The 72,089-nt window shown below is 39.3% G+C and overlaps 3 protein-coding genes across 4 annotated transcripts in view; 2 read left to right on the plus strand and 1 right to left on the minus strand.

Annotated features, from left to right (window-relative positions):
- The first annotated feature begins 33,528 nt into the window (after nt 1-33,528).
- LOC128228108 (xaa-Pro aminopeptidase 3-like) lies at nt 33,529-41,073 on the plus strand. Its single transcript, XM_052939215.1, has 7 exons — nt 33,529-33,589; nt 34,487-35,202; nt 35,466-35,553; nt 36,942-37,076; nt 37,251-37,447; nt 37,990-38,110; nt 39,722-41,073. The coding sequence occupies exons 1-7, from the start codon at nt 33,535-33,537 to the stop codon at nt 39,883-39,885; spliced, it is 1,476 nt and encodes a 491-aa protein (XP_052795175.1). The 5' UTR covers nt 33,529-33,534; the 3' UTR covers nt 39,886-41,073.
- A 435-nt stretch (nt 41,074-41,508) lies between these two features.
- On the minus strand, nt 41,509-58,047 carry LOC128228107 (amidophosphoribosyltransferase-like). Its single transcript, XM_052939214.1, is given in 13 exon segments — nt 41,509-42,899; nt 43,336-43,434; nt 43,437-43,455; nt 44,026-44,247; nt 44,565-44,692; nt 45,091-45,219; nt 46,533-46,640; nt 46,829-46,971; nt 48,070-48,182; nt 49,967-50,100; nt 50,831-50,967; nt 51,537-51,731; nt 58,009-58,047. Coding segments are annotated over 12 exon segments (1,554 nt in total). The 5' UTR covers nt 51,719-51,731; nt 58,009-58,047; the 3' UTR covers nt 41,509-42,759.
- A 4,266-nt stretch (nt 58,048-62,313) lies between these two features.
- The window catches only part of LOC128229424 (uncharacterized), a 10,797-nt gene continuing 1,021 nt past the window's right edge, over nt 62,314-72,089 (plus strand). Inside the window, exons 1-14 of one of the 2 annotated variants that reach the window (XM_052941340.1) lie at nt 62,314-62,646; nt 63,757-63,847; nt 64,151-64,397; nt 65,130-65,246; nt 66,511-66,700; nt 67,244-67,442; nt 68,474-68,544; nt 69,192-69,368; nt 69,809-69,974; nt 70,193-70,360; nt 70,632-70,738; nt 71,125-71,259; nt 71,588-71,722; nt 71,969-72,089. The exon at nt 71,969-72,089 is cut by the window's right edge and continues 1,021 nt beyond it. In XM_052941340.1, coding sequence (XP_052797300.1) covers nt 63,771-63,847; nt 64,151-64,397; nt 65,130-65,246; nt 66,511-66,700; nt 67,244-67,442; nt 68,474-68,544; nt 69,192-69,368; nt 69,809-69,974; nt 70,193-70,360; nt 70,632-70,738; nt 71,125-71,259; nt 71,588-71,722; nt 71,969-72,089 — 1,910 coding nt within the window. In that variant the 5' untranslated portion in view covers nt 62,314-62,646; nt 63,757-63,770. The remainder of the gene's footprint in view (nt 62,647-63,756; nt 63,848-64,150; nt 64,398-65,129; nt 65,247-66,510; nt 66,701-67,243; nt 67,443-68,473; nt 68,545-69,191; nt 69,369-69,808; nt 69,975-70,192; nt 70,361-70,631; nt 70,739-71,124; nt 71,260-71,587; nt 71,723-71,968) is intronic. The other variant, XM_052941341.1, reaches the window with a different exon arrangement.

The raw sequence follows: 72,089 nt of genomic DNA on the forward strand, positions 1-72,089 counted from the left end.
TGTATCGTGAGAGGCATTGTACAAGCTGGTCAACTAGTAGTACAAGTAACTGAAACATCAACGTGACCACTGTGTCGTGAGAGGCATTATACAAGCTGGTCAACTAGTGGTACAAGTAACTGAAACATCAACGTGACCACTGTGTCGTGAGAGGCATTGTACAAGCTGGTCAACTAGTAGTACAAGTAACTGAAACATCAACGTGACCACCGTGTCGTGAGAGGCATTATACAAGCTGGTCAACTAGTAGTACAAGTAACTGAAACATCAACGTGACCACTGTGTCGTGAGAGGCATTGTACAAGCTGGTCAACTAGTAGTACAAGTAACTGAAACATCAACGTGACCACTGTGTCGTGAGAGGCATTGTACAAGCTGGTCAACTAGTAGTACAAGTAACTGAAACATCAACGTGACCACTGTGTCGTGAGAGGCATTGTACAAGCTGGTCAACTAGTAGTACAAGTAACTGAAACATCAACGTGATCACTGTGTCGTGAGAGGCATTGTACAAGCTGGTCAACTAGTAGTACAAGTAACTGAAACATCAACGTGACCACTGTGTCGTGAGAGGCATTATACAAGCTGGTCAACTAGTAGTACAAGTAACTGAAACATCAACGTGACCACTGTGTCGTGAGAGGCATTATACAAGCTGGTCAACTAGTAGTACAAGTAACTGAAACATCAACGTGACCACTGTGTCGTGAGAGGCATTGTACAAGCTGGTCAACTAGTAGTACAAGTAACTGAAACATCAACGTGACCACTGTGTCGTGAGAGGCATTATACTAGCTGGTCAACTAGTAGTACAAGTAACTGAAACATCAACGTGACCACTGTGTCGTGAGAGGCATTATACTAGCTGGTCAACTAGAAGTACAAGTAACTGAAACATCAACGTGACCACTGTGTCGTGAGAGGCATTATACTAGCTGGTCAACTAGTAGTACAAGTAACTGAAACATCAACGTGATCACTGTGTCGTGAGAGGCATTATACAAGCTGGTCAACTAGTAGTACAAGTAACTGAAACATCAACGTGACCACTGTGTCGTGCGAGGCATTGTACAAGCTGGTCAACTAGTAGTACAAGTAACTGAAACACCAACGTGACCACTGTGTCGTGAGAGGCATTATACTAGCTGGTCAACTAGTAGTACAAGTAACTGAAACATCAACGTGACCACTGTGTCGTGAGAGGCATTGTACAAGCTGGTCAACTAGTAGTACAAGTAACTGAAACACCAACGTGACCACTGTGTCGTGAGAGGCATTATACAAGCTGGTCAACTAGTGGTACAAGTAACTGAAACATCAACGTGACCACTGTGTCGTGAGAGGCATTGTACAAGCTGGTCAACTAGTAGTACAAGTAACTGAAACATCAACGTGACCACTGTGTCGTGAGAGGCATTATACAAGCTGGTCAACTAGAAGTACAAGTAACTGAAACATCAACGTGACCACTGTGTCGTGAGAGGCATTTTACTAGCTGGTCAACTAGTAGTACAAGTAACTGAAACATCAACGTGACCACTGTGTCGTGAGAGGCATTATACTAGCTGGTCAACTAGTAGTACAAGTAACTGAAACTTCAACGTGACCACCGTGTCGTGAGAGGCATTGTACAAGCTGGTCAACTAGTAGTACAAGTAACAAAGTATCTCCTGATAAAATGAGTATAAATGACTTGAAATTTACTGACTATGATGTCCTGTGTCCAAAAATGACTGGAGAAAGAGGGGTGTTATTACTGGTTCATAAATCAATGAAGGTAACGCAAGTCTACAATTTTGACCATATAGAGTTTAATGAAAATGTTTGGTGTGAGTTTGAATTAGTAAAAGGTTGCTGTGTACTACTGGGTATGATTTACAGAAGCCCATCATCAAGTGTTGAAAACGACCAAAAACTTATTAACTTGATAAACAGCTCTGTTTCATTAAAATATGACCAATATGTGTTATTGGGAGACTTTAATTACAAAGACATTGATTGGAAAAAATGTGAAAGTAAGTACACAGAGGGAGCATCGGGAACCAAATTTTTAGATTGTGTACAGGATAATTTTCTACACCAACAAGTTTTGTCAGAGACACGGTTTAGACATAACCAAGCACCCAGTTGCTTAGACTTGGTTTTTACAAAAGAAGATTCAGTTATCAACCAAGAGACAATAACTATTAATTCTCCTCTGGGATGTAGTGACCATTCTATGATAAGTTTTGAGCTGGACGCTTCATACGTGAATCATAATGTGGCGAATGAGAGATTTCAATACTATAAAGGTAATTATGAAAAAATCAGAGAAGATCTTTCTAGTGTAAACTGGGACAATTTGATGGAGGGGAAAAGTGTAAACGAAATGTGGATTGTGTTCAGAGATACTTTATGTGACAGTGTAGACAAACATGTACCAAAGAAAAAGTCCAGTATCAAGAAATGTAACAGTCCATTATGGTTAGACAGAAATACAAAACTTGCAACTATAAAGAAAAACAAAGCTTGGAAGAAATACAAATATTCTAGATCTACGACAAATTATAATAAGTATGCAGAGGCAAGAAATGAATGTTCTAGAGAAGTTAAAAGTGCCAAGAGAAATTACGAACAGAAAATTGCTTCTGAAGTGAAAACGAATGCAAAGTCGTTTTGGAGATATGTAAATTCTAAAAGGAAGACAAAGGACAAAATAGGTGATCTTAACAAGAATGACAATACAACAGCAGTGACAGATGAAGAGAAGTCTGAGGTACTAAATGGTTTCTTTAGCAGTGTGTTCGTGAGAACAGACCCTATTAGTGACTCAATTGAAAGGGATATAAATGTTCAGAACCTGCTAATTGATTTACATATTACTCCTGAACATGTGGATAAAGTGCTTAAAACTCTGAAGCCAGATAAATCTCCTGGACCTGACAATATTCACCCAAAAGTTTTATGTGAAACAAGTGATTTAATCAGTTATCCATTGTACTTACTATTTAGTAAATCCTTGAGAGAAGGAGAAGTCCCAGAAGACTGGAAAAAGGCGATTGTCACACCCATTTTTAAAAAAGGAAGTAAAAAGGATCTTAGCAATTATAGGCCAGTGAGTTTAACGTGTATTATTTGCAAACTTTGTGAAAAGCTAGTTCGTGATGCATTAATGATCCACTTGAATCAAAGCAAACTTTTATCCAATGACCAATACGGATTTAGAAGTGGCAGGTCCTGTGCAATTCAACTTCTTGAAATATTAGACGAATGGACTCAACTGGTAGATGAAGGTAACCCAATTGATGTGATTTACTTGGATTTTAGTAAAGCTTTCGATAAGGTGGCACATGATCGTCTGTCTATGAAACTGAATAATCTTGGTATCTGTGGTACAGTACATAAATGGATAAAATCATTCTTACAACATCGTGTCCAAAGTGTTCGTATTGGATCATGCGTTTCATCTTGGTCAAACGTGGTCAGTGGGGTACCTCAGGGAAGCGTGCTGGGACCGGTGCTGTTCTTGTGCTTTATAAATGACTTGCCGCAAGTGGTGGAGGGTATAGTGAAGATTTTTGCAGACGACACTAAGATTTATTCGGCCATAAGCGATCCTCAACAATGTGAAAAGTTACAGCAGGATCTTGACAATTTATGTAACTGGAGCACTGAAAGTAAACTTAGCTTTAATGCAAGCAAATGCAAGGTCATGCACATTGGGTCTAATAATGATTGTGCTAGATACACTATGCAGGACATTGATGGAAACTACGTTAAAGTCGAGCCAGTTGCTTCAGAAAAGGACTTAGGTGTGATTTTTGATTCGAGGCTAACTTTTGAAGAACACATCACAGAAATTGCTTCCAAAGCACACAGAGTTACTGGAATGATATGGAGATCCTTCGAGTTCATGAACAAAGATATGTTTCTCAACCTTTATAAGTCAATTATTAGACCAATTGTAGAATATGGCTCTTGTGTATGGTCTCCATACCTAAAGAAGGACATAAAAAGACTAGAGGATGTTCAGAGACGCGCCACCAAATTAGTTAAAGATGTATCGGACTTGTCATATGAGCAAAGACTAAAAGCCTTAGGAATTCCAACTCTGGAATATAGACGAGATAGGGCGGATATGATCCAGATTTATAAGTCTGTGTATGGCCACGATGAGTTAAAATGGGATCATCTCTTCACTCTTTCGTCTGGAGACCTAAGAGGACATCATCTCAAATTTGTCAAGAAGAAAAGCAAACACAATTCAAGACTTTATTCATTCAGTCAGAGATCGATTATGTACTGGAATTCCCTTAGTGAAGAGACTGTTTCTGCCAAGTCCATAAACCAGTTTAAATCAATGCTTAACATTGAACATTGGAATAGAAAAAAGTTTTTATGTTAACATAACCGCACTCAGTCGAGAAACCACTAAAGAAGACATTTACCAGAGGGGCCACGATAGCGAAAGCTAAATTTACGGCCTGAAGATTACAGGTATTACAGGTATTACAGGTATTACAGGTATTACAGGTATAACTGAAACATCAACGTGACCACTGTGTCGTGAGAGGCATTATACTAGCTGGTCAACTAGTAGAACAAGTAACTGAAACATCAACGTGACCACTGTGTCGTGAGAGGCATTTTACTAGCTGGTCAACTAGTAGTACAAGTAACTGAAACTTCAACGTGACCACTGTGTCGTGAGAGGCATTATACTAGCTGGTCAACTAGTAGTACAAGTAACTGAAACATCAACGTGACCACTGTGTCGTGAGAGGCATTGTACAAGCTGGTCAACTAGTAGTACAAGTAACTGAAACATCAACGTGACCACTGTGTCGTGAGAGGCATTATACTAGCTGGTCAACTAGTAGTACAAGTAACTGAAACATCAACGTGACCACTGTGTCGTGAGAGGCATTGTACAAGCTGGTCAACTAGTAGTACAAGTAACTGAAACATCAACGTGACCACTGTGTCGTGAGAGGCATTATACACGCTGGTCAACAAGTAGTACAAGTAACTGAAACATCAACGTGACCACTGTGTCGTGAGAGGCATTGTACAAGCTGGTCAACTAGTAGTACAAGTAACTGAAACATCAACGTGACCACTGTGTCGTGAGAGGCATTGTACAAGCTGGTCAACTAGTAGTACAAGTAACTGAAACATCAACGTGACCACTGTGTCGTGAGAGGCATTATACAAGCTGGTCAACTAGTAGTACAAGTAACTGAAACATCAACGTGACCACTGTGTCGTGAGAGGCATTATACTAGCTGGTCAACTAGTAGTACAAGTAACTGAAACATCAACGTGACCACTGTGTCGTGAGAGGCATTATACTAGCTGGTCAACTAGTAGTACAGGTAACTGAAACATCAACGTGACCACTGTGTCGTGAGAGGCATTATACTAGCTGGTCAACTAGTAGTACAAGTAACTGAAACATCAAGGTGACCACTGTGTCGTGAGAGGCATTATACTAGCTGGTCAACTAGTAGTACAAGTAACTGAAACATCAACGTGACCACTGTGTCGTGAGAGGCATTATACAAGCTGGTCAACTAGTAGTACAAGTAACTGAAACATGAACGTGACCACTGTGTCGTGAGAGGCATTGTACTAGCTGGTCAACTAGTAGTACAAGTAACTGAAACTTCAACGTGACCACTGTGTCGTGAGAGGCATTGTACAAGCTGGTCAACTAGTAGTACAAGTAACTGAAACATCAACGTGACCACTGTGTCGTGAGAGGCATTGTACAAGCTGGTCAACTAGTAGTACAAGTAACTGAAACATCAACGTGACCAGTGTGTCGTGAGAGGCATTGTACAAGCTGGTCAACTAGTAGTACAAGTAACTGAAACATCAACGTGACCACTGTGTCGTGAGAGGCATTGTACAAGCTGGTCAACTAGTAGTACAAGAAACTGAAACATCAACGTGACCACTGTGTCGTGAGAGGCATGATACAAGCTGGTCAACTAGTAGTACAAGTAACTGAAACATCAACGTGACCACTGTGTCGTGAGAGGCATGATACAAGCTGGTCAACTAGTAGTACAAGTAACTGAATTATCAACGTGACCACTGTGTCGTGAGAGGCATTGTACAAGCTGGTCAACTAGTAGTACAAGTAATTGAATTATCAACGTGACCACTGTGTCGTGAGAGGCATTATACTAGCTGGTCAACTAGTAGTACAAGTAATTGAATTATCAACGTGACCACTGTGTCGTGAGAGGCATTATACTAGCTGGTCAACTAGTAGTACAAGTAACTGAAACATCAACGTGACCACTGTGTCGTGAGAGGCATTGTACAAGCTGGTCAACTAGTAGTACAAGTAACTGAAACATCAACGTGACCACTGTGTCGTGAGAGGCATTGTACAAGCTGGTCAACTAGTAGTACAAGTAACTGAAACATCAACGTGACCACTGTGTCGTGAGAGGTATTGTACAAGCTGGTCAACTAGTAGTACAAGTAACTGAAACATTAACGTGACCACTGTGTCGTGAGAGGCATTGTACAAGCTGGTCAACTAGTAGTACAAGTAACTGAAACATCAACGTGACCACTGTGTCGTGAGAGGCATTGTAAAAGCTGGTCAACTAGTAGTACAAGTAACTGAAACATCAACGTGACCACTGTGTCGTGAGAGGCATTGTACAAGCTGGTCAACTAGTAGTACAAGTAACTGAAACATCAACGTGACCACTGTGTCGTGAGAGGCATTATACAAGCTGGTCAACTAGTAGTACAAGTAACTGAAACATCAACGTGACCACTGTGTCGTGAGAGGCATTATACAACCTGATCAACTAGTAGTACAAGTAACTGAAACATCAACGTGACCACTATGTCGTGAGAGGCATTGTACAAGCTGGTCAACTAGTAGTACAAGTAACTGAAACATCAACGTGACCACTGTGTCGTGAGAGGCATTATACAAGCTGGTCAACTAGTAGTGCAAGTAACTGAAACATCAACGTGACCACTGTGTCGTGAGAGGCATTGTACAAGCTGGTCAACTAGTAGTACAAGTAACTGAAACATCAACGTGACCACTGTGTCGTGAGAGGCATTATACTAGCTGGTCAACTAGTAGTACAAGTAACTGAAACATCAACGTGACCACTGTGTCGTGAGAGGCATTGTACAAGCTGGTCAACTAGTAGTACAAGTAACTGAAACATCAACGTGACCACTGTGTCGTGAGAGGCATTGTACAAGCTGGTCAACTAGTAGTACAAGTAACTGAAACTTCAACGTGACCACTGTGTCGTGAGAGGCATTATACAAGCTGGTCAACTAGTAGTACAAGTAACTGAAACATCAACGTGACCACTGTGTCGTGAGAGGCATTATACTAGCTGGTCAACTAGTAGAACAAGTAACTGAAACATCAACGTGACCACTGTGTCGTGAGAGGCATTTTTCTAGCTGGTCAACTAGTAGTACAAGTAACTGAAACTTCAACGTGACCACTGTGTCGTGAGAGGCATTATACTAGCTGGTCAACTAGTAGTACAAGTAACTGAAACATCAACGTGACCAGTGTGTCGTGAGAGGCATTATACACGTTTGTCAACAAGTAGTACAAGTAACTGAAACATCAACGTGACCACTGTGTCGTGAGAGGCATTATACAAGCTGGTCAACTAGTAGTACAAGTAACTGAAACATCAACGTGACCACTGTGTCGTGAGAGGCATTATACTAGCTGGTCAACTAGTAGTACAAGTAACTGAAACATCAACGTGACCACTGTGTCGTGAGAGGCATTATACAAGCTGGTCAACTAGTGGTACAAGTAACTGAAACATCAACGTGACCACTGTGAAGGGAGAGGCATTTTACTAATTGGTCAACTAGTGGTACAAGTAACTGAAACATCAACGTGACCACTGTGTCGTGAGAGGCATTTTACTAGCTGGTCAACTAGTAGTACAAGTAACTGAAACATCAACGTGACCATTGTGTCGTGAGAGGCATTGTACAAGCTGGTCAACTAGTAGTACAAGTAACTGAAACATCAACGTGACCACTGTGTCGTGAGAGGCATTGTACAAGCTGGTCAACTAGTAGTACAAGTAACTGAAACATCAACGTGACCACTGTGTCGTGAGAGGCATTGTACAAGCTGGTCAACTAGTAGTACAAGTAACTGAAACATCAACGTGACCAGTGTGTCGTGAGAGGCATTGTGTCGTGAGAGGCATTGTACAAGCTGGTCAACTAGTGGTACAAGTAACTGAAACATCAACGTGACCACTGTGTCGTGAGAGGCATTGTACAAGCTGGTCAACTAGTAGTACAAGTAACTGAAACATCAACGTGACCACTGTGTCGTGAGAGGCATTATACAAGCTGGTCAACTAGTAGTACAAGTAACTGAAACATCAACGTGACCACTGTGTCGTGAGAGGCATGATACAAGCTGGTCAACTAGTAGTACAAGTAACTGAAACATCAACGTGACCACTGTGTCGTGAGAGGCATTATACTAGCTGGTCAACTAGTAGTACAAGTAACTGAAACATCAACGTGACCACTGTGTCGTGAGAGGCATTATACTAGCTGGTCAACTAGTAGTACAAGTAACTGAAACATCAACGTGACCACTGTGTCGTGAGAGGCATTGTACAAGCTGGTCAACTAGTAGTACAAGTAACTGAATTATCAACGTGACCACTGTGTCGTGAGAGGCATTGTACAAGCTGGTCAACTAGTAGTACAAGTAATTGAATTATCAACGTGACCACTGTGTCGTGAGAGGCATTATACTAGCTGGTCAACTAGTAGTACAAGTAACTGAAACATCAACGTGACCACTGTGTCGTGAGAGGCATGATACAAGCTGGTCAACTAGTAGTACAAGTAACTGAATTATCAACGTGACCACTGTGTCGTGAGAGGCATTGTACAAGCTGGTCAACTAGTAGTACAAGTAATTGAATTATCAACGTGACCACTGTGTCGTGAGAGGCATTATACTAGCTGGTCAACTAGTAGTACAAGTAACTGAAACATCAACGTGACCACTGTGTCGTGAGAGGCATTGTACAAGCTGGTCAACTAGTAGTACAAGTAACTGAAACATCAACGTGACCACTGTGTCGTGAGAGGCATTGTACAAGCTGGTCAACTAGTAGTACAAGTAACTGAAACATCAACGTGACCACTGTGTCGTGAGAGGCATTGTACAAGCTGGTCAACTAGTAGTACAAGTAACTGAAACATCAACGTGACCACTGTGTCGTGAGAGGTATTGTACAAGCTGGTCAACTAGTAGTACAAGTAACTGAAACATCAACGTGACCACTGTGTCGTGAGAGGCATTGTACAAGCTGGTCAACTAGTAGTACAAGTAACTGAAACATCAACGTGACCACTGTGTCGTGAGAGGAATTATACAAGCTGGTCAACTAGTAGTACAAGTAACTGAAACATCAACGTGACCACTGTGTCGTGAGAGGCATTATACTAGCTGGTCAACTAGTAGTACAAGTAACTGAAACATCAACGTGACCATTGTGTCGTGAGAGGCATTATACAAGCTGGTCAACTAGTAGTACAAGTAACTGAAACATCAACGTGACCACTGTGTCGTGAGAGGCATTGTACAAGCTGGTCAACTAGTAGTACAAGTAACTGAAACATCAACGTGACCACTGTGTCGTGAGAGGCATTGTACAAGCTGGTCAACTAGTAGTACAAGTAACTGAAACATCAACGTGACCACTGTGTCGTGAGAGGCATTGTACAAGCTGGTCAACTAGTAGTACAAGTAACTGAAACATCAACGTGACCACTGTGTCGTGAGAGGTATTGTACAAGCTGGTCAACTAGTAGTACAAGTAACTGAAACATCAACGTGACCACTATGTCGTGAGAGGCATTGTACAAGCTGGTCAACTAATAGTACAAGTAACTGAAACATCAACGTGACCAGTGTGTCGTGAGAGGCATTGTACAAGCTGGTCAACTAGTAGTACAAGTAACTAAAACATCAACGTGACCACTGTGTCGTGAGAGGCATTATACTAGCTGGTCAACTAGTAGTACAAGTAACTAAAACATCAACGTGACCACTGTGTCGTGAGAGGCATTGTACAAGCTGGTCAACTAGTAGTACAAGTAACTGAAACATCAACGTGACCACTGTGTCGTGAGAGGTTGTACAAGCTGGTCAACTAGTAGTACAAGTAACTGAAACATCAACGTGACCATTGTGTCGTGAGAGGCATTGTACAAGCTGGTCAACTAGTAGTACAAGTAACTGAAACATCAACGTGACCACTGTGTCGTGAGAGGCATTGTACAAGCTGGTCAACTAGTAGTACAAGTAACTGAAACATCAAAGTGAACACTATGTCGTGAGAGGCATTGTACAAGCTGGTCAACTAGTAGTACAAGTAACTGAAACATCAACGTGACCACTGTGTCGTGAGAGGCATTATACAAGCTGGTCAACTAGTAGTACAAGTAACTGAAACATCAACGTGACCACTGTGTCGTGAGAGGCATTATACAAGCTGGTCAACTAGTAGTACAAGTAACTGAAACATCAACGTGACCACTGTGTCGTGAGAGGCATTGTACAAGCTGGTCAACTAGTAGTACAAGTAACTGAAACATCAACGTGACCACTGTGTCGTGAGAGGCATTATACAAGCTGGTCAACTAGTAGTACAAGTAACTGAAACATCAACGTGACCACTGTGTCGTGAGAGGCATTGTACAAGCTGGTCAACTAGTGGTACAAGTAACTGAAACATCAACGTGACCACTGTGTCGTGAGAGGCATTGTACAAGCTGGTCAACTAGTAGTACAAGTAACTGAAACATCAACGTGACCACTGTGTCGTGAGAGGCATTATACTAGCTGGTCAACTAGTAGTACAAGTAACTGAAACATCAACGTGACCAGTGTGTCGTGAGAGGCATTGTACAAGCTGGTCAACTAGTAGTACAAGTAACTGAAACATCAACGTGACCAGTGTACCGTGAGAGGCATTATACTAGCTGGTCAACTAGTAGTAGAAGTAACTGAAACATCAAGGTGACCACTGTGTCGTGAGAGGCATTGTACTAGCTGGTCAACTAGTAGTACAAGTAACTGAAACATCAACGTGACCACTGTGTCGTGAGAGGCATTGTACAAGCTGGTCAACTAGTAGTACAAGTAACTGAAACACCAACGTGACCACTGTGTCGTGAGAGGCATTGTACAAGCTGGTCAACTAGTAGTACAAGTAACTGAAACATCAACGTGACCACTGTGTCGTGAGAGGCATTGTACAAGCTGGTCAACTAGTGGTACAAGTAACTGAAACATCAACGTGACCACTGTGTCGTGAGAGGCATTATACTAGCTGGTCAACTAGTAGTACAAGTAACTGAAACATCAACGTGACCACTGTGTCGTGAGAGGCATTATACAAGCTGGTCAACTAGTAGTACAAGTAACTGAAACTTCAACGTGACCACTGTGTCGTGAGAGGCATTGTACAAGCTGTTAAACTAGTAGTACAAGTAACTGAAACATCAACGTGACCACTGTGTCGTGAGAGGCATTGTACAAGCTGGTCAACTAGTAGTACAAGTAACTGAAACATCAACGTGACCACTGTGTCGTGAGAGGCATTGTACAAGCTGGTAAACTAGTGGTACAAGTAACTGAAACATCAACGTGACCAGTGTGTCGTGAGAGGCATTATACAAGCTGGTCAACTAGTAGTACAAGTAACTGAAACATCAACGTGACCACTGTGTCGTGAGAGGCATGATACAAGCTGGTCAACTAGTAGTACAAGTAACTGAAACATCAACGTGACCACTGTATCGTGAGAGGCATTGTACAAGCTGGTCAACTAGTAGTACAAGTAACTGAAACATCAACGTGACCACTGTGTCGTGAGAGGCATTGTACAAGCTGGTCAACTAGTAGTACAAGTAACTTAAACATCAACGTGACCACTGTGTCGTGAGAGGCATTGTACAAGCTGGTAAACTAGTGGTACAAGTAACTGAAACATCAACGTGACCAGTGTGTCGTGAGAGGCATTATACTAGCTGGTCAACTAGTAGTACAAGTAACTGAAACATCAACGTGACCACTGTGTCGTGAGAGGCATTGTACAAGCTGGTCAACTAGTAGTACAAGTAACTGAAACATCAACGTGACCACTGTGTCGTGAGAGGCATTATACAAGCTGGTCAACTAGTAGTACAAGTAACTGAAACATCAACGTGACCACTGTGTCGTGAGAGGCATTATACTAGCTGGTCAACTAGTAGTACAAGTAACTGAAACATGAACGTGACCACTGTGTCGTGAGAGGCATTGTACAAGCTGGTCAACTAGTAGTACAAGTAACTGAAACATCAACGTGACCACTGTGTCGTGAGAGGCATTATACTAGCTGGTCAACTAGTAGTACAAGTAACTGAAACATCAACGTGACCACTGTGTCGTGAGAGGCATTATACAAGCTGGTCAACTAGTAGTACAAGTAACTGAAACTTCAACGTGACCACTGTGTCGTGAGAGGCATTGTACAAGCTGGTAAACTAGTAGTACAAGTAACTGAAACATCAACGTGACCACTGTGTCGTGAGAGGCATTGTACAAGCTGGTCAACTAGTAGTACAAGTAACTGAAACATCAACGTGACCACTGTGTCGTGAGAGGCATTGTACAAGCTGGTAAACTAGTGGTACAAGTAACTGAAACATCAACGTGACCAGTGTGTCGTGAGAGGCATTATACAAGCTGGTCAACTAGTAGTACAAGTAACTGAAACATCAACGTGACCACTGTGTCGTGAGAGGCATGATACAAGCTGGTCAACTAGTAGTACAAGTAACTGAAACATCAACGTGACCACTGTATCGTGAGAGGCATTGTACAAGCTGGTCAACTAGTAGTACAAGTAACTGAAACATCAACGTGACCACTGTGTCGTGAGAGGCATTGTACAAGCTGGTCAACTAGTAGTACAAGTAACTTAAACATCAACGTGACCACTGTGTCGTGAGAGGCATTGTACAAGCTGGTAAACTAGTGGTACAAGTAACTGAAACATCAACGTGACCAGTGTGTCGTGAGAGGCATTATACTAGCTGGTCAACTAGTAGTACAAGTAACTGAAACATCAACGTGACCACTGTGTCGTGAGAGGCATTGTACAAGCTGGTCAACTAGTAGTACAAGTAACTGAAACATCAACGTGACCACTGTGTCGTGAGAGGCATTATACAAGCTGGTCAACTAGTAGTACAAGTAACTGAAACATCAACGTGACCACTGTGTCGTGAGAGGCATTATACTAGCTGGTCAACTAGTAGTACAAGTAACTGAAACATGAACGTGACCACTGTGTCGTGAGAGGCATTGTACAAGCTGGTCAACTAGTAGTACAAGTAACTGAAACATCAACGTGACCACTGTGTCGTGAGAGGCATTATACTAGCTGGTCAACTAGTAGTACAAGTAACTGAAACATCAACGTGACCACTGTGTCGTGAGAGGCATTATACAAGCTGGTCAACTAGTAGTACAAGTAACTGAAACATCAACGTGACCACTGTGTCGTGAGAGGCATTATACTTGCTGGTCAACTAGTAGTACAAGTAACTGAAACATCAACGTGACCACTGTGTCGTGAGAGGCATTGTACAAGCTGGTCAACTAGTAGTACAAGTAACTGAAACTTCAACGTGATCACTGTGTCGTGAGAGGCATTATACTAGCTGGTCAACTAGTAGTACAAGTAACTGAAACTTCAACGTGACCACTGTGTCGTGAGAGGTATTATACAAGCTGGTCAACTAGTAGTACAAGTAACTGAAACATCAACGTGACCACTGTGTCGTGAGAGGCATTGTACAAGCTGGTCAACTAGTAGTACAAGTAACTGAAACATCAACGTGACCACTGTGTCGTGAGAGGCATTATACTAGCTGGTCAACTAGTAGTACAAGTAACTGAAACATCAACGTGACCACTGTGTCGTGAGAGGCATTATACTAGCTGGTCAACTAGTAGTACAAGTAACTGAAACATCAACGTGACCACTGTGTCGTGAGAGGCATTGTACAAGCTGGTCAACTAGTAGTACAAGTAACTGAAACATCAACGTGACCACTGTGTCGTGAGAGGCATTATACAAGCTGGTCAACTAGTAGTACAAGTAACTGAAACATCAACGTGACCACTGTGTCGTGAGAGGTTGTACAAGCTGGTAAACTAATAGTACAAGTAACTGAAACACCAACGTGACCACTGTGTCGTGAGAGGCATTGTACAAGCTGGTAAACTAGTAGTACAAGTAACTGAAACATCAACGTGACCACTGTGTCGTGAGAGGCATTATACTAGCTGGTCAACTAGTAGTACAAGTAACTGAAACATCAACGTGACCACTGTGTCGTGAGAGGCATTGTACAAGCTGGTCAACTAGTAGTACAAGTAACTGAAACATCAACGTGACCACTGTGTCGTGAGAGGCATTATACAAGCTGGTCAACTAGTAGTACAAGTAACTGAAACATCAACGTGACCACTGTGTCGTGAGAGGCATTGTACAAGCTGGTCAACTAGTAGTACAAGTAACTGAAACATCAACGTGACCACTGTGTCGTGAGAGGCATTATACAAGCTGGTCAACTAGTAGTACAAGTAACTGAAACTTCAACGTGACCACTGTGTCGTGAGAGGCATTGTTCAAGCTGGTAAACTAGTAGTACAAGTAACTGAAACTTCAACGTGACCACTGTGTCGTGAGAGGCATTGTACAAGCTGGTCAACTAGTAGTACAAGTAACTGAAACATCAACGTGACCACTGTGTCGTGAGAGGCATTATACTAGCTGGTCAACTAGTAGTACAAGTAACTGAAACATCAACGTGACCACTGTGTCGTGAGAGGCATAGTACAAGCTGGTCAACTAGTAGTACAAGTAACTGAAACATCAACGTGACCACTGTGTCGTGAGAGGCATTATACAAGCTGGTCAACTAGTAGTACAAGTAACTGAAACATCAACGTGACCACTGTGTCGTGAGAGGTTGTACAAGCTGGTCAACTAGTAGTACAAGTAACTGAAACATCAACGTGACCACTGTGTCGTGAGAGGCATTATACTAGCTGGTCAACTAGTAGTACAAGTAACTAAAACATCAACGTGACCACTGTGTCGTGAGAGGCATTGTACAAGCTGGTCAACTAGTAGTACAAGTAACTGAAACATCAACGTGACCACTGTGTCGTGAGAGGCATTGTACAAGCTGGTCAACTAGTAGTACAAGTAACTGAAACATCAACGTGACCACTGTGTCGTGAGAGGCATTGTACAAGCTGGTCAACTAGTAGTACAAGTAACTGAAAGATCAAGGTGACCACTGTGTCGTGAGAGGCATTGTACAAGCTGGTCAACTAGTAGTACAAGTAACTGAAACATCAACGTGGCCACTGTGTCGTGAGAGGCATTGTACAAGCTGGTCAACTAGTAGTACAAGTAACTGAAACATCAACGTGGCCACTGTGTCGTGAGAGGCATTATACTAGCTGGTCAACTAGTAGTACAAGTAACTGAAACATCAACGTGACCACTGTGTCGTGAGAGGCATTGTACTAGCTGGTCAACTAGTAGTACAAGTAACTGAAACATCAACGTGACCACTGTGTCGTGAGAGGCATTGTACAAGCTGGTCAACTAGTAGTACAAGTAACTGAAACATCAACGTGACCACTGTGTCGTGAGAGGCATTGTACAAGCTGGTCAACTAGTAGTACAAGTAACTGAAACATCAACGTGACCACTGTGTCGTGAGAGGCATTGTACAAGCTGGTCAACTAGTAGTACAAGTAACTGAAACATCAACGTGACCACTGTGTCGTGAGAGGCATGACACAAGCTGGTCAACTAGTAGTACAAGTAACTGAAACATCAACGTGACCACTGTGTCGTGAGAGGCATGACACAAGCTGGTCAACTAGTAGTACAAGTAACTGAAACATCAACGTGACCACTGTGTCGTGAGAGGCATGATACAAGCTGGTCAACTAGTAGTACAAGTAACTGAATTATCAACGTGACCACTGTGTCGTGAGAGGCATTGTACAAGCTGGTCAACTAGTAGTACAAGTAATTGAATTATCAACGTGACCACTGTGTCGTGAGAGGCATTATACTAGCTGGTCAACTAGTAGTACAAGTAACTGAAACATCAACGTGACCAGTGTGTCGTGAGAGGCATTGTACAAGCTGGTCAACTAGTAGTACAAGTAACTGAAACATCAACGTGACCACTGTGTCGTGAGAGGCATTGTACAAGCTGGTCAACTAGTAGTACAAGTAACTGAAACATCAACGTGACCACTGTGTCGTGAGAGGCATGATACAAGCTGGTCAACTAGTAGTACAAGTAACTGAAACATCAACGTGACCACTGTGTCGTGAGAGGCATGATACAAGCTGGTCAACTAGTAGTACAAGTAACTGAAACATCAACGTGACCACTGTGTCGTGAGAGGCATTGTACAAGCTGGTCAACTAGTAGTACAAGTAACTGAAACATCAACGTGACCACTGTGTCGTGAGAGGCATTGTACAAGCTGGTCAACTAGTAGTACAAGTAACTGAAACATCAACGTGACCACTGTGTCGTGAGAGGCATTATACTAGCTGGTCAACTAGTAGTACAAGTAACTGAAACATCAACGTGACCACTGTGTCGTGAGAGGCATTATACAAGCTGGTCAACTAGTAGTACAAGTAACTGAAACATCAACGTGACCACTGTGTCGTGAGAGGCATTGTACAAGCTGGTCAACTAGTAGTACAAGTAACTGAAACATCAACGTGACCACTGTGTCGTGAGAGGCATGATACAAGCTGGTCAACTAGTAGTACTCGTAACTGAAACATCAACGTGACCACTGTGTCGTGAGAGGCATTATACTAGCTGGTCAACTAGTAGTGCAAGTAACTGAAACATCAACGTGACCACCGTGTCGTGAGAGGCATTATACTAGCTGGTCAACTAGTAGTACAAGTAACTGAAACATCAACGTGACCACTGTGTCATGAGAGGCATTGTACAAGCTGGTCAACTAGTAGTACAAGTAACTGAAACATGAACGTGACCACTGTGTCGTGAGAGGCATTATACTAGCTGGTCAACTAGTAGTACAAGTAACTGAAACATCAACGTGACCACTGTGTCGTGAGAGGCATGATACAAGCTGGTCAACTAGTAGTACAAGTAACTGAAACATCAACGTGACCACTGTGTCGTGAGAGGCATTGTACAAGCTGGTCAACTAGTAGTACAAGTAACTGAAACATCAACGTGACCACTGTGTCGTGAGAGGCATTGTACAAGCTGGTCAACTAGTAGTACAAGTAACTGAAACATCAACGTGACCAGTGTGTCGTGAGAGGCATTATACACGTTTGTCAACAAGTAGTACAAGTAACTGAAACATCAACGTGACCACTGTGTCGTGAGAGGCATTATACTAGCTGGTCAACTAGTAGTACAAGTAACTGAAACATCAACGTGACCACTGTGTCGTGAGAGGCATTGTACAAGCTGGTCAACTAGTAGTACAAGTAACTGAAACATCAACGTGACCACTGTGTCGTGAGAGGCATTATACAAGCTGGTCAACTAGTAGTACAAGTAACTGAAACATCAACGTGACCACTGTGTCGTGAGAGGCATTATACAAGCTGGTCAACAAGTAGTACAAGTAACTGAAACATCAACGTGACCACTGTGTCGTGAGAGGTATTGTAAAAGCTGGTCAACTAGTAGTACAAGTAACTTAAACATCAACGTGACCACTGTGTCGTGAGAGGCATTGTACAAGCTGGTCAACTAGTAGTACAAGTAACTGAAACATGAACGTTACCACTGTGTCGTGAGAGGCATTATACAAGCTGGTTAACTAGTTGTACAAGTAACTGAAACATCAACGTGACCACTGTGTCGTGAGAGGTTGTAAAAGCTGGTCAACTAGTAGTACAAGTAACTGAAACATCAACGTGACCACTGTGTCGTGAGAGGCATTGTACAAGCTGGTCAACTAGTAGTACAAGTAACTGAAACATCAACGTGACCACTGTGTCGTGAGAGGCATTATACAAGCTGGTCAACTAGTAGTACAAGTAACTGAAACTTCAACGTGACCACTGTGTCGTGAGAGGCATTGTACAAGCTGGTCAACTAGTAGTACAAGTAACTGAAACATCAACGTGACCACTGTGTCGTGAGAGGCATTATACTAGCTGGTCAACTAGTAGTACAAGTAACTGAAACATCAACGTGACCACTGTGTCGTGAGAGGCATTGTACAAGCTGGTCAACTAGTAGTACAAGTAACTGAAACATCAACGTGACCACTGTGTCGTGAGAGGCATTGTACAAGCTGGTCAACTAGTGGTACAAGTAACTGAAACATCAACGTGACCACTGTGTCGTGAGAGGCATTATACTAGCTGGTCAACTAGTAGTACAAGTAACTGAAACATCAACGTGACCACTGTGACGTGAGAGGCATTGTACAAGCTGGTCAACTAGTAGTATAAGTAACTGAAACATCAACGTGACCACTGTGTCGTGAGAGGTATTATACTAGCTGGTCAACTAGTAGTACAAGTAACTAAAACATCAACGTGACCACTGTGTCGTGAGAGGCATTATACTAGCTGGTCAACTAGTGGTACAAGTAACTGAAACATCAACGTGACCACTGTGTCGTGAGAGGCATTGTACAAGCTGGTCAACTAGTAGTACAAGTAACTGAAACATCAACGTGACCACTGTGTCGTGAGAGGCATTGTACAAGCTGGTCAACTAGTAGTACAAGTAACTGAAACATCAAGGTGACCACTGTGTCGTGAGAGGCATTATACAAGCTGGTCAACTAGTAGTACAAGTAACTAAAACATCAACGTGACCACTGTGTCGTGAGAGGCATTATACAAGCTGGTCAACTAGTAGTACAAGTAACTGAAACATCAAGGTGACCACTGTGTCGTGAGAGGCATTATACAAGCTGGTCAACTAGTAGTACAAGTAACTGAAACATCAACGTGACCACTGTGTCGTGAGAGGCATTGTACAAGCTGGTCAACTAGTAGTACAAGTAACTGAAACATCAACGTGACCACTGTGTCGTGAGAGGTTGTACAAGCTGGTCAACTAGTAGTACAAGTAACTGAAACATCAACGTGACCACTGTGTCGTGAGAGGCATTGTACAAGCTGGTCAACTAGTAGTACAAGTAACTGAAACATCAACGTGACCACTGTGTCGTGAGAGGCATTGTACAAGCTGGTCAACTAGTAGTACAAGTAACTGAAACATCAACGTGACCACTGTGTCGTGAGAGGCATTATACAAGCTGGTCAACTAGAAGTACAAGTAACTGAAACACCAACGTGACCACTGTGTCGTGAGAGGCATGATACAAGCTGGTCAACTAGTAGTACAAGTAACTGAAACATCAACGTGACCACTGTGTCGTGAGAGGCATGATACAAGCTGGTCAACTAGTAGTACAAGTAACTGAAACATCAACGTGACCACTGTGTCGTGAGAGGCATTGTACAAGCTGGTCAACTAGTAGTACAAGTAACTGAAACATCAACGTGACCACTGTGTCGTGAGAGGCATTGTACAAGCTGGTCAACTAGTAGTACAAGTAACTGAAACATCAACGTGACCACTGTGTCGTGAGAGGCATTATACAAGCTGGTCAACTAGTAGTACAAGTAACTGAAACATCAACGTGACCACTGTGTCGTGAGAGGCATTGTACAAGCTGGTCAACTAGTGGTACAAGTAACTGAAACATCAACGTGACCACTGTGTCGTGAGAGGCATTGTACAAGCTGGTCAACTAGTAGTACAAGTAACTGAAACATCAACGTGACCACTGTGTCGTGAGAGGCATTATACTAGCTGGTCAACTAGTAGTACAAGTAACTGAAACATCAACGTGACCAGTGTGTCGTGAGAGGCATTGTACAAGCTGGTCAACTAGTAGTACAAGTAACTGAAACATCAACGTGACCAGTGTACCGTGAGAGGCATTATACTAGCTGGTCAACTAGTAGTAGAAGTAACTGAAACATCAAGGTGACCACTGTGTCGTGAGAGGCATTGTACTAGCTGGTCAACTAGTAGTACAAGTAACTGAAACATCAACGTGACCACTGTGTCGTGAGAGGCATTGTACAAGCTGGTCAACTAGTAGTACAAGTAACTGAAACACCAACGTGACCACTGTGTCGTGAGAGGCATTGTACAAGCTGGTCAACTAGTAGTACAAGTAACTGAAACATCAACGTGACCACTGTGTCGTGAGAGGCATTGTACAAGCTGGTCAACTAGTGGTACAAGTAACTGAAACATCAACGTGACCACTGTGTCGTGAGAGGCATTATACTAGCTGGTCAACTAGTAGTACAAGTAACTGAAACATCAACGTGACCACTGTGTCGTGAGAGGCATTATACAAGCTGGTCAACTAGTAGTACAAGTAACTGAAACTTCAACGTGACCACTGTGTCGTGAGAGGCATTGTACAAGCTGGTAAACTAGTAGTACAAGTAACTGAAACATCAACGTGACCACTGTGTCGTGAGAGGCATTGTACAAGCTGGTCAACTAGTAGTACAAGTAACTGAAACATCAACGTGACCACTGTGTCGTGAGAGGCATTGTACAAGCTGGTAAACTAGTGGTACAAGTAACTGAAACATCAACGTGACCAGTGTGTCGTGAGAGGCATTATACAAGCTGGTCAACTAGTAGTACAAGTAACTGAAACATCAACGTGACCACTGTGTCGTGAGAGGCATGATACAAGCTGGTCAACTAGTAGTACAAGTAACTGAAACATCAACGTGACCACTGTATCGTGAGAGGCATTGTACAAGCTGGTCAACTAGTAGTACAAGTAACTGAAACATCAACGTGACCACTGTATCGTGAGAGGCATTGTACAAGCTGGTCAACTAGTAGTACAAGTAACTGAAACATCAACGTGACCACTGTGTCATGAGAGGCATTGTACAAGCTGGTCAACTAGTAGTACAAGTAACTTAAACATCAACGTGACCACTGTGTCGTGAGAGGCATTGTACAAGCTGGTAAACTAGTGGTACAAGTAACTGAAACATCAACGTGACCAGTGTGTCGTGAGAGGCATTATACTAGCTGGTCAACTAGTAGTACAAGTAACTGAAACATCAACGTGACCACTGTGTCGTGAGAGGCATTGTACAAGCTGGTCAACTAGTAGTACAAGTAACTGAAACATCAACGTGACCACTGTGTAGGGAGAGGCATTATACAAGCTGGTCAACTAGTAGTACAAGTAACTGAAACATCAACGTGACCACTGTGTCGTGAGAGGCATTATACTAGCTGGTCAACTAGTAGTACAAGTAACTGAAACATGAACGTGACCACTGTGTCGTGAGAGGCATTGTACAAGCTGGTCAACTAGTAGTACAAGTAACTGAAACATCAACGTGACCACTGTGTCGTGAGAGGCATTATACTAGCTGGTCAACTAGTAGTACAAGTAACTGAAACATCAACGTGACCACTGTGTCGTGAGAGGCATTATACAAGCTGGTCAACTAGTAGTACAAGTAACTGAAACATCAACGTGATCACTGTGTCGTGAGAGGCATTATACTAGCTGGTCAACTAGTAGTACAAGTAACTGAAACATCAACGTGATCACTGTGTCGTGAGAGGCATTATACTAGCTGGTCAACTAGTAGTACAAGTAACTGAAACATCAACGTGACCACTGTGTCGTGAGAGGTATTATACAAGCTGGTCAACTAGTAGTACAAGTAACTGAAACATCAACGTGACCACTGTGTCGTGAGAGGCATTGTACAAGCTGGTCAACTAGTAGTACAAGTAACTGAAACATCAACGTGACCACTGTGTCGTGAGAGGCATTATACTAGCTGGTCAACTAGTAGTACAAGTAACTGAAACATCAACGTGATCACTGTGTCGTGAGAGGCATTATACTAGCTGGTCAACTAGTAGTACAAGTAACTGAAACATCAACGTGACCACTGTGTCGTGAGAGGCATTGTACAAGCTGGTCAACTAGTAGTACAAGTAACTGAAACATCAACGTGACCACTGTGTCGTGAGAGGCATTATACAAGCTGGTCAACTAGTAGTACAAGTAACTGAAACATCAACGTGACCACTGTGTCGTGAGAGGTTGTACAAGCTGGTAAACTAATAGTACAAGTAACTGAAACACCAACGTGACCACTGTGTCGTGAGAGGCATTGTACAAGCTGGTAAACTAGTAGTACAAGTAACTGAAACATCAACGTGACCACTGTGTCGTGAGAGGCATTATACTAGCTGGTCAACTAGTAGTACAAGTAACTGAAACATCAACGTGACCACTGTGTCGTGAGAGGCATTGTACAAGCTGGTCAACTAGTAGTACAAGTAACTGAAACATCAACGTGACCACTGTGTCGTGAGAGGCATTATACAAGCTGGTCAACTAGTAGTACAAGTAACTGAAACATCAACGTGACCACTGTGTCGTGAGAGGCATTGTACAAGCTGGTCAACTAGTAGTACAAGTAACTGAAACATCAACGTGACCACTGTGTCGTGAGAGGCATTATACAAGCTGGTCAACTAGTAGTACAAGTAACTGAAACTTCAACGTGACCACTGTGTCGTGAGAGGCATTGTTCAAGCTGGTAAACTAGTAGTACAAGTAACTGAAACTTCAACGTGACCACTGTGTCGTGAGAGGCATTGTACAAGCTGGTCAACTAGTAGTACAAGTAACTGAAACATCAACGTGACCACTGTGTCGTGAGAGGCATTATACTAGCTGGTCAACTAGTAGTACAAGTAACTGAAACATCAACGTGACCACTGTGTCGTGAGAGGCATAGTACAAGCTGGTCAACTAGTAGTACAAGTAACTGAAACATCAACGTGACCACTGTGTCGTGAGAGGCATTATACAAGCTGGTCAACTAGTAGTACAAGTAACTGAAACATCAACGTGACCACTGTGTCGTGAGAGGTTGTACAAGCTGGTCAACTAGTAGTACAAGTAACTGAAACATCAACGTGACCACTGTGTCGTGAGAGGCATTATACTAGCTGGTCAACTAGTAGTACAAGTAACTAAAACATCAACGTGACCACTGTGTCGTGAGAGGCATTGTACAAGCTGGTCAACTAGTAGTACAAGTAACTGAAACATCAACGTGACCACTGTGTCGTGAGAGGCATTGTACAAGCTGGTCAACTAGTAGTACAAGTAACTGAAACATCAACGTGACCACTGTGTCGTGAGAGGCATTGTACAAGCTGGTCAACTAGTAGTACAAGTAACTGAAAGATCAAGGTGACCACTGTGTCGTGAGAGGCATTGTACAAGCTGGTCAACTAGTAGTACAAGTAACTGAAACATCAACGTGGCCACTGTGTCGTGAGAGGCATTGTACAAGCTGGTCAACTAGTAGTACAAGTAACTGAAACATCAACGTGGCCACTGTGTCGTGAGAGGCATTATACTAGCTGGTCAACTAGTAGTACAAGTAACTGAAACATCAACGTGACCACTGTGTCGTGAGAGGCATTGTACTAGCTGGTCAACTAGTAGTACAAGTAACTGAAACATCAACGTGACCACTGTGTCGTGAGAGGCATTGTACAAGCTGGTCAACTAGTAGTACAAGTAACTGAAACATCAACGTGACCACTGTGTCGTGAGAGGCATTGTACAAGCTGGTCAACTAGTAGTACAAGTAACTGAAACATCAACGTGACCACTGTGTCGTGAGAGGCATTGTACAAGCTGGTCAACTAGTAGTACAAGTAACTGAAACATCAACGTGACCACTGTGTCGTGAGAGGCATGACACAAGCTGGTCAACTAGTAGTACAAGTAACTGAAACATCAACGTGACCACTGTGTCGTGAGAGGCATGATACAAGCTGGTCAACTAGTAGTACAAGTAACTGAATTATCAACGTGACCACTGTGTCGTGAGAGGCATTGTACAAGCTGGTCAACTAGTAGTACAAGTAATTGAATTATCAACGTGACCACTGTGTCGTGAGAGGCATTATACTAGCTGGTCAACTAGTAGTACAAGTAACTGAAACATCAACGTGACCAGTGTGTCGTGAGAGGCATTGTACAAGCTGGTCAACTAGTAGTACAAGTAACTGAAACATCAACGTGACCACTGTGTCGTGAGAGGCATTGTACAAGCTGGTCAACTAGTAGTACAAGTAACTGAAACATCAACGTGACCACTGTGTCGTGAGAGGCATGATACAAGCTGGTCAACTAGTAGTACAAGTAACTGAAACATCAACGTGACCACTGTGTCGTGAGAGGCATGATACAAGCTGGTCAACTAGTAGTACAAGTAACTGAAACATCAACGTGACCACTGTGTCGTGAGAGGCATTGTACAAGCTGGTCAACTAGTAGTACAAGTAACTGAAACATCAACGTGACCACTGTGTCGTGAGAGGCATTGTACAAGCTGGTCAACTAGTAGTACAAGTAACTGAAACATCAACGTGACCACTGTGTCGTGAGAGGCATTATACTAGCTGGTCAACTAGTAGTACAAGTAACTGAAACATCAACGTGACCACTGTGTCGTGAGAGGCATTATACAAGCTGGTCAACTAGTAGTACAAGTAACTGAAACATCAACGTGACCACTGTGTCGTGAGAGGCATTGTACAAGCTGGTCAACTAGTAGTACAAGTAACTGAAACATCAACGTGACCACTGTGTCGTGAGAGGCATGATACAAGCTGGTCAACTAGTAGTACTCGTAACTGAAACATCAACGTGACCACTGTGTCGTGAGAGGCATTATACTAGCTGGTCAACTAGTAGTGCAAGTAACTGAAACATCAACGTGACCACCGTGTCGTGAGAGGCATTATACTAGCTGGTCAACTAGTAGTACAAGTAACTGAAACATCAACGTGACCACTGTGTCATGAGAGGCATTGTACAAGCTGGTCAACTAGTAGTACAAGTAACTGAAACATGAACGTGACCACTGTGTCGTGAGAGGCATTATACTAGCTGGTCAACTAGTAGTACAAGTAACTGAAACATCAACGTGACCACTGTGTCGTGAGAGGCATGATACAAGCTGGTCAACTAGTAGTACAAGTAACTGAAACATCAACGTGACCACTGTGTCGTGAGAGGCATTGTACAAGCTGGTCAACTAGTAGTACAAGTAACTGAAACATCAACGTGACCACTGTGTCGTGAGAGGCATTGTACAAGCTGGTCAACTAGTAGTACAAGTAACTGAAACATCAACGTGACCAGTGTGTCGTGAGAGGCATTATACACGTTTGTCAACAAGTAGTACAAGTAACTGAAACATCAACGTGACCACTGTGTCGTGAGAGGCATTATACTAGCTGGTCAACTAGTAGTACAAGTAACTGAAACATCAACGTGACCACTGTGTCGTGAGAGGCATTGTACAAGCTGGTCAACTAGTAGTACAAGTAACTGAAACATCAACGTGACCACTGTGTCGTGAGAGGCATTATACAAGCTGGTCAACTAGTAGTACAAGTAACTGAAACATCAACGTGACCACTGTGTCGTGAGAGGCATTATACAAGCTGGTCAACAAGTAGTACAAGTAACTGAAACATCAACGTGACCACTGTGTCGTGAGAGGTATTGTAAAAGCTGGTCAACTAGTAGTACAAGTAACTTAAACATCAACGTGACCACTGTGTCGTGAGAGGCATTGTACAAGCTGGTCAACTAGTAGTACAAGTAACTGAAACATGAACGTTACCACTGTGTCGTGAGAGGCATTATACAAGCTGGTTAACTAGTTGTACAAGTAACTGAAACATCAACGTGACCACTGTGTCGTGAGAGGTTGTAAAAGCTGGTCAACTAGTAGTACAAGTAACTGAAACATCAACGTGACCACTGTGTCGTGAGAGGCATTGTACAAGCTGGTCAACTAGTAGTACAAGTAACTGAAACATCAACGTGACCACTGTGTCGTGAGAGGCATTATACAAGCTGGTCAACTAGTAGTACAAGTAACTGAAACTTCAACGTGACCACTGTGTCGTGAGAGGCATTGTACAAGCTGGTCAACTAGTAGTACAAGTAACTGAAACATCAACGTGACCACTGTGTCGTGAGAGGCATTATACTAGCTGGTCAACTAGTAGTACAAGTAACTGAAACATCAACGTGACCACTGTGTCGTGAGAGGCATTGTACAAGCTGGTCAACTAGTAGTACAAGTAACTGAAACATCAACGTGACCACTGTGTCGTGAGAGGCATTGTACAAGCTGGTCAACTAGTGGTACAAGTAACTGAAACATCAACGTGACCACTGTGTCGTGAGAGGCATTATACTAGCTGGTCAACTAGTAGTACAAGTAACTGAAACATCAACGTGACCACTGTGACGTGAGAGGCATTGTACAAGCTGGTCAACTAGTAGTATAAGTAACTGAAACATCAACGTGACCACTGTGTCGTGAGAGGTATTATACTAGCTGGTCAACTAGTAGTACAAGTAACTAAAACATCAACGTGACCACTGTGTCGTGAGAGGTATTATACTAGCTGGTCAACTAGTGGTACAAGTAACTGAAACATCAACGTGACCACTGTGTCGTGAGAGGCATTGTACAAGCTGGTCAACTAGTAGTACAAGTAACTGAAACATCAAGGTGACCACTGTGTCGTGAGAGGCATTGTACAAGCTGGTCAACTAGTAGTACAAGTAACTGAAACATCAAGGTGACCACTGTGTCGTGAGAGGCATTATACAAGCTGGTCAACTAGTAGTACAAGTAACTAAAACATCAACGTGACCACTGTGTCGTGAGAGGCATTATACAAGCTGGTCAACTAGTAGTACAAGTAACTGAAACATCAAGGTGACCACTGTGTCGTGAGAGGCATTATACAAGCTGGTCAACTAGTAGTACAAGTAACTGAAACATCAAGGTGACCACTGTGTCGTGAGAGGCATTGTACAAGCTGGTCAACTAGTAGTACAAGTAACTGAAACATCAACGTGACCACTGTGTCGTGAGAGGTTGTACAAGCTGGTCAACTAGTAGTACAAGTAACTGAAACATCAACGTGACCACTGTGTCGTGAGAGGCATTGTACAAGCTGGTCAACTAGTAGTACAAGTAACTGAAACATCAACGTGACCACTGTGTCGTGAGAGGCATTGTACAAGCTGGTCAACTAGTAGTACAAGTAACTGAAACATCAACGTGACCACTGTGTCGTGAGAGGCATTATACAAGCTGGTCAACTAGTAGTACAAGTAACTGAAACACCAACGTGACCACTGTGTCGTGAGAGGCATGATACAAGCTGGTCAACTAGTAGTACAAGTAACTGAAACATCAACGTGACCACTGTGTCGTGAGAGGCATGATACAAGCTGGTCAACTAGTAGTACAAGTAACTGAAACATCAACGTGACCACTGTGTCGTGAGAGGCATTGTACAAGCTGGTCAACTAGTAGTACAAGTAACTGAAACATCAACGTGACCACTGTGTCGTGAGAGGTATTGTACAAGCTGGTCAACTAGTAGTACAAGTAACTGAAACATCAACGTGACCACTGTGTCGTGAGAGGCATTGTACAAGCTGGTCAACTAGTAGTACAAGTAACTGAAACATCAACGTGATCACTGTGTCGTGAGAGGCATTGTACAAGCTGGTCAACTAGTAGTACAAGTAACTGAAACATCAACGTGACCACTGTGTCGTGAGAGGCATTGTACAAGCTGGTCAACTAGTGGTACAAGTAACTGAAACATCAACGTGACCACTGTGTCGTGAGAGGCATTGTACAAGCTGGTCAACTAGTAGTACAAGTAACTGAAACATCAAGGTGACCACTGTGTCGTGAGAGGCATTATACTAGCTGGTCAACTAGTAGTACAAGTAACTGAAACATCAACGTGACCACTGTGTCGTGAGAGGCATGATACAAGCTGGTCAGCTAGTAGTACAAGTAACTGAAACATCAACGTGACCACTGTGTCGTGAGAGGCATTGTACAAGCTGGTCAACTAGTAGTACAAGTAACTGAAACATCAACGTGACCAGTGTGTCGTGAGAGGCATTGTACAAGCTGGTCAACTAGTAGTACAAGTAACTGAAACATCAACGTGACCACTGTGTCGTGAGAGGCATTGTACAAGCTGGTCAACTAGTAGTACAAGTAACTGAAACATCAACGTGACCACTGTGTCGTGAGAGGCATTGTACAAGCTGGTCAACTAGTAGTACAAGTAACTGAAACATCAACGTGACCACTGTGTCGTGAGAGGCATTGTACAAGCTGGTCAACTAGTAGTACAAGTAACTGAAACATCAACGTGACCACTGTGTCGTGAGAGGCATTGTAAAAGCTGGTCAACTAGTAGTACAAGTAACTGAAACATCAACGTGACCACTGTATCGTGAGAGGCATTGTACAAGCTGGTCAACTAGTAGTACAAGTAACTGAAACATGAACGTGACCACTGTGTCGTGAGAGGCATTATACAAGCTGGTCAACTAGTAGTACAAGTAACTGAAACATGAACGTGACCACTGTGTCGTGAGAGGCATGATACAAGCTGGTCAACTAGTAGTACAAGTAACTGAAACATGAACGTGACCACTGTGTCGTGAGAGGCATTGTACAAGCTGGTCAACTAGTAGTACAAGTAACTGAAACATCAACGTGACCACTGTGTCGTGAGAGGCATTATACAAGCTGGTCAACTAGTAGTACAAGTAACTGAAACATCAACGTGACCACTGTGTCGTGAGAAGTATTGTAAAAGCTGGTCAACTAGTAGTACAAGTAACTGAAACATCAACGTGACCACTGTATCGTGTGAGGCATTGTACAAGCTGGTCAACTAGTAGTACAAGTAACTGAAACATCAACGTGACCACTGTATCGTGAGAGGCATTATACAAGCTGGTCAACTAGTAGTACAAGTAACTGAAACATCAACGTGACCACTGTGTCGTGAGAGGCATTATACACGCTGGTCAACTAGTAGTACAAGTAACTGAAACATCAAGGTGACCACTGTGTCGTGAGAGGCATTGTACAAGCTGATCAACTAGTAGTACAAGTAACTGAAACATCAACGTGACCACTGTGTCGTGAGAGGCATTATACTAGCTGGTCAACTATTAGTACAAGTAACTGAAACATCAACGTGACCACTGTGTCGTGAGAGGCATTGTACAAGCTGGTCAACTAGTAGTACAAGTAACTGAAACATCAACGTGACCACTCTGTCGTGAGAGGCATTATACACGCTGGTCAACAAGTAGTACAAGTAACTGAAACTTCAACGTGACCACTGTGTCGTGAGAGGTTGTACAAGCTGGTCAACTAGTAGTACAAGTAACTGAAACATCAACGTGACCACTGTGTCGTGAGAGGTTGTACAAGCTGGTCAACTAGTAGTACAAGTAACTGAAACTTCAACGTGACCACTGTGTCGTGAGAGGTTGTACAAGCTGGTCAACTAATAGTACAAGTAACTGAAACTTCAACGTGACCACTGTGTCGTGAGAGGTTGTACAAGCTGGTCAACTAGTGGTACAAGTAACTGAAACATCAACGTGACCACTGTGTCGTGAGAGGCATTGTACAAGCTGGTCAACTATTAGTACAAGTAACTGAAACATCAACGTGACCACTGTGTCGTGAGAGGCATTATACTAGCTGGTCAACTAGTAGTACAAGTAACTGAAACATCAACGTGACCACTGTGTCGTGAGAGGCATTGTACAAGCTGGTCAACTAGTAGTACAAGTAACTGAAACATCAACGTGGCCACTGTGTCGTGAGAGGCATTGTACAAGCTGGTCAACTAGTAGTACAAGTAACTGAAACATCAACGTGACCACTGTGTCGTGAGAGGCATTGTACAAGCTGGTCAACTAGTAGTACAAGTAACTGAAACATCAACGTGACCACTGTGTCGTGAGAGGCATTATACAAGCTGGTCAACTAGTAGTACAAGTAACTGAAACATCAACGTGACCACTGTGTCGTGTGAGGCATTATACAAGCTGGTCAACTAGTAGTACAAGTAACTGAAACATCAACGTGACCACTGTGTCGTGTGAGGCATTATACAAGCTGGTCAACTAGTGGTACAAGTAACTGAAACATCAACGTGACCACTGTGTCGTGAGAGGCATTGTACAAGCTGGTCAACTAGTGATACAAGTAACTGAAACATCAACGTGACCACTGTGTCGTGAGAGGCATTATACAAGCTGGTCAACTAGTAGTATAAGTAACTGAAACATCAACGTGACCACTGTGTCGTGAGAGGCATTGTACAAGCTGGTCAACTAGTAGTACAAGTAACTGAAACATCAACGTGACCACTGTGTCGTGAGAGGCATTGTACAAGCTGGTCAACTAGTAGTACAAGTAACTGAAACATCAACGTGACCACTGTGTCGTGAGAGGCATTGTACAAGCTGGTCAACTAGTAGTACAAGTAACTGAAACATCAACGTGACCACTGTGTCGTGAGAGGCATTGTACAAGCTGGTCAACTAGTAGTACAAGTAACTGAAACATCAACGTGACCACTGTGTCGTGAGAGGCATTATACAAGCTGGTCAACTAGTAGTACAAGTAACTGAAACATCAACGTGACCAGTGTGTCGTGAGAGGCATTATACAAGCTGGTCAACTAGTAGTACAAGTAGCTGAAACATCAACGTGACCACTGTGTCGTGAGAGGCATGATACAAGCTGGTCAACTAGTAGTACAAGTAACTGAAATATCAACGTGACCACTGTGTCGTGAGAGGCATTGTACAAGCTGGTCAACTAGTAGTACAAGTAACTGAAACATCAACGTGACCACTGTGTCGTGAGAGGCATTATACTAGCTGGTCAACTAGTAGTGCAAGTAACTGAAACATCAACGTGACCACTGTGTCGTGAGAGGCATTGTACAAGCTGGTCAACTAGTAGTACAAGTAACTGAAACATCAACGTGACCACTGTGTCGTGAGAGGCATTATACAAGCTGGTCAACTAGTAGTACAAGTAACTGAAACATCAACGTGACCACTGTGTCGTGAGAGGCATTATACTAGCTGGTCAACTAGTAGTACAAGTAACTGAAACATCAACGTGACCACTGTGTCGTGAGAGGCATTGTACAAGCTGGTCAACTAGTAGTACAAGTAACTGAAACATCAACGTGACCACTGTGTCGTGAGAGGCATGATACAAGCTGGTCAACTAGTAGTACAAGTAACTGAGACATCAACGTGACCACTGTGTCGTGAGAGGCATTTTACAAGCTGGTCAACTAGTAGTACAAGTAACTGAAACATCAACGTGACCACTGTGTCGTGAGAGGCATTGTACAAGCTGGTCAACTAGTAGTACAAGTAACTGAAACACCAACGTGACCACTGTGTCGTGAGAGGCATTGTACAAGCTGGTCAACTAGTAGTACAAGTAACTGAAACATCAAGGTGACCACTGTGTCGTGAGAGGCATTATACAAGCTGGTCAACTAGTAGTACAAGTAACTGAAACATCAACGTGACCACTGTGTCGTGAGAGGCATTGTACAAGCTGGTCAACTAGTAGTACAAGTAACTGAAACATCAAGGTGACCACTGTGTCGTGAGAGGCATTGTACAAGCTGGTCAACTAGTAGTACAAGTAACTGAAACATCAACGTGACCACTGTGTCGTGAGAGGCATTGTACAAGCTGGTCAACTAGTAGTACAAGTAACTGAAACATCAACGTGACCACTGTGTCGTGAGAGGCATTGTACAAGCTGGTCAACTAGTAGTACAAGTAACTGAAACATCAACGTGACCACTGTGTCGTGAGAGGCATTGTACAAGCTGGTCAACTAGTAGTACAAGTAACTGAAACATCAAGGTGACCACTGTGTCGTGAGAGGCATTATACAAGCTGGTCAACTAGTAGTACAAGTAACTGAAACTTCAACGTGACCACTGTGTCGTGAGGGGCATTATACAAGCTGGTCAACTAGTAGTACAAGTAACTGAAACTTCAACGTGACCACTGTGTCGTGAGAGGCATTGTACAAGCTGGTCAACTAGTAGTACAAGTAACTGAAACATCAACGTGACCACTGTGTCGTGAGAGGCATTGTACAAGCTGGTCAACTAGTAGTACAAGTTACTAAAACATCAACGTGATCTCTGTGTAGAGAAAGGTATTAATAGCTGGTCAACGAATAATGCATTTATGAGTGAAACATAAATATAACCATAGTGTAATGAATCGTTACTAGCTGCTAAAACACAAAGAAACCACTGTATAGTGTTACAAGCTGTGATGGTCAACTAACAAATACAGGTCACTGAAACATAAAATGGCCAATCATACATCTGAATTCATTTGAAATGAACAACAAAAAAGCAAAATTTAATAATTAATTGAATTATTTTTTCCTGTCTTTTATTTCACATATTTCAGAATGTAGTTGTCAGCACATACATGTAATACCCGTTCAAAAGCTTTACTTCAAAAAGTATATGTCACAATGAATCCAAATTCCATTTTCAAATGCGAAGCGAGTGTTAAAATTGAAGTGGTTTCATTTAAACAGCCAACAGAACTACTGTCTCATCAATTTAGAGCTAAACTCATTTCCTTCGGTAAAATGAACATGTGCACTTTCTGTTTCGCCATAGCAAACTTATATCTTTTTAATATTTTACTTCCCAACCTGAGGCTGATCCTTCGATTTTGGTGGTGGAACTTTGGCTCCCATTTCCTCCAGCCATGCCTTGAAGAAAGCTAGGCCAGGGTCATTAAGAATATCTGGGTTCGCACGGCAAGCCTGCACAAACACCTGCAGTTCCTGGATTTGTCCCTTCGGCAACCCACTCATCTTTACTTACTGAAAATAGCATGCAAAGAGCAATTCTGTTTACATGTGCTATACTGTGATTGAAATGTCTTGTATTAATGAATTTAGAGTATTACTTAAGTCCAAAGTAAATGTAAGGATGATAGTGTCGGATTCGGATAGTTTTCATGTGCCAAGATTTTAAAGATCTACACATTGACAGTTAAAAAGTCAAAGTCCTTTGGTATGTTTGTACTTAATGATAACGAAAGCATGACATAAATACAAGTTCATACTGTAATTAAAAGCAAAAGTGGCAAGTAAACGCACGTTTTTCAGCGGCAGGAAAATTCTAGAGCAAGGTTGTCTGCTTATGTCATGGATGAAAACAATTTACTCTCCAATAAATTTTATTGAAATAGAAAGATTTAATAAAATAATACAGTTTGGAAAATCATAATTTTGCTTTAAATATAACTGTTTATTTTGAATATAGTTCTTATTTTGACCGTCAAGTATTTTTGATTAATTACCAAAGTACGTAAGCGGTATAACTTTCAAGATGGCAGCGCCCATGAAGAAAATGTCAAAGTTCAGGAACTGTATTTACTGGAAATGTACGGGTTTGATTAAAATGTTACCTTCATTTTTAACAATTTATATCTTAGATTCAAAACATGGACGAAATTTTGTTAATCATTTGAACGAGTAACAAGAAGTCTCATTGTAATTTTATGGCCAACTTATCATTCAGACGCTTATTCAATTGTGAGCAAAAATAAAGATAGACGCTTTTTGATACATTGTATAAATTGAATTAACTTTAACTGGTTAATTGACGGCTTACTGGTCTAGTGGTCACTCTTGACTGTCAATCCAGGGTCACAGGTTAGATTCCCAGCCGCACCACAAAAAATACTAATCATCTTCCAGGAGGGACGATAAATGGGGGTCCAGTGTGGCAGTGCTATATACTGGTGCATGTTTATTTTAAGAACCCGGGTAGCTCTAACCAGGGTTACATTCTGCATACATGCCATATCCCCCGGCGGGGAAAAAAATCCCCCGGAATTTCTACCCATCCCCTGGTCCCCCGCCGGGGGATCCATATCCCCTGGATTTTTTTTTTCCAAAACTTGCTTAAGGTTGACAGTGGAAAGCATCAATAATATTATGAGTGTGAAATTCCATGAAGGACCATGATGACTAAGTCCAAAAATTATTGTAATTTGAATGTATTTATTCTTATATTATAAATGCAGATATTGCGCAAATTTTCCTTGCGTAAAAATCCCCTGGTGTAATATCAAAATCCCCTGGAATTCAGACCAAAATCCCCTGGGAAGCCTCTCAGAAATATGGCATGTATGATTCTGTCAGTGCACTATTATGCTCCGAAAATCTAATATGACTAACAATCTTATCATGGCACTCGCCGAATGGACCTTGCTTGCCCTGAACTCAAACAATACTAATCTGTGTTTTCATTTAAATTGCCACTGTTTTTATTACAGCTCAGGGTACTGTTTCCTTTACTCTGTTTAAGAGATATTTTGGACAGCCCATTGTTCAAACCCACCCACACTTAATAGGCCAGGATGAGGTCACACCAGGAATAAACAAACAAGAATATCAGCAGCGAAGGACATCCCTCATCAGCAATGTAGTGGAAAAGACTGCTGAAAGTATTAGAAATCATATAATGATTTTTCCCTCAGCCTCGAAAGTGTACATGACTTATGATATTCCATATCCATTTAGACAGAATACAGAGTTTTTGTACTTGTCAGGATTCCAAGAACCAGACAGTGTGTTAGTTCTGCAAACAACTGAGAATGGGTACAAATCAGTGTTGTTTGTGCCGAAAAGGGACCCAGATAGGGAACTATGGGATGGACCAAGATCAGGGGACACAGGCGCTGTGTCATTGACAGGGGTATCAGAAGCACACAATAGTGATGACTTAGAAAAGTACCTCCACAACTACTGTAAAACACACTGTGATTATCTAGTATGGTACAGTATGACCAAACCTGTTCACCTGAATTTCCATAAGTCTGTGATAAGTGAATTTTTGAAGCAGGAAGGTCGGAAGTCTATACAAAATCCAATTCAACTGTTACATCAAATGAGACTTGTTAAGTCTCAAGCTGAAATAAAACTTATGAAGAAAACTTGCCAAATTGCTTCAGAAGCGTTTGTGGATGTGATGAGATGTTCACATGCAAATGTAAGTGCAGTAGTGCTGACTGTCAACAAACTATTTTTGACTTCTTTTGTAACACTAAAAGTCTTTAGTATGTGAGTTTAGTTGATGATAAAACATGTACATTTCAAACCTAAGATAGATTGCAATTTAGATATGAAGAATAAGATTGTGATTAAATTATTTAAATGAGTCCCTTATTAAATAATTATGAAGCAACATAATATTAAAATGGAATTTTAACATATATTGTTATTAAAGTAATTGATCATAAAAGTGTTCTTCAGATATCTGAGTCCACCCTGTATGCTAAGATGGACTATGAGTGTCGAGTAAGAGGGGCCGAAATCCTGGCCTACCCCCCAGTGGTTGCAGGTTTTTGTTCAATTTCTTTTTGAGAATTTATTTAATTCAAAATTGACCGCCTAACATGTAGCTCATACATGTAGGTCTCAATATTCACCAGGCTTAAGAGCATATGACAAAATACTGTAAAAGCATGAAAACATTTGATCATTTAGTGTAAGAAATAGAATTATAATTTTAACTTCAAATTCAAATATAAGTAAACCTAGAGAAGTATTTCCGAGCCAAACTAATTTTTTTAAAATATCTGTTTTAACAACCAGGAATAAAAGATCTGAAAAAAATGATATTACGATATACAAGTTGACAACATTGCCCAATTGTCTCTTAATTATGTTGAATGGATATATTTTAAGTATCAACACAAGTTTTTAGCTCGACTATTTCGAAGAATAGGTGGGCAATACTACTCGCCCCAGCGTCGGCGTCCGGTTAAAGTTTTAGGGCAAGTTGGGATTTTCACTTATAAGTCCAATACCCTACATTCAATTGACTTAATACTTCACGCAGTTGTTCAGGGCCATCACATGATGAGGTTAGATAACTCCATATTATTCTTTACACAGATTATGGCCCCTGATTGACTAAGGTTAAAGTTTTAGGGCAGGTTAAAGTTTTAGGGCAAGTTGGGATTTTCACTTAAAACTCCAATACCATTCATTCAATTAACTAAATACTTCACACAGATGTTCAGAGCCATCACATAAAGAGGTTAGATAACTCCATATTATCTTTTATACAAATTATGGCCCCTGATTGACTATGGAACTTAGGTTAAAATTTTAGGGCAGGTTGGGATATTGTTTAATAACTTCTATGCCCTTCATTCAATTGACTTAATACTTTACACAATTGTTCAGGACCATCACCCAATGAGGTTGCATAACTCCATATCCTTAATACAGGTTATGGCCCCTGATTGACTAAGATTAAAGTTTTAGGCAAGTAAAAGTTAAGGGCAAGTTGGGATTTTAAAAAAACAACTTCTATTCAAAATTATTTACGACCATCTTACAACAAGAAACATTACTCCGTTTTAAGCCTAAATACAAATTATGGCCCTTGAATTTTTTTATTACTATTTTTTTTCCATTGAAAGGCATATTTGTATATTCTTAACCACATTTTCATAATGGGAAATCAAGTTATTTGAATGACTTGCGTCATTGTTTCGGCGGGCTGGTGGGAGGGCAGCATCAAAGTCACCTTATGTATCAAATAATTTTAGTTAAGTTTGACATAAAGAGACCAAACTTTGTATTATTACATCGTTATTGCATTCTAAGTCAAAGCGGCGTAGTCGAGCGCGCTGTCTTACGACGGCTCTTGTTAAAGTATAAAACTATGTTTTACCCAATTTTTAAAATTAAATTTATCCCACCTAAATTTCACTCCAGGTGGTGAGAGAGCAAACATCATCCATTACATCAACAACAACAACCTGGTAGGGGCGGGGGAGCTAGTGTTGATGGATGCCGGGTGTGAGTACCATGGCTACACCAGTGACATCACTCGCACTTGGCCTGTCTCAGGTTTGTAAGTTTATGTTATATGTTTTCTTTAAAGAGAAAAATGAATACCTTTTGCTTTAAGGAAATATTTTTTAATTTGGTATTTTTTTATTTTCAAAATGTATTAATGCCAGCCTTGAGTAACTCTGGCTGAGCTCTTGAACAACACATTATTTACTCAGTTCATGTATTCAGGAAAGTTTACACCAGCCCAGAGACGGCTTTATCTGGCACTATTAGACATCCAAGAAGCCCTTGTGACCTCGTGCCGTCCCGGAGTCACCCTTGCGGAACTGTACCAAGCCATGATGCAGCTGCTTGCCGTGCGAATCATTCTACTTGACCTTGTACCTTCTTCAACTATGGCCAAAGATGAGCTTAAGATGAAAAAGGTTTGTAGAGTTGTAAAGATTTATACATTCATGTATATGTGTAAGATTATGCTGGAAAAAACAATTTGCTGAAATCAGTGTGGACAATCTTAAAGAGCCTACAATGTTATGTTAGTTTATAAATATGAATGGAACTGAAGGTGTTTGATCCATTACTCTATTCAGGTCTGTTAAATGCATAACCATGTGGTATAGATAATAGATACAGATTTACCGCTTAACATGGTGGCCTCAGCCGAGAGCCAATCTCTCATTGGGTGTTTCGCTCCTTATCTCGGTACACTCTCTAGATGGCGGGGCAGATAGTGGTGATCAGTAACTACCTTGTATATGTTGGCTTTCAATTTGGTTCAATGCTTCGTAGTCAGGGCCAACTACGCACTCTCTCTGCAGCTCCCCCTTGAGCGTTGTGGGCAGTCTTTCTGACTTTTCCCTTGATGCCCATTTTCATGATACGAGTTTTCACTCTTGTTATAATCATGTATTTTAAAACCGTTGCCTATCATAAATAACATTAAAGTATAAATTCCTTACCTCCACAGATTCTATGTGAGTTGTGCCCTCATGATGTCGGTCACTACCTGGGAATGGACGTCCATGACACACCCTCTGTCAGCAAGAACCGGCCACTGGAACCAGGCATGGTCATCACTATAGAGCCAGGTCAGAATTTATCTTTGAACTACTAGTAATTGTTTACAAACATGTCATCATATGTATCTGTTAGCATGAATCACTTTGGATTGGAATTTTACACGTGCTTTCATGAGACATCACAAATAATAGTGGTCTTTTTCAAGAATTGAACCAGAGAATATTTGTGATGTCTTCATCAAATGTTCAAAAGATCAAGTCTTTTTTGTTTTCATATGTACATGTATGTAATCATGCTGTGGTTCTGTGATCTCTTCGTATTATGGATTATTTTGTTCAGCGTCCTCCTCTGTGTCACATTTTCCTTACCTTTCAATTACTCTTTAACAGTGTCTAGTCTCAAACCTTCCAACTTGGTTTTCACATTGGTAACGGTCATTAGATGACGCCTTTTGATTTGAGGTCAATAGGTCAAATTACAAGGTCATGGTTAAACTCGAATTCTGCAAAATTTGATATGTCACCGGTTTGTTATACCCATCATTATAGTTAAACAAATTGTTGAACCAGTTTTAATGTAAAAGAAGCAATATTTTGTAATACCATTTTACAATATAACGGCCACTTTATGCCCATATACAGTGTTTCATAACAATTGGATAACAAATACTTAAAGCAACTGTGCACCAATGATCAATTTGCAAGAAAAAAAGAAAATTGTCGAAAACTGTCATAAACTTGGTATTAATGTGTTTAATGCATTGAAACTTACTAACTGAAGTACCACATAGTTCACAAGTTTAGAAGTTATTTCGTATTTTTCCATTATTTTTTTTTACTGGGTATGTCTACCTAGTAGAATTCATTCCTTATGCGTGATTGTCGGTATTATCACATGATATTACCGAGTTAGTTGTATAGCTTAATTATGTCACCCTATTAGAGAAAGCCGTCATAGCACAGTGGATATGACGCTGGAATGCAATTTTGGCGACACGGGTTCGAACCCGGTCTCCGACACATTTTTTTTTTTACATTTTGTTACTTTTATTTACAATTATGATATCAAAGCATATCTCATTCTATTAAATAATTGTCCTGAGATTAGTTACAGAAAAAAACTTTTTTTGGTGCCAATCTGGTGTACAGTCCCTTTAAGTAATTGTCTGCTGAAGACATATATTTTAATTTTTTAAAGTATAAGCAGTACAGCTCTAGAGTTACTGAAGATGATCAAACTTGGCATGACAATTAAAAATATTTAAGTAACCGTCCGCACAAGACTTAATTAAACCTACTATATCATAAAAGGGGCATTACTCTGGTTATATTGAGGCAATGAATCCCTTTATCTAACTTGACCAATACATTTATGATTATAACAAAAAACACTGTCTTCACCATGATTGGATAAAAAATACTTCAGTAATTGTCAGCACAAGACATAAACCTACCTTTATTGAAGTAATAGGGACACAACTCTGGAGTTACTGAGGACATTCACCCTACCTTCAAACTTGGCCTAGACATTATGCCCACAAATATTACTTTTCAGGCGACACAAAAATTACTCTCAACCTATCTAGTTCTTCCAACTTTCAACAGAACTATTTTTCTAGGAATTATTCAATGTAGAGTCAAAACTTGAATCAAACTTAACCATAATACTGTATTTTGCAGGTCTGTACATCAAGTCCACAAACACCATGGTACCTGAGGAGTACCGCGGTATAGGGATCCGTATTGAGGACAACGTTCTTATCACCGAGGGTGATCCCATAGTTCTGACAGCAGATTGTCCTAAACATCCCGACCACATTGAGGCCATCATGGCACAGAGATGATTGTTCAACTTCTGTGGCATCAATAATGAATGGTCTCAAGTCTGAGTTTAGACTCAAGACTCAATATTGAATAGCTTCATTTCATTGAAACTCTCCTTCTGGCAGAGCATTGATGGTGTACTATACAACTTTTTGAATGTTTTGTTAAAGAAATGGAATAAAGATGATTTATTTGTTCCTTCATAAAAATGCTTTTCTGAGTCTCGTTCTAGACTCAGACTTGAGACTGTTTGTAATCGTGGCCCCAGGGACTTTGAAGCTTTTAAACATTATGTTTTTGCATAGCAAATGAACATGGAAAAGAACATTGTAGTTTGGTTTGGGGACATCTTAATATAAAGGCATGTATCATACGATCATTTTATGAAATTATTTTTTCCTGAGTAATTATTTCTTTTTAAAAAATAAGACCTATATTGATCAGTTCAGGCATAGTTTATATGATTTTAAGTAAATCTTCAAATTTGATTTGTGATACACACTAAATATTTCCACTGAGTCTTGATCTTACGATATTCTGTCTTATGCATAATTAAGATTGCCCCTTTGATTTAGCCATATTTACAGTTTAAACACTAACTTGCATTGATGATTTCATTAAATGCAGACAAGTACATTTGTGGGTAAACTTTGCAGCGGCGAGAACCTCATTATTAAAGTTTTACATGAACTTTTAAATTGCCAACTTATTTCTTAAATCAAAAGTTTTGGTGCTGAATGTAAGTATTTTGTGCATAGCTAATTACAGAACTTGTAAAACTGCATTGTTGTTATGAAAATGGGCCATATGTTCAGAACTGTGTTCAAGATAAGTGCGTGATTAAAGACATCGTTGTAAACTTTTAATCTTGAAACATTTGATAATTCTCTTACATACAGCTGGAACATTTGTCTCAAATCTGGTTAGAAATACAGCAGATTACAACTGTATCCATTACACTTCAAGAGGAGTAACAATTTGAATGTTAACAACGATGATGTTCATAAAGAATCGGCCCATTGTTTTAAAAATATAAGAGCTTAAAGATACAAGTATAATTCATTATTGGGTTATTCTACATTGTATAACTGATATTTTGTTATCCTAATAAACAATTATTCAACAGAATTTCTTTACGAAAAACAGTATTTTTTATACAAGTTGTTTACCATTGTAATGAATAGCTTTATTAAAAAATATGAAGTGTTCCTTCTTTCTTCTTCTGATATAAATTTTGCGCACATTTTGATAATAATAATTTACATTATGATTATAGAGCAAGAATTGTTACTCTGGCTATAAAATAATGGTTTAGTTATGCTTTGTGTATATTCAAAATGGTTGACATTCGCTGATGGTGCTTGTGATTGTAATTTTTCTACTCCCTAATTATAATCAGTTTATTGCAATATATTAAAGTTTGCGCACACTAAATGCTTTAAAGATTTGATAACTGGTTATTCCTGTATTTCAATGTAACATAAACTATACATCCCTGGAAATCATATAATACTACAAACGTAAGTCTACCATCCAAACTCTCCCTGTCTGGTATGGCCAGAGGTTCACATGCACAGGATATCAGTCTGGGCCAAATTTAAATTTGGGGATATAACTGAATAAAGAAATTACATTCACTGAAATGTTTATTTTTAAAAAAAATAACATATTCATCCAAAATTATTCATGAGATCATTTTATCATTGAGTATCATTATCGCTGCCTTCTACTTGTCGATGTTGATGAAAGGGATGCATCTCCCCATGTGCTAACATATATATGATGTTCCCCCCTTTGACAAATGATAAAAATAAATCCCCACTGTACTTGTTTTGAAATAAGCTAGGTTACTTTTGAGTTCTTTTAAATAGGGAAATGTGTATGTTCTATGCAATGTTGTGCTTATTCTGCTGTGTAAAATGTGTACAGACGAACCCCGTTGGCTTCAACTGGCTTGGCTCAAACTGAATGTTAAGGACAAATTCTGTTTTACTCTTTGAAAGCATTCCGGCTTCAAACAATATTTGTGAATCTCTCCATATTTATGCTGGTCCCTAGGATATGAAGTTAACGGGTTTTGACTGTATATAGGTACTTGCAGGTGATGATTAGGAACCTGGTTCTTAAATTTTCTGGTTATGACACATGCAAACCTACATACAGTACTCCTATTCACTTAATGAATTGCAATGAATGTATTGATCAGTTCTTAATAAATGACTGTCGTGCATTATGGAGATGCTACATGTTGTCAATTCAGACTTGAGTGGAGAATGCAAACAAACTTTACATTGTAATATAAAATAATATCTGTAATAATTAACAAGAACAATTACTAACAAACTTTGTATGTACACGATTACATGTTGAAAGAACTGGCCAGATATTTCATATCTATGTATCTACAAAGTTACATGGCACATGATGAGATTTGTCTTAAATATCACACAGTAACACATTAATATGTGGAAAAATAGGTATTTCAAAATATATTACACATTCATGCTTGATTTCATTGATTTCAATATCTTATAAAGAAATATAATGAACACATCGAAAGGATTGTCTCTTGGCGCACATATTACAACAACAGATTCCAAGTTTTAAACTTGTGAATGCTGATCAGATCAGAAAACAACAACAACAACCCTTCAGCATGCGTTTTACTAGTAGTCAATATTTTGGAAATATTAAAAACCGGCTCTACAAATGCCATAGGCCCTATGGCATAGGGTCAGACATTCTAATTCTCCACCAACATACCCTCTAAAGGTATTAATCTTCCTCCATTGCACTATCTTTAATGTCACATTAGACTTACACTCCAATAACATTACTGTTGTTAATGTTTTGGCTAAGTCCGAGTTTCAATATCTTTAAGCTGCGCAAGTATTCTACCAGTCTAGTTTGACCGGGTATGTCCCCGTCAAGCAGGCCACACAATGACCAACTGGCTGATTGTCTGTCCGTGTTATTCCCTCCTGTGTTGCCTTGACCAGTCCTTCAACTGACAGGTACTTGAGTGAGTCCGCACCTGGAAATTGTTCAATATTGATCAGCAAATGTCAAAGATTCTATATACATGTATGATGAAATTCTTGTGTTTTAATAATCATAATAATTTGTGCTTTGGGCTATTCCAGTACAACATATTACCCACAGGGGGAAGGCAATTATTTACTTAGTACTACTATATGGGTGGGGGTCTTTTCACTAATTTGGACCCAAACAGGGTAAATTTGCTTCTGTAGGCAGGTGGTATAATTTTAAAGTGCCTTCCCCCGGGGGTTATAATGGAAAAGCCCTTTGTTGTACTTGCCCGGATTTTCATGCAGATTATGCAAATTGAAAGTGATGTAAAATCCAATACCTTATCCAAGTGGGAAATGCCCTAGTTCAATTAACATAAAAATGTTGATTTTAATAATTAGTTTCTATATTCATATCATGGAAATTGCATGGTTGCCTACCAAAGTGGTTGGCGATCTTGTCCATTTTGACCCTATTGGCAACCAGCTCTTCCTTGGTGGGAATGTTGATACCCATATAGCACGGGTGTTTGACAGGGGAGAAGCCACACGCACATGAACCTGAGATGGAATGAAAAAACAGTTTTAATTATTTACAGTTTAAGTAGCACAATTTTAACACTGTTGGCTACCAGCTGAACCTTGGTGGGAATGTTGATGTACCAAGGATGTCTGATCAGGGAAGGTGCAACATGCACTTCACCTTAGCTAAAAAAAAGAAACACAAATTATGGTAATTATGTTCTTAGAAATATATACAAATGAACAATCGCAAAATCTTTCAATCAACTATTCTCTTCTCTTATATCCCCAAAGTACACAAGAGTGTAAGAAAAACTAATATCATGTAAATCAAATATACCTCTCACAAAATAAAAAGGCTTTCAATGCAACAGAATAATAAAAATGAATAATATTAAGCGTATTATTTAAGTTGGTAATTTTTCATAAGTAGTTAAAGTGTGATACAATGAAATTGAGCTTGAAATAAACCTGTGTCCAGGGTTCTTGACCATACCTACACCCAACCATAGTCACATTAAGTCATGGATATATATGTATCGGTGGATGCTTTTCAAATTAATATTTTAAGACCTCAAATCAAGATTCAAGTATGCAAATAAAACATACCTCTTTCGCCCCTGCATTCTTAAGCATCTGTATGACTGGTTTCATGGTGTTTCCCCTGACAATGGAATCATCCACCAGGACAACACGCTTGTTCTGGAAGTTTCCAGTCAGCAGCCCAAACTTTTTGGCGACCCCAAGTTTACGCAGCCTCATGCTGGGTTGGATAAATGTGCGACCAACATAACGATTCTTGCACAGAACTTCACCATATGGTATACCCAGCTGAATGATAGAATTATTAAATATCATATTAAGTTTGTTTAATGCTTTTTGTAGTTGTTTATATTATCCTTTAAAACATCCACCGATTTACTTTCGAATCAAATATTCATATTTAACATCACAGCTTTTTCTAAATAAAAAATAAACTACCGAAATAAACCAGTTCAGCTGTAGCTCAAATGAACTACTTTGAGTTATGGGGCAATGGCTGAAGTTACATGTACTTTTACATGTTATTGATATTTTTTTATAAAGGCAATGGTTAGATTCAAAATGCACAATTTTGAGTAAAGCAAGCATTAAGACAAATGTCTTACAGCATCAGCATATGCAATAGCCGCAGGGGTGGCTGACTCTGGTACTGTGCTGACAAGGTCAACCTGGGCCGGGGATTCCAAGGCCAGCTGGCGTCCACACCTTCGTCGCACCTCATAAACCATCTGACCTGAAGGGGTAGAATAAACATAAAATATTTTGATTACATATTTCTATGTAGAAAATCATGGTTTTCAAGGTCACCCATTGCAGAATATTTCGAATTCAATTGACTTCTACATTTCCATCAGAAACCCGGTAAACCACCTGACCTCAAAAAGTGAGATACCATTAAAATCACACTCAGAACTCGGTTCAAAGCAACATATTGAACAATACTAGTATCTAACAAGAAGAGAAAAAATAATCTGCAATCAGTCTTGGGTAACAAGGCACTGATCCTTCATACTCAATTTAATGTACATAAAGGCGATACCATAGGACTTGTGTCTGGGCAAATATTTAAAGTCAGTATCTCTAACAACTGGAGGAGCAATGAAGCACTATGAACAAAGTCACACTGTTTACCTTCGAATATTGAGTCTGGTCTGGCAAAGTAGACATACTCAAATATACAGAATGCGGGCAGTTTGGCCTCCGGTCTGGCCACAATACTCTGAGACTTGATGCCATCTTTGCTCAGTTCCACAATCTCTCCTGGAAATGGCATATTGAGAAATATTGTACATACATGCAAGTGTTAGACATATTTCATTTTTAGTGAATCAAAGACAACAAGAGCACCGCGAAACAGAGCATTATACGCCCGAAGAAGATTCGGCTTGAGGTCTTTAATAAACATTTAGGTTATGCTAGTATACTGCTTACTAGGTGTGAAGTGTTTACAACAAAGGCTTAAACTTCCAATATTGAAACTTTAATGATACTTAAGTTAGCAGTGCTAATAAAAACCTTTGTTCAACAGTATTTTTTACAAATAGAATAATTGTAAAACAACATACATACTGGTAAGTAGTGCAATGAAGGATGTTCTAATATGGAATCAGATTTTATGAAATGAAATATTTTTATAAAAAAAATAGAATATCTGAAACTTCCTTAGAAAATCTGAGAATACAAGTTTAAAAGTAGCAGGACTTGGAAAGTGCTCACAACACATCCTTTTAATGTAGCAATAATTTGTATAAAGTTATCTAAAAATTGCTTTATTGGTTACAAAGTTGTGGCTAGGACACGTTTTCTAAAAATTCCTTTATTAGTAGTAACACAAAGTTGTGGCCTGGACACAGAATTGCTAACGCCCCCAGTGAAATTAGCCTTTGAGGTACGGACCTGGAAAGCATGCTTGACAAATCCTTTTAATGTAGAGATGATTTGTATAAAGTTATTTGAAAATTGCTTTAGTAGTAACCCAGTTATGGCCTGGACATGGAATTGCTAACGTCCCCCCCCCATGGTGATTCTAGTGTTTGAGGTATGGACCTGGAAATTGCGCGCGACACATCCTTTCAATGTAATGATGCTTTGTATAAAGTTATTTGAAAATGACTTTATTAGTGACCAAGTTGTGGCCCAGACACGGATTTGCTAACGCACCCCCATGGTGATTCTAGTCTTTGAGGTATGGACCTGGAAATTGCGCGCGACACATCCTTTTAATGTAGTGATGATTTGTATAAAGTTATTTGAAAATCGCTTTATTAGTTACCAAGTTATGGCCCGGACATGGAATTGCTAATGGACGGACAGACGGACAGACAGACGGACAGACAGACGATGGAGGCCATAACATAATACGACCCTTCGGGCGTATAAAAATGTTAATTTGTCACAATATGCATCATTCACATTGAAAATGTGATTAGACCTAGCGGGTATATACCACCTAGAATTGTAATGTTAGCAATGAAATTCCTTACAATATTATTCTTAACAGGTGCTTTTATTATATATGTAGTGCTCATTATGCACTCCCAATGAAAACACAAACAGTCTTCAAAACAACATACCAGGCAGAACCTCCCTGTACAGTTTTGCTCCAATGGCGCCAAAGGAGCAGGATTCCGAAGAGACAACATAACCATCACAGGAGTCCTCACCATTCTGTAACATACTCCCTGCAACAAATAGTCACAATGTTAACTTATATTCTGGTAGTTATAAATAATTGGTGAGATCATTATGCTGTTTCCGATGCCATAGTTATTATGCATGATAACATAAACATATTTAATTATATACATAAACAATACATTTAGATTAAGAATGTTTAACAAACCTTCTTTAATGTCATGTAATTCATTACCTCCTGAGAAGCTTGCAGCTGTGAGCAGTTTGCCGATACAGAGGGGTCTGTTGCCGTAGGGATCTCGTACGGCATAAATTTTGTCATTATGCATGATCACCAGGGAGTAGGAGGTGGGCGTTTGCTTCATCATCTTACGAATCCTGCATTTCAAAATATAGTGTAATAATTAGTTTTATGCCCAATATTGATAAACACTTATCTAATAAGATGGTAGAAAATATAATATGGTGTCATTTCATGCTCATGACAGCTTAAAGAATGAAGTTCCATGGCTTTAAACTGAACTTTACAACAGATAGCTCACAATCCTGCAATCCACACCCTCTTCTTCACCCCAACTAAGCCCCTTTTTTCAGCCCATTCCTGATTTGCTGGTCCTGTTGGCCCTGTTCAGTCTTTGTGTGTGTAAGCAGCTTGTGTTTAAGTTTTTTTATCCCTTCTGTATGGCAACTGTTGCCCTTAAATCCCCACTCCCCTAAGCCACACCTACACTGACCTGCCAGCTAAGGTGGCCCCATTTGGTTCCCTGCAGTCTGGCATGTGATTTAAGAGCAGGGTGAGCTGGGGTTTAATTTTAGGAGTACGGTAAAGTAAAGATTTTTAGGACTACTTTCTAAACCAATTGGGGTGTTCCAGGAACCACTAAGCCCTACTTGGGAGAGCAACATTTCAGTGAGCCATTGACATATGAAGGCATTTCTTTTGTAGTATCCTCATCGAAAGAACAATTTGGAGAAAACTTTTGAAAAACATTCTGAACGCCAAAATTTGGTTAATGTACAATGTTGCCTGTAAAACATTGAACATATACTCCGAAAATGAAAAAGTTCCATCACAAGGGAACCAAAATTTATTTGTTTGCCCACATGTTCTGGAGAATGCCTAGGTACATCCATGAGACACAATGAATTTTCTTATACTTTTGAGGTCTTAGTATGTCTACCAGAGCTATTCTATCTTAAACATATTGTTAAATGCAGTTTAGACATATAAATAAGGAACAGATCTTTAACTGAACATGCATGTCACTTGAAAATAAATGTGAAAATAAAGAATTTAAATGAAAAAGTGGGGCATTTTTAGATTTTTTTTACACTTTTTCAGAAATTTTAAGCTTATTTGGTTTGGATTTTTTTAGCTGCTGGAAAGCCCCACATCTGCCTATTTCACATAACACTTGCACTTTAAATCCTTGTTTCTCCAAACCACAACACACTACTAACCCCCTCCTTACTGACCTGCCGACCCAGTTGGCTCCATTTGGTTCCCCGCAGTCTGGCATGTGGGTAAGAAGCTGGATGATCAGTTCAGTGTCACTTCCTGTCGACAACCCCACGCCATGCTTCAACAGCTGTAACAGTCAAGTGTTTATAGAAATCTGAATATGAAGTTAAATTGTGATTTCAAACATATAAAGAAGTCAATATTAAGGTACCATTTCACTCTTAAAGGGACTAGACACCAGGTGGTCCACAAGTCAGCAAACACATGCCATGAGTTGTCAATGCCAGGTAGAAGGTGGCAGATAAAACACAATTTTACATGATAAAAGGAATGATCGTAACAATGTTCCTGTCTCATCTGACTTACCCTGTTTAAAAATAGTGCGAAATGGTTCCTAGTTTAAATCATATCTGTTTATGAGTACAGATAAATATACTGACACTATTTTTAAACTTACTGGAATTTTTCGTGGTACTGGCAGACAACCCCAATAAAATTTGAATTGGAAGAATGCACAAAAACTGTGAAAGATGCATGACTCATAAGCGATGTGATACATCAGTAAGTACCGTATTATATCATGCATAGGACGCACTTTTTTACCCCCAATTCTCGTCTTAAAAATTGCCTGCGTCCTTTCTATGCTATTAGAATTTCATCTGTTTTTTTCCAAGTCCATTTCAGGTCGAAAATATCGGACCGGGGAAGAACGCGGTAATAGTAAGTATCTGTACTGCTCACCGAAAAGAACAACTGACATAGGTAAAATCACGCAAGTGAACACACGCAGAAATATATTGAATGTTTACTTTAAAATGATTTATTGAGAAATAAATTGAAAAAAACACGAGTGTTTACTTTTTTATAAAAGGGACGCTACTCACAAAATCTCGATGTGAGTCAGCACTTTAACTGGATTGAGTTATAGCGGTAACGGAAATCGGGAAAGGAGGTAAATATCAATTAATCGTTGTTTATGATTTTAATGTTTCGATATTTTACAAAACATTTTGTATGTAACTGTTTTAAAAAATTGATTAAGGAATGTGCATAACGCAAAGTAGCATTATTGTCCCTATCAAATCTTTTCAAATGTGCGAAGGTGTGAAAAACACCCGCTGTCTGTCATTAGAAAAACATCAATAGAACAAACTATTGTGATGGTAATACCTTATGGTTGTTTGTTCGCACTTTACCCGATGTGCCTTCCGCTGGCAAGGCTAATTACCGACACTTAATTATGCCGACATGCTTTAATCCGCACAGCGACAAGCCTTATCAAAACAATCATCAGTTTTGTTGCGATTGCAACGGTTGCAACTGTTGACTGTCATTCAGAAGGCATGTCGAGACTATTGCAACGGTTGACTGTCAGTCGGGACTATTACGGCATTTGTAGAAGTCTTATAATATGCGTAAATGTTCTCAAAATGTCAAGACATATATCACTGTTGTGTACGCTAAATTACCAAAATACGACGATAATTATCGAAATACACAAGACAGTTATCAAAATATGCCTCATATACAATTTTTTGTTTGTTTTTTACTTCAATATATATGTTATAAATACTTGACCAACCTCAATTTTTCGGCTCCGATTTTGACATTTTTCTGCTGCGTCCTATCTTATATATTAAGGGTTTTTACCCGTTTTCTCAACTATTTTTTTGCCTGCGTCCTATCTATGATAGCGTCCTATACATGATATAATACGGTAAGATTCAATGCGTTGTACACAAGCATGTCAATTTTATGTAAGTTTTGACAAGTCTCTTTTTTCTTGCAATTGTTTCATCTGGTGTCTAGTCCCATTAACAAAACATAGATATTCTGTGAACCAGTCCATGTGCATGTTTGTTTTAACCAGTCTATCCAATTCATACATTTACAATCACATACTCCAACTACCTTATGTTTCAGAGAGGCAGAGTTGACCAGTTCTCCGTTGTGCGCCACTGCTATCAGCCCGTGTAACGTCTCCACGACAAACGGTTGTATGTTTGTGACATCAGAACCTCCAACTGTGGAGTAGCGGGTGTGACCTTTTGGAAAAGATATAACTGCATAAAATAATGATGAAATGCAGAGTTAGTTAAAGTGAGTTTGTGCCTAGCTTTTACAAGATTCAATTTTCTATCATTTTTCTTCTTTATACTGGCATTTACTACCAGCTTTTCTAGCAAATGAACACAAATATGAACTTTTGATAGATTTTAATTTGATCTAAATTGACAAAATTGACCTTTAGGTGAAATATCTTTCATGACTCTAATTATATAATATCCAATATCAAAAACCAGTTCCTGTCAATATCCCAATCTGCTATAAGTAATCACCTATTTTACAAATAAACTAGGCTAACGTACTGTGGAATATTATGCCAGTGCTTAGATGTAAGTCAGAATACTACATTACCACTTAAACCATACCACATCTCAACAAGCTCAGTCATGGCTATTTAAATTTTGCCTTTTGCCAACAGTCTCAGTGTTTATGCTCATGTCTCGCCCATTATAAATTACCATTAAGGCATCAATTGTTTTTATTACCATTAGTGTGTTATTTAGCAGTTCATATATGCATGCAGGCTAGTAAAGAGACATTCCTGCAAATACTAAGTAAGTTATTTATTATCTCTGATTAACTAAACAATTAATCCTGCACCAGGGATGTGCCCAGCTTATACCTAATAAACAGTTAAGTAAAACAAAAATATATCACAGCCACATTGAACATAGTGTGTGAAAGAGCAATCCATTATGCAGTGCCCACCTATTCCGAGGTTGCCTTTCAGTTTGATCATATCGTCATCACTGAAAATGGCATTGATGTAACCAGAAGCTTTCTTCTGCTTGTATCTTGCTCCCTCCGTGCCCATAGATGTCACCATCCCTCCACTTTCTTGGCCCCTGAAGAAGAGTTTTGTGACCATGAAAGGATTGTATGTTTTTAGATATGAATTCTTTGTACTTACGAAAATCATAATTGTGTTGTACTTTATAATTAACTGCCCTATAAAAGGTTAGAATGGAAGTGAAATAATAGCAACAGTCCTAAACTCAATGAAAGCTTCACAGATTGCTGCGGAGTAACACCACCAGTCACCTCATCTTGGTTAGTCAGTCAAACAAGAGGCATAACTCAATAGTTATCAAAGCTTTAGTTATGTACCTTGCTATACATGTGTGTATCGTTTCGGGCAACATTTAGTCCAAATTTCATTAGAATTTTTTAAACTGTTTATGAGTTATGGCCAAGGTTGAAAAATTTGCACAATGTTGCCATCGCTGACAGGAAGACTATCACAAAAGCCAGCCATTTTTTTAAGGAAAAACAAACTAAAAACGCTACCATTTTGTAGTAGTTTAACAATAAAAATACATTTTAAAAAAGATATTTTGATCAGAATACTTCACTTTGATGACAATTTTGACAAAAATATCTAGTCACAGCCTACAACAAAATAATGTATTTTTACCTGTGTTGTAGCCCAACAAGCCCAAGGGAGATAATTTGTGGTATGTCTAGTTGTGTCGGCCAAGAGTTGGCGGCCACACACCCGAAAACCCCACATGCATCCCGCATCCCAGAATCCTCCAGTGGTGCAATATGGGTCATGTTGGAACTGCCAGAATGTTCAGCAGGGGCACTTTCTGCCATGATGACTGTTTATCTGAAGTAAAACAATGTACATGTTATAATATCAGCAGCTCATAAGGTTGTCTACTGTTTGCATTTTCAACACAACTAGAATGATACAATCACTCAAGTACAGGGTCGGTACGCATAAAACATCTCAAGTCATGTTCTAACTTAAGTCAATTTCTTAAGTTAAGTATTTCAGTTATCATAAGATATAATTGCTTCATAATATCTCAAATACTTCATTTTTATTCTTTAATTAAAAAAACAGACTTCTACAATAAAAAATCACTAATATTTTGTTTTAATTGACAACAAATTTTTAGGAAATTTACTTTAGTTAAGAAATAACTTAAGATGTTTAATGAATACTAATCCCTTGATGTTTAATGAATATTACCCTTGGCCAGGTCATAAAGATATTGGGTCATTTCTTAACAAAGTCATATTTCTTTACACTTTCATAGTCAAATTAAAAGAAAACAATAACTGTTTTAAAATAAAAAATGAGAATACAATATAATCAATGAAAATAAAGTAAATCAAATAGTATAAAGTTATGACATCAAATGATAAGTGAGATACTCAACCTAGGAAAATGACTTAAGATATTTTTATGAAAACTGGCCCAGACATACATATATAAGTATATTGGGTATGTGCATTTTTTAAGGTAAATGCATTATTCCAAGATCTTGTGGAAAAAATGCAACATTTGTAATAGTGCCAGAATAACAAATTCAAATCTTTCAAAAATCTCATATTTGAAGCCCCTATAATGAAAGCGAAAATGTAACGATACAGTCACAGAAAAAAAATATACCATATATAAATACAATTGTTTATATTCAAGATATTATTTGCTGAATTAACAGTCAACGAAATCTCACCTTTTTAATATTCCAGTTTCTTATTTAACACAAAAAATGCAGTAGCTTGACTTTATGCTAACACCTGAACATATTTAAGCATGTTTCTAAATCATAATCTTCTTATTAAGTAATATCATCTAACTTTAACAATGATAACCTACTCTTTATGGTAACAAATGAAAGAAAAAGTTATCCTAAAATCAATGAAATTAATGTAACTATAGACAATGTAGTATACATGTAGTCTACATCTGTGCTTCACTAACTCACTTGCAAGAAATGAATGCTACATGTAGATCAGACTCTTCAAGTTTTATAGACTCAAAATCTTGTCATAAACCAGCAATCTAAAACCTTGAACTCTGTTTAGGAGACTGAGTGCAACAAACAAGTCACAAAACTGTGATAATCCACAAAAGCTGACCAAACAGTCCACAATTTAACAGTGTAATACAGTGTGTGAATATTTAACTGTAAATTAAGATGTTAAAGCACCTAAAAAAGGCTAAATTTAATTATGTTACAGACATTTTAAGATACATAAAAACATCATGCAATTTTCCCTTATGACATCATTTTGTAAAGTAATTTTGTTTCCCATCTGTTGTGTTATCAATATATGTTAGTCATATGAATATGTGATATTTCTTCAATTTCAGCCATGTAAATGTGTGATACATCCTATATAATATAATATTTTTTACAGCTCAAATATATGTATATCTAGATGTTTATTTTACAAGCGAAACTGCTGTTATCTAATTGTTCCTCCTCATATCTTGTCATTGATGGCAAGATCTGGGATAGAGGAAATACATAAGTAAACGTAAATCTTTAGATTTACCGGGTGGCTAATCTTGTATTTCGCTTTTTGACAAGATTATGTCCCTTAAGTTTTCAATCTATTCTTCATATAAAGTAGTTCAGTAACGCTATATACATTTGTTTGGATAATGCACATAAATATAGCAGTTTAATCTATTTCATTAGGATATCACAGCTAATCAATTTAAGAAATATATTATATTCCATCATATTGGTATAGCGGTGTCTATTTCTATACTGTATATTAAACGTTAAACAACGCGATATATAGGTCAGGTGATATGACCATATTGATTATCTCCCAAAAAATCGCACAATACGTAATGTTCGCTATCAGTAACCAAAATTGTTTGGACAATACACATTTATATACAAATTTGTTCCATTTTATTAGATAACTGCAGTTAATAATGTTAAGAAATTATATTGTAACTATGTCAATATATTGTTAAAGGTATAGTGCGGCGGATGTTACATAACTCGATATACAGGTAGAGTGTTAAGACCATAGCAATTATCTCCCGTGCACAATCAAATCAAATTTGTTAAATAATTTCTTTAAATATTACTATTGTCGAAAATGGTGTATGCAATATGTAAAAATGTATGTAAAATTCACACTTTCGTTATCAATGTGATTTAAATTCAATATGAGAAAGGTTTCAATTTGTCAAATTATCTACAGCACTAGTGATAGGTCTAATCTAATATGTAATGTCAGTACAACTGGATTTTTGTCACACTTTTTATTCTTTTAAGTCTTATGTTGCATATATACTTTTGACACATACGACGAAAATGTGAATTATTATAAACATGTACATCATGTAATAGGTGAATATAAGTCTTCATTTCCTATGTAAAATGTGCTACCGTAATGCATGTATGAGATCATGTCAACTTAATAAGGGAGATAACTCATTATGACAGTTCAGTCATAATAAAATAAGGCCACATCTATTTTGTTCATTTTAGTTTAAAAGAGTTTGGCCATATTTTGAATTTCTTTCAGTTTAAAAAAAAGGAGCATGCAAAGCAGAACTATTTTTTCCTACATATATATATATATATATATATATATATATATATATATATTATATATATATATATAATATTATATACTTATCTAGAGAGACATGTATATATGATAATAAGGGAGTATTTTGGGCCTTAATAGTGTCAAAATATGACATTTTCTTTAAAAAGAGCAATTATCGGACAAATTAAATATTAAATAGAATTGATGATGCAACTAAATTATGTACAGGTAGATAATGGGCATTTAAAATTGTCTTGAAGTCCTATTAAAAGTTCTCTTTCAAGTTACTTACCATTTTTACATTAAATCTGAACTATTTTTCTTACTTTTTAAATGTGTTGAAATTACTGAATAAGCCTGAACTGTGAAATATATATAATGTATATACAATGGCAATTTTAAAGATCCAATCCTATCGCAATTTTTTCATACCTACATGTATGTGTCAGTCAGTGATGCCCTTTATAGTGATGTATGCATTTTAGTTAACCAATATATGAGAACCTAAAAGTTTTTGTCTGCTCTAAACTTAATCTGGTGATGGTCCTACATCTTGACAGAAAGGGTGAGTGAAGCAAGCTCATTTCCCAAGCCTTTCATGTGCCAATAGGTGTCAAACACTGATGGCTAGCCTGTCATAGTAAACACAGAAGAGGCAATGTCTGAAGAGGTTAGCCTATCATAACAAAGACTGAAGAGGTTAGCCTATCATAGCAAACACTGAAGGTTAGCATATCATAGCAAACACTGGAGGTTAGCCTATCACACTGATAGCAAACAATGGAGGTTAGCCTATCATGGCAAACACTAGAGGTTAGCCTATCATAGCAAACACTGTAGGGTAGCCTATCATACTGATAGCAAACAATGGAGGTTAGCCTATCATGGCAAACACTAGAGGTTAGCCTATCATAGCAAACACTGTAGGGTAGCCTATCATAGCAAACACTAGAGGTGAGCCTATCATGGCAAACACTGGAGGTTAGCCTATCATACTGATAGCAAACACTGGAGGTTAGCCTATCATGGCAAACACTGGAGGTTAGCCTATTATACTGATAGCAAACACTGGAGGTTAGCCTATCATGGCAAACACTAGAGGTGAGCCTATCATGGCAAACACTGGAGGTTAGCCTATCATACTGATAGCAAACACTGGAGGTTAGCCTATCATGGCAAACACTGGAGGTTAGCCTATCATAGCAAACACTGGAGGTGAGCCTATCATGGCAAACACTGGAGGTTAGCCTATCATACTGATAGCAAACACTGGAGGTCAGCCTATCATGGCAAACACTGGAGGTTAGCCTATCATGGCAAACACTAGAGGTTAGGGCATCATAGCAAACACTGGAGGTTAGCCTATCATAGCAAACACTGAAGGTTAGCCTATCATGGCAAACACTGGAGTTTAGCCTATCATGACAAACACTGGAGGTTAGCCTATCATAGCAACGACTGAAGAGGTTAGCCTATCATAGCAAACAGTGGATGTTAGCCTATCATAGCAAACATTGAAGGTTAGCTTGTCATAGCAAAGACTGAAGAGGTTAGCCTGTCATAGCAAACACAGAAGAGGCAAAGACTGAAGAGGTTAGCCTATGTTGGCAAACACTGAAAAGGTACCGGTAAGCCTATCACTGGAAAAAATAAGAGGTTGCATGGCCTTCCATAGCAAAGACTGAAGATGTTAGCCTTTCATGGCAAAGACTGAACAGGTTAGCCTAGCCTTACATAAATAGGGTTCATATGCTGGTCATGACCAGCCTGCCTACCTATGAGGAAACTATTTTATGCCGAAACATGAAGGAGTACTTTACATACAAATGTTGATAAAATATTTGACAAAATTATGAATACAATACAGTAGATACATGTTTAAACATACATACATACATACATGTATGCTATTTATGGCAAAAACAAAAATATTAATCCAAAAATCAGTCCAAGAATACATATACATATATCAACAAGTGCAGCGATTTTCATTTGCTTCACACCTGAGTGTCTTAAGTGTCTTAAGTGCATGAAAAATCCTGGGACAACAATATTATCAAGTCCAGCAATACTAAAAAGAAAATCACACACAATACAATGTTAACCTGCACTTTGAATATTAAAATTGAAATAAATACAAATCGTAACTCGCTTCAAGGGACAATGTAAAGTTGACAAATGGTAATTTCATAATGCACAAGGCAATTGTAACCACGCCCCCCCCCCCCCAGGTCCGGGGGTATACCGATGATAGCCGGGGAAATGGGCAGTGTTTTTACCTTCCAGGTGGCCCCGCAGTGCCGATGAATGTGGTGGTTTTGTTCTCGCACCAAAAATAGTGGGAAATGGGCCTTACCTATGGTCCCTGGGGTGCGAGGGCATTTGGTGGGGATTTTACAAACTGTTCGTCCCCGCAGGGCGGAGATTTTACCCAGGGTTGACTAAACTGAAAGTCAAAGTCCCGCTATTCCCCTGACCTGGGTGGGCCGTGGTTACAATTGACTGGTGCATAATATCCGGTGTTCTTTTTCGGTATTTGACAATAAACTGTGAAGTAAATAATCTTTATTCAAATATCTATTCATAAATTGTGTTTATTCTGATCAAAATATTCGCCGATGTGCCATTAACATGACTCCTTGTTGATCAAACACAAGTGGGCAATTGTGTGATGTAATATGAATTTTGATTAGATGAAGGAAACTTCCGAATATTTTTCAGTAAACTTCTGTATCTAATTATAGCTGTGTATTTGAAATTTTATTAATCTAAGTGTAAATGACATGGGATAAGTTGAGGTTAATAAGTGTTTATATTGCTTTTTTGCGTCAGCAATATAGGGTACTTCCAACAGTCTCAGTGTGGAGCTAGCTGTTATAGCGAGTTGGTTGTGGTGTCAGGTCGAAAGGTATGGGGTTCACACCCTTATACACTCTTTCTTTCACTTTAATGGTGTCAGAAGTAATTGGGTAGCCCCTGAATGTAATGAGGCGATAACGGAACCGGTACAGGTCGGTACATTTAGATTAATGGGGTTCCGGTCCCAAATAGGTCAAGGATGGATGAGTGATGTGTCAGCCGTATATGGCACTTCCAACAGCCTGGTTGTGGCACAAGCTTTTATAGCGATGTGGATGAGATTAAAACTGTGTGGCCAAAGATACAAGGTTCAAATCCCCGTTCAGGCACACTCTTTATTTCACTTGAGCTTCATGGGATCAAACATTTCTCACCACAGTGGTTAGACAGTCGGACGCATTTCATTTTGTATAGTAAAAACGTACAGGAGGAATTCGGAGTGGCCGGATAATTCAACTGGCATATTAAAACAGGTGGACCTTTAACCAGGTTTGACTGAACTGTCATAATGAGTTATCTCCCTTTCTCATGTCACTTACTTCACTTGTGATTCTCAGCTGCTGGAGAAATGGCAATAAAGATATATTTACTATTTACTTAACTTAACGGTGATAAAAAGAAATTATATTATACATTTGAGTGTTTTATTATTATATTACATTATATTACATTAAGCTGTAAATAACAATAACTTTAAATATCATAAATAATACCACATTCGACAAACCGGCATGAGTTTGTTTACGTTTGGTCGCGCTCAAATCAGTGCATGAAAAAAAACACTATTGTAAAATCCGCAAACGGTTAAATTCAACAATATATGTTTACCGACCTGTGATCGCTCTTACGCGCCAGTTCAGTCCTTAAATGTTAAATCATGATTGTATCGATAAGACACACACAAGAAGTTCGCTTGGCCTTTGTTTTTTGAACCAGGTGTACAGTTCAAATGCTTTCACAAGATCAGGTACTACAGTGAACGCCCCTTTTAGTTATGCAGGCTACTATGACGTCGCATTGGGATCAAAAGTCGCTATGCATCTCTAAATAAGATTATTTTCGTAGCACACAAGTTTTAACTTGACAAATCACCTTGCTGATTTATTACAACAAATCGGTAACAGATAAGAAGAATCGAGACGTGTGAATCTAAACATTCATAACTTCAGTCGAGCATGACGTGGCATATCTTTCTCACCCTCACCAATTCGGAAATGTTTCCCGGTGCCAGGGACTTCACTGAATGTAGAGCTAAAGGGAAGTCTACATATGTATCCTAAGTATGATCAAGTTGTGATTCTGAACGGTTTAAATAGTAGTTATAATATTTTATTATATAAATGATCATGTCCGTCCGTGAGGATGTATTATGCGCCTTACAACCTACTACAAGAAAGACATTGATGCAAAGCATCAAAGGGCGCCGTTTAATAGTTTATGCATTTGTTATATGTTGAAAAACAAGGAATAGTCAAGGCCAACAAGCATATCATGGTGCATCAAACCGCATCTATGAAATTCTCAAAATATTTGTAGTATTCTGCTTAACAACATAAGCTAAAGCATTAAAGTTGAAGATTTCATTAGGGCTGGTACATTAATGAACATGGCAGAATTAGGTTCCTTCAGGCGCGTAGGAAGGAAAATGACATTGGGGCCGCGGAAGGGTTGGGCTGGGGAGGGGTGTTCCCTCCCGTAGATTTTTTTTTCAAATTTAAGCATTGAAAGATTCGATTTCCAGTGAGTTCAGGTTTTATTTTTATGTTATATCTAAACCTTTTTTCGGTTAAAATAATATTATGAGCAACAGCGACATGTTAATTATTGTGCAATCATAAATTATTGATTATTATAAACAACAGTATTTATTTACTTATAAATATTCATATTTGCGCAGTCTTACAATGTATGTTAAAAAAATGCGCAGTTTACCACTTCATAGTGAAGCCACGCGTGACTTTGGAACCATTGCGAGTTGAATGCCCTGTGTTCAGTTTTTTTAGTGCCAAAAGATCTCTTTGGAAATTTTAAACTTTTAGGCTGATTTGGAACGTCCATTTTAAAGTCAAACTTTATTGTGACAGGTTTGAAATAATACATATTGCTGACTGTTTAATGACAATTCTATTTTAACGAGTAATTGCAATTATCACAATCAACTACAGTTTTTGAAACATCAAAAACGATACAAATTATTATTGTCTTCTTCCACTTACCCGTCTTAATAATCTGCCGACTGTTTTCACGCCAATTAGCTAAATGGTCACAGGTTTAATTATGACATGGTAACCTGTTTATTCAATATCGTGTCAGACTGGTATTGATCTATATGCGCGTAGCTTTATTTAAAATACGCTTATTAAGAAAATCGGTATCAAATATTCGCGGCCCCATTGCCGTTACTAGCCAGAATATTGGCCCCAGCTCCTACGCGCCTGTGCTTGTGCACTGTACTTTTTGTCATTGCCACCTATCCATATACAAATTTTATTGCAATACCATAAGCAGTTTTAAAGAAATGCTCTGGTCAAGAAAAAGCGGCAAAGGTCAAACATTCTGTAATAAGCTGAAATACAGCTATAGTTTTTGTGCAGTGCACTTCCTCTCGTTGTGCTTTACCATTGACTGATGTTTAATGAAATTCCAAACAGTAGTTTTCTAGTTATGCTCCGGTCAGGAAAAGGTACAAAGAGAATAACTCTGCAATTCGCTTAAATGGATTTTGTTCTTGTACACTGCAGTTCTTATCATTTGGGGGGGGGGGGGGCTTGTCACCATGCTGTTATGACAACTTGAAGGGAAAAATAAGTTTCCTCTTTATATTGGGTATTCATCATGAAGAAGTGATATACAATAACAATTTAACAATTTTTGAAGTACTTTAATAAACATAATCATTTCGTCTGAAAGTTGCAAACATAAATAGTAACAATATGTATAACCGGAAATCTATATGAAAAAAAGTCCTTAAAGGCCATTATTATTTAAACTGAATTAATGAAAGTGTAAGATTTATGAAGTTCCCGCGAAAACATCTTATCACATGACTTACTCGACCAATCGTTGTGTGCGCACAGTGTAGTGTTCTAAAACTAAAACAACTCGGGGGCAATCGTAATGAAATTTTACTAATGTCACCTTCAACACATTAACAAATAAAGTTAGATGAACATTTTATTCCGTTATCGATTAAATTAAAGAAATCAGCTTACCTCATGGTTTATTAATGCAGTAAACATAACAAAACAAAAAAAAACATAATTATTCCCATTCACATAATTACCGGTCCACACATTTTACATTTCCGGCACATGATTACAGGTAACCAATCGGAAAACGTAAACGAGCGGGAACAGTTATTAAACTTATTTGTCGTACTTCCGAAATAATGTTTTGAAGATAAATTGAAGACAATCTATTCAACCATAAATAACATTTTTAACACCCATGCAATCGCCATCTATTTGCATTTTTTAATCATAATAAAATAACAATAAAACCCAACTGTAAATCAAATTAGAAACCGCTCCCACCACTAACTAAAATAAATTCCCATTCCATAATAGGCGCGCACTTCAGTGCGGCGCCAATGATATAACTAAAAAACATAAGAAACATATTTTATCATTGTTACATCTGAAATATCTGCCCTAATCCCCGCGCATTATAAACCACCCTGAAGTTTTTAATATCATTACGACGTTTTTTCTCATCTTCTTTCATTCCAGCAATGGGTATGCTAGTCTATACAGCAGTGGCCACTAGATGTCTGGCGGACAAGACGATGATCCCGCTGTTATATTGCCCAGAACGGATCTGAACACAGTGTAATGAAATACCTTAATTACATCTGGATGGACACGGTAATAGTTGCTCTGTTTGCAGGAAGCGATGCACCACAGTGTAATTTGGTTGCATATGACAGAGCAGTGCATTGGTATGTATGCTATGTTTATTTGAGTATATCAAGGTCTGCGCTCGCCTATTGGCTGCATTATGGCTTTTTAATTGGAATTAATCGGGAAACAAAGTTAATTATTTCTACTATTACCTAACCCTGAAAATGATGATGCGATATCAAATTTTAATATGGATATGTATCATCAGTTAAAATTACCTGCTACATTTGTTTTAATAACATTATGTATATATTACATGCATTGTAATTATTATGATTTATTTGAAATGCGAGTATTTTGATTTCTTCAATAAAATGAGACTTAGTCATTAAAATCATATCTCCAAAATTCTGAATAATCGTTTAGAAAGCTTCAGACGAAAACGACCACAAAGGTTCCATTAAATCATTAATTGGTTTTATTAAGTCGGTTAATTGTTCAGTGGTTCGCCCATGCACTTGAAAAGGTCTTTTTCTGATTGCATGAGTTTCTTTACAGCACAATTTGCAAGCCATACATGCTTATAGTTATTCTGATTTATATTATGTCATAATTTGTTGAAAGTTTATTTTTGTATGACATTCAATTTGTTTGATTTTCGGTTCCTGTGGAAACATTTTCGATATAGACATACAGCATTTAGAAGTTATAAAAAAATGAGTCATTAATCTAAAACTGATATTTATTTGTATTTTTGTTAAATAAATAACTCACATACATTCAGATAGAATTCCTTCAGAAGAGAAATAGCCCTTTTTACAGATTCATATTTGCTTGTTTCTTATACGTATAATTTTATAATATTTTTACTATTTTGAACTTCCAAGCTATATTTTTTAAGTCAATGTAAAAAAAAAAACCTATGATGTTTATGGTGCATTACATAGCAGTCCATTCGACCTCAAATGTTTAACTGTTCTACCATGTTTAAAATTTATAATCAAATGACATCTATGATATCAATCAAACATACACAGAAAAATAATCAACTTCGGTGGCTGTCATTTTTTTAATTCACGGAAATAAACACGCATGCAAAAGGCTGTTATTTATTTCGTTCAACCTTCATTATAGCACTGATTTGGTAAACGGATTAGCACGTAATGCACATGCATTCTTTACTCGAAATGCCGGAAATGCATCAAGTTTTATTAGTGACTGTATCATATCAATGTGATATCAATCTCGCTATCAAAGTGAAATATGAATGTAGGTTACATTTCAATCCCCCAATATAACATGCTACTATTATTATAGTATTTGCTGTACTCATTAGGGATGCTTCATCTTACCAATGGACAATAAATTAAACTGTCAGCCACTGTGTGCTTATCTGTTGATGTTAAATATACATTTATAAGCTCTGATACCAGATAAAATCATGGATGGTTAATTATTTGTACAACCCATCTTAAGGAAAATGTAAACTGTGTTAACTGGACTAGCGCTGAGGTAAGTGAGTTTGTAAACCTTAACATTTACGTTCAGCAGTTTTAATTATTCAAATAAGAAAACGTTGAAATGCCTTATATCCTTATAACGATGTATACACTTATTGCTAAATACATGACAGGATGAGCGTTAAAACCGACTCCGATATCAATATTAACAGATATATGATAAGGATAAACATTTCAAAATCTTAACTTTTTCGATTTGTAAATAAAAGTTATCAAATCGTTTCATTAATCATAATTCAATTATGATAGAACACCGGGTCTGATGGATGAGAGAATAACACATGGTCTGAAAGAATAGCATTGGGTCTGAGGGGAAAACACCGGATCTGAGGGATTAACAGCTGGTCTGAGGGATTCACAGAGGGTCTGAGGGATTCACGGCGGGTCTGAGATATTAACAGCGGATCTGAGGGATTAACAGCTGGTCTGAGGGATTCACAGAGGGTCTGATGGAATAACATTGGGTCCGAGGGAATGACACCGGGTCTGAGGGAATGACAGCGGGTCTAAGGGATCGACAGCCGGTCTGAGGGAATGACACCGGGTCTGAGGGATGAACAGCGGGTCTGAGGGAATGACACCGGGTCTGAGGGAATGACAGCGGGTCTAAGGGATCGACAGCCGGTCTGAGGGAATGACACCGGGTCTGAGGGATGAACAGCGGGTCTGAGGGAATGACACCGGGTCTGAGTAAATAACATCAGGTCTTCGGGCCTGAAGGAATAACATTTGGTCTTAGGGAAACACAGCTGGTCTAAGGGTAAAACAGCGAGTGTAATAGGGAACAACAATGAATTTGAATGAATAATACTGGGTCGGAGGCCGAATAACAATAGGTCTAAGAAATCACAGGTGGTCTGAGGGAATTACACCTCCCATGAGGGATTAGAAGCGAGCCCTAGAGGAAATAACACGGTTTATGAGCGAATAACACTGGGTCTGTGTGATTTATCGTGACCCGGTCTAACACTGCGTCTACACAAATTTGGAACATAATCACTAATTAGGCAGCATTTCTCCAGTTTTTTTTCTTTACCACCGTATGTTTTATATAAATCACGTAGAACAAGTACCAGAGTGTAAATATTTTGGACGCATGAAGTGTTTTAGGTAACCATGGTAACCACGACGGAGACGCCTGCTGGTTGCGTGAAACGTACTCTGGAGAACATCACGGACACAGGCAACTATGGGTCAGTTCACAATTCAGAAATTCTTATATATATGTTCACGTCGTCCACGTCCGCCTTTGGACGTTATATATCCACACGACGCTTAATTAAACAACAAGGAGGGATTGGGGTATTTTAACAATTTAGACAACGAACTTGATTATTGATAACATTAGAAATATTATAATCGACGGTGCAATTTTATGTTACTTCAGTGTTAAACGATCAAAGCCACAATGCAGAATCTAACCATAAGCATACTCAGCACTTTTTGAACTGATTCTCATGTGTTTCACTGAGCTATTTTTAATTCTACCCTAACAGGTCGATCAGCCCTGTGCTTCAGAAATACGAGACGGGACTCCTTCTCATACTCGGCTTTGGCGGCATTTCCATCATTCTTGCGCTCCTGTACCGCCTCGTCCGACGACGCGTCTACCGTGACGTCAACAACGTTGACACGGCATTTGACGCCGGCGGCCGTGTGAGCACGAGCCTGACGGCCGTTACGGTTGCCTCCCAGTTCCTGTGGCCTGGGGACATTCTTCAAAGTTCAACCATTACCATTAAGGTAAGTCAAGAATGGATTATATGTTCAGAACTGTCTTTAAATATCGCAGGGAAATCAAAGGAAATTTGGAAGTATAATACTCCATAGAAATGGGTTAAAACTTCCAAGTTGTTTCCTTGGAAGTACAAAAACTTCCATAATTTTGAAGAAAACGTCCAAAGTTGAAAGCTTGGAAGTTCAAAATATCAAAACCTATTGTCAATATTCCTTGTATGGTCACAATTTCAATCAGTTTAACTGTTCTTTAGTAAAATGAATTATTTTAATATAAGACTGTGAATTTGGCAATTTAAAGTAGCAAATTATGTGATTATATTATACGTCTTGAAAAATAGTTGAAAAAAAAAATTGTATTCGGGAAACTTAGACTTCAGCATTTTAATGTAAAACTTCCAAAATTGATTGACAAGGACGTTCATACCTATTTCAAATTCTTAATGAAAGCCCTGGATCGATGCGTTAAAGTATTCTTTAAACATTGCATTCGTGCAAAATCCGTTATGCACACACAATACGTCCAACGGTAAACAGACACATAGAATAATCGCATACATCATCTTTTATGGCGCATAGTAGCAAGTAACGTATTGTTGGAGCATTTACACCATTTGAACCTAGTAATATTATTCGGAGTGTACCTATTCGATTCAACACTATTACATATCTAAAACTAAAATATAAACTCGTGTCACGAGACCCAGAACCGAATTAACTTTTACTTATCGTTTACAGAGCGGCATTTCCGGTCCACTATGGTACACTGTCGGGGCGGCCGTCAACATTGCTCTCTTCCCCATCGTCTCCGTCTACCTGAAGACCCGCGCCCCCGGGGCCAAAACCTACCTACAGGTACGTACGTCACAACCCTTCGGTAACACTCGACAATATTTCTGGTCACTCTATGTGACTCTCGAGGAGTCGTCACCATTATCGTCCGCCATCGCGCCAATAAGTTGAAAGCACATACCCAAGAAGCCACATTAAGAAAAAAAAAACACTTATAAGCAGGGTACGTGCAGGACATTGCTTTCGTTCTATCTAATAATATTCCTGGCAGTGTTGTTACTCCACTGCGACCTAGCAAACGCCAGTGTGTGTATACCACGTGATTAATTGCGTCGTAACGGCTACGTCGGAAGGCAATATTTTGAATTGAAATTATATTTTTAAACAAAGATAACTTCAATATTTCTTCACTATTTTAAATTCAACATAACACAGTCTACGCCGCTTACGGAGCCCCACCTTCGGTCTTATACCAGAATTCGATTGCGAGTTTAGTTTCTTACAACACTTCGACAAACCTTTTCACAATACGGCCGTCTGACGGAGCACTGTCAAAACACTATTTTGGAAACAGGTTTGTCGAAGTGTTTGATAAAACTAATGACCTCATCAAAAGTTGGTTATAAAACAAATGCGGGGCTCTTTAAGCGGCATAGACTGCCCTTTGTTTTATTAAAAATGGTGTTGTAAATGAAAAGTTATCTTTGATTTAAGTCTTTATTTTAAATATTTTTTTGCCTTCCGACGTAGCATATATGACGTAATGTATCACGTGGTATACACACAACGTGGACTCTGAAGACTTTACCCACAAGTGATCCCCAGTTCTATTTCTTATCGGCTATAGAACTAGAAATCAGCGATGGTCCATACTGTTAAATTCAAAATGTTACTTTATGTGACACTTTTATTCAAAATCAGTACATACACATATATAACAAGCATAAATTTTGACTGATAAACCTTTAACTAGTTAAACTACTTTCTAAAAAAGCATTAATGGAAAATAATAATTACTGATAACAAGATTGTAACTGTATTTAACAGCTGAAAACCCAAAAATATTAAATGATTGATGAATGCTAAAAGATTTACTATAGTCGCATAAGGTAGAAACCATGTTTTATGTTTATTTCTTTCAAATTAAAGTAGGTATCCTTCATTAGAACCATTGTTTTCGACATTTATTCATCCTTTTTGGAATATTAAAACATTTTGTATTAATTGTTGTAAATCTGATGTCGGAGTGAGAGTGAATTTTTAACCTGCTGATTATACTTGTTACATAATTGATCAATACACCAATGCAGATGCTGATTTCTTCCAGATCATGTACGCTCGCTACGGGAAGAAGGCACATGTCATCTTTGTGGCCTTGGCGCTGTTGGTTAACTTCTGTGTCATCTCGACGCTCATTGTTGCGGGTGTGGCCACCATCCAATCATACACAGTGGACGCTTCGGACGAGTTTTGTGTCTTCATAATAGCACTGCTCTTTGGATCGTATTCGTTTATTGGCAAGTTTTCGTCCCAGTGTTCGTTGAATCGTAATAAGTACCCGACAATATGTCCCTAAATATGATATGACGCGTGTTTATTATATTGTCATCACATCCACACCCCTGGCATAAGGGGCCAATCATTGCAAAAACAACACAAACGAACTTAATAAGCCACAACAGTGTTGTAGGCAAAAGGTTTCTTATTCTCTGTATTGAACTTTTTTTTTCGAATATTCGAATACCGATTTTGACATTCGAATACCAAACATTTGATCAAATATCCATACCCGACCATTGGTAATTGAAAGATCGAATTCCTTTACTGATTGTGATCGTTCATTGATTTTAGTGAGTACGTTCTTCTAGGGTCATGTTCAATTTCCTTAGAAAATTGCATCAGTCTTTCAATGCCACCATTCATTTTCCACCCGCCATGAACCCCACTCGACTTATATTCCGCTCATCTTTTTTTCTGAGAAAAAGAATCTTGCAACTTAAAAAATGTTGAGTTGTTTATTTTTTCTACGTCATCGTAATACGTGTTTTTCATATTTCCAGGCGGTCTAGGGACAACGTTTTACGTGTCGTATTTCAACGCCGTGCTCATCTTCACCATTCTGGTCGCTCTCAACGTAAAGATTCTCTACCAGCCCGACAGCGCCATTGTCGGCGTCGGCTCCATACCAGAAATATACGAGCGCATACAGTGCCTCATAGCTCCCGAAGGCAACGAGGACCGCAGCTACTTCTCCTTCCGGTTAGTCAGTTAATACTTACCCGGTTGGGTCGTCGTTTTTTTGTGAAAAGTCTCATTGTAAGAGGATATTAGATTATAATAGCTGAAATATTATATATAATTAAGGTAAAAATGGAATAGCGACTAATCGACTTTAGTCTTGGCTGTTTTGTTTTAATTTAGCTCATGTTAGAACTGCAAATGAAAGAGAGATGGACGAACAACTGGTCGCATAGTACCCTTAAGGGCCTGTCACACAATAGGCTCGCTGGAGCTATACCGGAGCACACATTTGGTGACTATCTGGGGTAGGTACTAGTACGGCAGCGCAACGGTATCACATCCTCGGTTTAGAACGGTAGTATACATCGTCAGGACATCGTCAGAACATCAGTGAAAAAATGAAAAAGGCCGGTGACGGTATAATTTTTTAATAATGCGGAAACATTTCTGCCGATGCTTTACCGGAGCGATCAACGGGACTACAACGATAGTACTCCGGTATCACTCCGCTATATAGCTTCGGTCAACGGCGGCACAGCGGTAGAAAAACGTCGACGCCTCGGTATAACACTAAAGTGACAGAAATGTGGTAATCGGTATCACATCGGCTCTTACATCGGTGGGACAACGACAGAACAACGGTATCATAATGCTGGTTTGGTATTGCTACGGGCAGTTGTGATTTTCAAGTGCTTTCTCGACGGAGCTCCGCCGATTTTCTCGCCGTGAAATCTTGTGCTCCGGCTTTACCCGGCAAAGTACCCACTAGTAGTATGTGACGGGCTGGACTTGACTGACGCAATGAGAATACTACTACTATGTACAAGATATAAGAATATTTATTTAAAGTGGGGCATATGGTAACAAGAAGCATTAACTCAATGATCTATTTTCCGACATGTGTATAACACTTTTAATAAAAAACACACACACAAATCATTCGGCAATTATTTTATGTCGGTCGCCAATGGGTTTTGTAAAGCTTACCAAGACAAACTATACAAACATATCATAATATTATAATTGAATATCCTTAATATGATTTCTAGATCTGAGAATGGTTTGGTGTGGGCATTCATGGGTCTCTGTGTGACAGCGTCATTGACCTACTGCGATCAAGGTATCGTTTTGGATTCATAACTTTATCAAATCCATTCAATTTCTACTCTGTAGCACCTAAGCTATGTCATTTACAAATGCCTTTTACCTCATTGAAATTAAATAATTGAAAAACAAATCCTAGTTAAAAAAAATCGCTTATACATCGGAGATTGTCAATATGTGCATAGAAGATCTCCCAGCCTGTAGCGACGAGACAGTGTCGTATTGCAATGATATTCACCAAGCTCCAAATAGTTCAAACTTTAAATGCTATTTAACAATTGTAAGGCAAGTTTTATTAATATATGCGAAATCAATCTTTTAGCACGATGTTGCGCGAGAGTGTGGTCTTGTGTTTTTGGGAGAAACCGGATAGCCCGGTGAAAACCCACTTGTCCGGCGTGGTGACCATCAAACCAAACTCGCATGCGCCCAAGCCCGGAATCGAACCAGGTCGCATAGGTGAGAATAGAGTGGGGTTACAACTGCGCTAACCGGATAAAGTTCCAAATAAAGATACACAATAACCTTCTTTTATATTCTATAATGGCGTGAAAGAGTTTTGTTGCAGCCAAACCTCTAGATGGCGAACCGGGCTTCATCGTCGCTTTATTCACCTGGATCCAAACTAATATACACACTTAACTCCCTACCTATATTCTGTAGCGGCGTGGCAGAGTCGCATTGCAGCCAAGCCTCTTCAGGGCGTGTTAGGTTTCATCATCGCGTCCTATATATGGTTCGCCATTCCGATCTCCATCTCCACTTCCGCCGGGCTTGCCTACCTCTCCATGGCGACCGGAAACTCCTCAAACATCCTCTCACCCGCTGACGTCGATGCAGGTAAAACTGTTTATGCATTTTAAGTATTTTATAATCTTAAGTTTCTGAATATTTAATCGATTTTCATCAATCATAAGTCGCAGTGTTTATAAGACGCGTCAATTTTTTATTTTTATTTTTTTAAGATGGTCTTACCATCTGATATTTTATGGACAAGGATCAAGATGTATATACTCTTTCCTGACAACTTAATATTTATAACGCCATGGCTCTTTTAATGCTTATGCATTTGGCCTCTCATACTCAGTTCTGTCATCCATTAATTTGATGAAGAAAGATACCAGTCCTTATACCAGTCCTTAAACACCATTACAGGTATTCTGTTTATAAAATGATATACAAATAACAGCAATAACATAGGCGTTAATGTATTTTATTTTACCTACTTCAAATGTACTACTATACTAATTTTAGTAGACGTTTTGGAATTTATTGTGCAGGTTTGGTGACACCATTCATGGCCGAGCAGCTGCTGGGGGAAGCCGGAAGTGTGCTGATCGTAACCATGGTCGCCATGACGCTAATGTCAACCGGAAGTGGGGAAGTAATGGCGGTATCATCCATCATTGTTTACGACATCTACCAGATCTATATTAACCCCTTCCGGTATGAAGAATGAAGAGTCGTCTCACTTTTATCTTGATGATATGTATAGATAACATGCTGCACAAACGGTAACGCCATATAAGTAAAGCACAATTTTTCGTTTTAACTTATATATGATTAAAAAATTATCTTAAACATATTAATACATGTACTCTCTCATAAATGGCTTAAAGTCACATAAACTATACCAGTAACATGTTTAGATATGTTTACATCAGCAAAAACCACGATATGAGCCAGTGTATCCTATGCCGGAAGCCGCACGCGAACGTTGACAACAACAGCGGTACGGACGTCTGCACGTGCCCTAGCGCCATCACGTGCAAGGAATGCACGAGCGACGAGGACGCAGAAGAGGGGAGTGACACGTGGGCCGCCAATGATAAGTAGGTTTACAGAGGTCAATGCCGTTTGGCAAATGCGGACAACAGTCTATTTTACTAGGAAGTACGAAACCAAATCGTTAATTTCTGGAGCATCCATCATTATCAATATTCATTTAGAGAATACCAGTTTTCTGTGGCGACCGTTACCAGGGAATCTTTGATAGTTTGTTATCATAACTAGATACACCTGTGCAAAAATAGTTCTTTCGTTGTGCCAATTTAGCTTAATTGAAAGAAATCATGTTTACCCGATCGCCTTTTCCCTCTGCAGGCAGTTCCGTTGCCGCTACCACGGTTTGTACCGGCAGTACCAATTGCGCATGCTGGACTACAAGAGCTGGTGTATCCTCTGGGTCACTATCGCCATCATACCCATTGGTGAGCCGAGATAACTGCAGTCTGTATATGCCCATAACCCTGACCATTCCATGGTTGTGATTAGTTGAAATAAAAAAGCAAGCGATTTTTTTCTAATCTATTATGTTTCTGACAAACCTGCCAAGCAACAATTTTATACTTTTTCGAACTTTAAATTAACACTATGTCGGCAAGGTCAATCAAGAGCCCATATCTAGTCGTTAAGGGATACATGAACCCGGCAATGGTCTGCTTCACCGTTAACCTGTTTGGCGTTAACTGAATTGATACCGTGAATGACGTAAATGACGTCATACTCGCTAAATAATGCAACTGCAATTGTTTAAGGATGTTTTATTTTAGTTGTCACTCGTAGATGTAATATTTGCTTCGTTTGTGTTCTATAGGACTGTGTGTAATAGCAAGCGGTGTGGACCTAAACTGGGTGATGTTGAACGGCTTTATAGTGACTCTGCCGTGCTTCCCGCCCGTCGTCCTCGCCATCTTCTGGAGCCGGACCTCTCGCGCGGGCGTTATTTCAGGTAAATCACATTCCAGTGTGCCCGTTAAGCCCGTCATTTTTTAGAGCCGGACATCACGTGCAAGTATTATTCAGATCTGCATTTCTTAAAAGTCCAAGCATGAAAAAAGTGGGGGATAATTAAGAAACCATTCATTCGCAACCATCAGACTACGCGACGTACCTCTTACTAGAAGTAAAGGAATAATCAGTGATGTCTGCAAAGTATGTCATCGTCAATTCTATCTTTTGACAAACTTAAATGTCAAAAAAAATGTATTCAAAAGTATACATGTAAACATATACATTGGTTATACGCAATATCTCACGTGACCATTCTCCGCGTGCAGGTGCGTTATGTGGGATCGTTTGCGGGGTATCGGCGGCGCTGTCTGTGGCGTCCACGTATGAAGGCGGCCTAGGAAATTTTCTCGAAAACACAGTCCAGAATAACGCCGTTATGGCCGGCGCCGGAACCAGCATCGGTACGTCACCTATTGCAGTTGAGCAAAATAAATAAGTTCATGTGTTCTTAAAATGGCTCGTCGTATATATATATATATAGCGCTGAGAAATTGTGTTGAGTTGACTTAAACAATTAAACAAATTAAAATCCATTTGTAAAGCTTATCATTTATAAACTATCTTTTATCATATCTTATCGAAAACTATGTAACTAAATACTTAAACCCACGCTTATTTTAATTTATCTTTGTAATGATTTTATTCAGCGTCCAGCTTTCTCGTGTGTTTCTTCGTTTCCCTATTTACCAACAACATCCGGTCGTCTGCGGACGCCGATCGTGAATGGACAAAGTTACGGGACATCGACAATCCTCTGCACCCCTGGTC

The sequence above is a fragment of the Mya arenaria genome, chromosome 3 (assembly GCF_026914265.1).
Source record: "Mya arenaria isolate MELC-2E11 chromosome 3, ASM2691426v1".
In the NCBI taxonomy this organism is placed as follows: Eukaryota; Metazoa; Mollusca; class Bivalvia; order Myida; family Myidae; genus Mya; species Mya arenaria.

Coding starts and splice junctions, on each gene's coding strand:
- LOC128228108 (XM_052939215.1), top strand. CDS start 33,535: ATGGCAGCGCCCATGAAGAAAATGTCAAAGTTCAGGAACTGTATTTAC. Junction 35,203..35,465: donor TGAGATGTTCACATGCAAAT/GTAAGTGCAGTA, acceptor AGTGTTCTTCAG/ATATCTGAGTCCACCCTGTA. Junction 38,111..39,721: donor GGTCATCACTATAGAGCCAG/GTCAGAATTTAT, acceptor TGTATTTTGCAG/GTCTGTACATCAAGTCCACA.